Below are 68,687 nucleotides of genomic sequence, written 5' to 3' on the forward strand. Positions count from 1 at the left end.
TCTTTTCAGGTCCCAGTTAGGGTTGCCGGGGGGGTTTGCTATTTGAGCTTTTGGGACAGTCTATTGGGAATCCATTTGTTGATGAGGATGATATCCCCATTGTACTTAGATCGTGGCAAGCGCAAAACTTCCTTGTAACGGTTTTGCAGATTAAGGGGCCCGTGTCAAGTATAAATGTGTTGGGTATCACAGAAGTTCAGGTTGTTCATCTTTGACTGATCCTTTCAGTGGCTTTGAACTTCTTACTGTGTTATTTTTTTGTGCATGCAACTTAAAGGCTGGTAGGTTAATCCTTTGCTTTGGTTAGGAACTTGTTTCAACTGGAGGCTATAATGCACCGAGAACAGTGCATGAAATCATAGCACATCTAGCTTGCCGCCTTACTAGATGGGATGACAGGTAACTTTAGTACTATCGTTCTGATATAGCAAAATTACAAAAACCTACTTACTGTGGAAATGGCACATCAATTATTGGCGTTGGCTCATGCATGTACTACAACTAATTCTATTCCGTTGTCCATAATTTTATGTATGCATTGTTACGTCTTTGTCATTTCTTATTCTCTAACCTGTGGTTCCCTTCAATGTCTCCGCTGTTTCAGGTTATTCCGTAAGTCCATATTTGGAGCAGCTGATGAGGTTGAATTAAAATTTATGAACAGGTTCTTCCATATGCATACAACCATTCCCCGTAAAGTAATATTACCTCGTTGATTACTATTTAGTTTGTAATTCACTTATAAATATCTTTGAATTTAGGTTTTAAATCGTTGATTATAAGTGTTCAAATATGAATTATAATAGATTTTTGAACGGAAAAATATATTTTGAAAAACATGAATATGATAGTTTGTTATTATAGTAAGGGAAATAAAAGAAAAATTGAAAAACAGGATCGGTATGATGATAGCGACTATTAATCGTAGTAGTCGGTACATTGATGGCAACTGTTTTTGAACATAATCAGTAGCAAAGTACCGATTATGTCATTTTCTATTTTATTTATTTATTTTCTACGTTTGCGTTTTTCTTTTTTCATTGAATTTTTTTTCTTCAACATTACTTTATTTAGATTCAAATACATTTAGATTTATATTTATACCCTTGTTTTCGAGTGTGGACAACAATGGTCGTGTATCACCCCAATCCCGAATAATTTATTTCAGATAATAATTTTGATGATAGGCCCACTTTAAACTCTTGATAATTTTCTATTCAAAGGTTAAGGTTCTTTGCTTTTAATTCCTTAATTCCACAAAATGGTCTAAACCATAATTCTCTCACCAAACATACCATTATTCAATTATCTTACCAATTTATTTCTAATTTATTCTCTTAGATCAAGACTCCAACTAAATATTAATTCTCGATTATTTAGTCTCACTTATTTTATGGCAGCATCTAACGTCTCGTTAGACTGCCTACGTACCCTAAACAGGGATCAAGTCATTCGTAGTTTACATTTCCAAAATTCAACCCAAAACAGTGGAGATGGCAGCGCATGTGACCAGTCATAATCGTGTTTTCCGCCATCTATAGATGACAACAGATCATCAATGCCAAATCTTCCCACCTTGGCCGATCCAACTGACAGCCTCCCCAATTTCATAGAAACGTCGGAAGACTCGTCGGAGGAAGTTTCAGAGAAAGTCCGGCGGTTCTTCGAGAAGAGATCCAGGTCGCCTTCATCGGAGTCCCTCGGCGCCAAGTTCAAGCTCTGACCTTGCTGGTGCTGCGACCCCGTCGGAAAGTTCCTCCCTCCGGCCAGAGATTCCATCACATTCCTATTCATCGTCGCTCCCTAATTCCTCTATATGCCCTTCACACCATATCTCTCAGAAAGAGAAAGCTCATGGAAGACCAAGAGCACGAGCTTGGACTTCATGAAACTGAGGGGGCAAAGATTGGTCCCAATGGGCGCCCTCAGCGGAACCCTCTTATCGATGACGTCGAGGCTACCGCGATAGCAGTTGTCAAATGCGGCTCTGATGAAGAAGGCGATCAAGGTAGAGAAGGAGACCATGATGAGTAAATATACTAAAACACATGAGTGGCGGTTATGGAGAACGATGCAAATGTACTCGGTGAGCTGGACGACGGAACATATCTGGACACGGTTAGTCTTGATTCGGTCGTTAAGCTGCGAAGAGATCATGGCGTGCTGAGACAAAACGTCGTCGGAGACCATGAATCGGTACCTCTCCTGTCTGCCGATGAGCTTAATATCGACCACATGCACCAACAGCTTCAACTTCAAGTCGCCGCCTATCACCGCCGCGATGACATTTGGTGTCAGGTTCACGGGCATTTTGAGAAACCCTAGGGATAGGCGTGTGTCTTTCGGGGAGGAGGACTACTGCGAGGGAAGGGTAGATTAGAAATTTGACGAGAGATTGACGACGGAGTAAGATACGATTGTGTAATTGGCGGGTTAACCGAGTGAGAGAAATGGATTTTTCAGAGGGGGGCCGGTGTCTCTTAGGTTTTTGTAGATCCACGGTGGACAGTGGTGAGGTTGTGAAGGTTTCACGGTGGTGAGATGAGAAATTGAGAGAGAAACGACATAGCTTTTCGTGTCGATTCCCACAGACGACACCAAATGTTGATGCACAAAATCCGGAAGATCTTGGACCAACGTAAATCCGACCGTGAATCACACAAACACACAAGAACACAAAGATGTATCATGGTTCACCCTAATGTTTGGGCTACGTCCACACTGATGTTGATTCCATTTCACTGTATGAATGTATGGATTACAATAGATCGGCAATGGAGCTCTTTGTGGATGTAGCCCTTTCCATTTTGCTTTTTGTTTGGTTGAGAGGGTATTGCCCTCTATTGTTGTGAGGGATGTGTTTCTTCTCCTCTTAGTGAATGTGAGGCCCCCTTTTATAGAATAAAGGTTCCCTCCCCTTTTACATAAATCATGGGCTTAGGGATGAGGTCCAAAGACGAGGCCAATATATGGTACCAACAATAATAATAAGAAAATTGTTTTCTTTCTGAATATACTAACCTTCTGTTTTGAAAACACATATAGTACTACATAATAGGTTTTTCTCGAAACTCTACATGTTATGAAAATGTTCGTACGATAAAATCACTAAAGTACTCAAATAGGGGTATCATAGTCGCCCGAAGGCATAACTATCTCCCGAAGGTGAAGATGTACGACTCTGGGTTACGTCAGAGAAGAAATATATCTACATAACACACCGACACTAGCCGTGGTGTGAAGTCTAGAATTATTGTTTGGCTTTCCTTGTCAAATCTTGTAAATTGTACCACACATGCTCTAGATAGATTTAGGGTTCAATGTCACTTTTGGGATCTTGCTGCTGGAAATATTCTTTCAAGAGCTTAACTTCTTACATCAAAGGTTTGGTCATTCATATGCATTTCACGTCATTATTTCCAGTTCATTATGTCTAGTGGTTCAATCTAGTCAAAATTTCTCGCTACTTTCCAGTTTGCTGGGCACACATATTAAAACAGCCCACACTAGTCAACTGACACCTTTTTCCCGAGTGATTTTTATCCCTAGATCTTTCCTGATTGTTTGTGGACATGACATGTGGCTTTTATGGTCCCCTTCTTGTCTTAAAATCTCAAGCCCTCTTTATAAAGATCATGTTAGGGTTCATTTGGTTTTGGGGGTTTGAGATTGGAAAAGTTTTTTAGAGTTTTATTTTCATCTCCATCTCTCAGCTCTCATAGGAACATCAAGCAGATTTATGGGTAATGTTTTTCATCGAATATTTCTAAATCTATCTTTGAAATTGCTTGCTTAATTCGTTTTATATGCTCATTTGTTTTGGTTAGGAGTTTTACATTTTTAGAAAAGAGTCGATTTTAGCTTTGAGCTACCTCTTGTGTTCTTACTTGAAAACCCTAGCCACAAAATCACACCCATGCACTAAATACCAACATCATTGCATATTGGGTAGCATTATTTTTGTGAATTTGATTTTTGTTTTAGGTCAAGTTTTTCCAAATTTCAAATCAATGAACTAACCTTTTTTTTTTATTCTCGTTAGTTTCATCTTTCAAGTGCTTGACAAGTGAAACTGACTAGACATTGAATCCAGAATTGTATATCATTATATGCATACTTTGTTGTTGGTCTCGGTGCCACAAGGTGAAGAGTTTAGAAGGAGCTAGCATCTTGTGAATACTGGAGACAACACTATTTCAGTGCCACAAAGTGATGAGCTCAGGAGGAGCTGCCACTTCGTGAAGACCGAATGAATCCATCTCGTGTAAGGTAAGGTTGGACAAAGGTAAAGCTGCTTCATAGATAGGGATCTAGGAATTGAGTTTGTGTGGTCTTTGTATGAACCTTGATTATACTAGTGGATTGAACTTGGTGGAGAGTCCCCAGTTTTTTAACCCAGAGGTGGGGTTTTTCCGGCCAAAAACTTCCTTGTGTTCAATACTATACATAGCATTGTTTATGACCAAATAACCATTGCTAGAGATAATTGTTGTAGGATTTGCCAGTATTGACACGTTGTTAACCAAATAAACATAACTTAAGAATCAAGGCTAAAACATAACTAAAGATCACATTGTCTTGTTTTAGCTTTATAAGTTTGCTTAGTTTATATGCTTGTGGGCACCTAACAATCTATACTCTGTTGACTAGTACGTTTGACTAGTTAGTATAGTTGATTTCAAAGTTTACACTGCATATTATGAGTAATGAACTGAATTGTTGTTTATTAGGATAACTTGTAGTGAACTAAGTTTGATTCGTAGATTTGCGTTTGTTTAACTGATACAAATCTGTACTTAGTTGACTGGTAAGCTTGACTAGTCAATCCAGCATGCTTTAATTCATAATTGCTTTGTCATTATTGTTTGCATAATGAACTAATATATAAATGTGTTCAAGCTTAAGAATTATTGTTGTGAAACTAATCTAGGTAGTCTCTGATTAGTTGAACATATTGGTCAATTAGGCTTTGCTCCTGCAACTGCATTTTTTATCACCGACTAACTTGTAACTAGTTTACTAGCTCACTTAACTAGTTTACTGTGCAAAGTTAAATTTTTATTTGCTGGAGATTCCGCCTAGCACCCGATTTCACGTAGCTAGTGAAGTTGTCCGACACTGGTTTCACCAGTGAAGCTGGAAGTATGCCATAATACCTTATCGCTCCTTTACTGTGTCATATGGCCATAGACATATACATACTCGTTTTGTGTGAATGTGATGTATGACTACCCACTAAGTAAGTATGGAAAACATAATCATATTTCTCGTATCAAATCATCGAAGCTCAAAAGCTCAAAGCACCATAGATCATATTTCTCAAATCCATAATATCTTAAAAGACGTAAAAACTATAGTTCGTAAATCTTTCATGAAATGTTAATAATAAAATATGCTTTTCATGTATGCAATCCTAGCATTTAAGAAAATCATATATTTAAGAAGGGGTCCATCCACAGATACTTCGTCGCCAAAGAGCCGTTCGAGTTAGGGAGGACAGGATCGCAACTAAAAAACACACCTATGCACATAAAAGGACCAATTAGTGAAACCCTACTAAGACGATTGAATTTGGGAAAACGGACATTGGATTCAGATTCGAGACATCGTAAAACCTAAGGAGGAACAATGAGTTTCCCCACGCGCTGCCACGAGGAGGCAGCCCAGGTCACCACTCTCCACCTCACATGCCGAGATGGGCTGCCGGAAGTTGGCTGAAAAAGTCGCTGACACCGTCGTGGAAGGCAGCGGAGCACAGTACCTCTAGTGGAGACGCGTATACTCCACGCACCGGGCATCGCAACACCACAGGCCCGCGAATACAAGCGTACTTACCTTCCTCCTGAGGCCTGCAAATTTGCAAGTTGCTTGGCTAACTTTCAGAGTTCCAAACGAGCTTAAGTCTCAACCAAAATCGATGATACAAAAACCTAGGTGAAGCTAGAAGTGTAGGGAATAGGTCTATACCTATTTAAGACTGTGACATGGTCGGAGTTGGCCGGAAAAAATGTCTGAAAGTGGCTCGACGGCCACGATTCTGAGTTCCAAAAATCTGGGGAAATCACCCATCTGCAATAACTTTCTCGTAGCAAGGTTATAAATAGTTCCAGATCATCATTAAAAGAGAATTTAGGGAGTTCTAAGGCTTACCATGGTTGGAACTTCAAGGAGCCCGTCGAGAAACATGGCACCGACGGTGGTTCGATTTAACCATTAGAAGAGATAAAGAGATGAGGGGGGAGATAAAGGTCTCAAAAATTTGTCCTTTCATTCTGTCATACAATTAGGTAGTGAAGGGAGTAAGGTGGAGGTGGTTTGGTCGTAAGGCTCACCAGAGTAAGGTGGAGGTGGTTTGGTCATGAGGCTCATCGGAGTACGGCGAGGTGGCGTGGTGGAGCATGGTCTCTCTGCACTTACAGAAAGAGATAGATGAGTAAGAGTTGAGAGAAAGAGAGAGTGTAAAGCTAGAGAGAGAGAATGAGAGTTGTGAGTGAGAAAGGTGAGAGATGTCCACGGGAAGAAGAAGAAGAAGAAAAAGAAAGAAAAAGGGAAGGAAGAAAGAGAGAGTGTCGGGAGACATCAAAATAGTGGTGGGCCCCACTGGCACAACAAACAAAGTAAGAAAAGATGAAATGGAAAAATATCTCGTGGAACGTAAAATTATCGAAATGCCCCTACGTTTTCAAATTCCGTAAAATCCTTATTCTACCTCCAAATTCAATTCCGTTTGCGCCCACATGTTCATAACGGCGAGTACTACAAGGATACGTTAACATAATGGGTTATAAGTCTCACGATACGAGACAAAAAATCAATTATTTTGCCTCGAAGGGCATTTTCGTAAATTCAAGCTTTAAAATTATAAAAACCGTAAAATTTAGGACAGGTCGTTACAATTAGGATTTGGATACACAAAATTTTGTGAGGTCCTCATAATGTATTTCAATGCATTGGCAAAACCATGTAGAGGGCTATATATGGTGGGTTGTGGTCAAGGCAGTTAGGAAAAAAAATTCAAATAACCCTACAATCTTAACTTGTTTTAAACATTACTTCTGGTCAATCTAGCGAACGGCTTGCTTCCCCTAAGTGTAACCAACCATAGATTTACTTGTTGAGGATGCTTATCACCTTAATTGCTTCTTGTAATGACTTTTTGAATCATCAATCTACTATGGTTTCCTTTCAAAAAAAAAAATATATCCTAGCAATGGCGGAGCTAAAAAAATATTTTATGGGTGGGCTAGCTAAAAAAATTACCCTAAAATCAAATGTTTTGTTTTTTGCTACATACATTTTGTATGCAAAAAATTAAGTTTAACTTCTGTATTTGTATACTTAAAATTTGTCTGGCACGAACTCAATAAGTTTTGCAATTGCAAACTAACAAAATTACAATGAATCATCAAATTTCACATATATTTAGATTTAAACACAAGAAAAAGATAGAAAACTTGATATCTCAATTACAATCACACAATTAGCACAAAGCAAAACACTGAAAGTAAAAGTAAAGTCAATCTTAAAAAAATAATGGGTGAAAGACTGTTTACTACCCTCATGTTTCGTGGTTTTCAACATTTAGTACATCAAGTTTTTTTCGTCTCAGAGTCATACCTAAAGTGTAAATTTTGGGACAGTCTCATACATCCGTTAGTCAAACTGTTAAGTTTTTCGTTAACTGTGACGTGGCGCACTGACTAGACGCCACGTGTCATCCACGTTTTTTTTTTCTTTTCTTTTCTTCTTCCTTCTCCTTCTTCTTCTTCCTCCGACTGCAACTTTCTTTTTTTTCTTTTTTTCTTTTTTTTTTGCTTCTTCCTTCTCCTTCTTCCTTCCTTCCTCATTCCTTCCCTTTCTTCCTTCTCATTCTCCTTCTTCTTCCTCCGAAATCTGGAAAAGTTTGTTTTTTTTTTTTTTCTTCTTTCTTCTTCTTCCTCCTTCTTCCTTCTTCTTCCTTCTCCTTCTTCCTCCGAAATCTGGGGAAGTTTGTTTTTTTTTTTTTCCTTCTTCCTTCTTCCTTCTTCCTTCTTCCTTCTTCTTCTTCTTCTTCTTCTTCCTCCGACTGCAATTTCTTCTTCCTCCTTCTCCTTCTTCTTCTTCTTCTTCTTCCTCAAAAAAAAAAAAAAAAAAAAACTTTCATCTTCCCCCAAATTCGGAGGAAGAAGAAGAAGAACGAAGAAGGGGAAGGAAGAAGGAGAAGAAGAAGGAGGAAGAAAAAAAAAACTGAATCTGGGCAGATTCGGAGGAAGAAGAAGAAGAAGAAGAAGAAGAAGAAAGAAGAAAAGAAAAAAGAAAAAAAAAGAAAAAAAAGAAAAAAAAAAGAAAAAACTGAATCTGGGTAGATTCGGAGGAAGAAGAAGAAGAAGAAGGAAGGAGGAAAGAGAAAGAAGAAGAAGAAGAAGAAGAAGAAGAAAAAAAAAAAAAAAAAAAAAAAAAAAAAAAAAAAAAAAAGCTTCCCCAGATTCGGGAAGAAGAAGGAGAATGAGAAGGAAGAAGGGGAAGAAGAAGGAAGAAGGGGAAGGAAGGGAAGGAAGGAGGAAGAAGGAAGGAAGGAAGGAAGAAGGAGGAGGAAGAAAAAAAAAAAAAAAAAAAAGAAAGTTGCAGTCGGAGGAAGAAGAAGAAGAAGAAGGAAGAAGAAAAGAAAAGAAAAAAAAAACGTGGATGACACGTAGCGCCCAGTCAGTGCGCCACGTCACAGTTAACGAAAAACTTAACAGTTTGACTAACGGATGTATGAGACTGTCCCAAAATTTACACTTTAGGTATGACTCTGAGACGAAAAAAACTTGATATACTAAATGTTGAAAACCACGAAACATGAGGGTAGTAAACAGTCTTTTACCCAAAAATAATAGTTGAAACTAATATAAACCCCACTATATCAAAGCATAATAATCTTGAACAAAATGACATCACAATTTTCGTGGTAACTTTTATATTTTTAGTTGTGCTAAATACTCACTGGGCTAGTTTCTTTTAAAATAATTTTTCTTACACATTTTTTTTTGTCTATTATATAGACTACACACTAAAGTATATATACATATTGCTACAAATCTTCCCTGGGCTACAGCCCACCATAGTGTGGCTACGCCATTGTATCCCAGTATTAACTTGGAAGTTCAATTCTTTGTGAGATTTATGGAAAATAGAAGATCATAAATCAATGTAACAATTTCAAGTGGAAACTTTTGTCACAAATGACGCGGTAATACCGTACTCTATAATTTCTCTCCGGAACACAATCACTGATTTTCAATTTTTTGTTTTGTTAGATTATTTTTCCCAGATTAAAGAGTAAAATCCTAGCATGAACCGTTTTCATTATTGATTTGTCTTCAAAAGAAGTTTTTTAAAGAATTCATTGTTTAACAAGTATAACTTTGGCTAGCCCACCAATGGAAAAATTCTTGGTTTTGCCCTTGTTTCAACGATCCAACCGGCTATTTTTATGTCCTAGTGTTTCTCTTTGTTTTCTTCAGTTGAACATATGAAAAGATGAGTGCAAATGAATTACTTCAATCTAAACTGCAATGAATGAAATTTTGAACTTAGTCGCAGAGGAAGATGTATTGTTCGAGCCAATTTTGAGTAAACTTGCAAATGTGTCAAAAATTTGTCAGAGGAAATTCTCTAATCCGATAGCCTTACAACAAACAAGCTTGCTTAACGCACTAGCTTTGAGTTTCGACTTCTTGATCCGCTTGGCTACATCCACCCCAACCCCCACACAGGTTTAAGTCTCTATAAATTAGGTTTGATTGATCAGCCTCCCTAAAACTAGGCTCTTTCAACGTTTTGTTACAAATGTGCTAAATTTTAAAATATGACCTTAGTACAAACCTAAACTCAAGGCCCATCCATATCTTTACCAATAAGTTGGTTGCCCAAAATTGTTACTCCCAATATTCGATGTCACTATATTTTTTGTTTTTTTTTTGTCAAAGATAGATTTTGTTAGATTAGTCACTGATGAGGTTTGAATCCACGTTGTCATGTAAGGACTCAACATTTTTTCACCATTGTAGTAAAGGATCACTTGCTCTATGTCACTATATTGAATTACCTAAACATCAGATGGTTTTTACTTATGAACATATATTGTATAACTTGGTTGTGTACAAATAAAGCCCTTAAAAAGAATCCCATAGTCAACAAAACCTAAGATTTGATTTGAATAAAAAAACGTTAAATCTAGTTATCAACGACATAATATTACATTAAATTCAACCAAATTACGAGAAAACAATTAAATTTAGTTGCATTTTCTCGTTTCCTACTTTAATTATTACTTGTTCATGTCATAAAAAATCAATATTTATTTATTTATGTGTATGTTTACTATAATTAATTTTTAGATACTCAATTATCAATATCATTACAAGAAATTCGTGTCATTTTAAATGAAAAACAATATTTAATTATATTCATTAAAAACCCATAAAATAAACAAATTTCAGATTTTGGCTTATATGGTAAAAACTGCCCAACTTAGAATGTGTGCATTGACAAATGCCAAATATGACTGAATTGCCATTTAAGCCACAATTTTAAACCCATCTCGAAAATGAATTGCAGCCGTACACCAAAATCCAACGGTTGAAAATTGAAATAAAAATTTGACCGTTGGGGCCTAACGTTGGTCGCGAGCTTCAAATAGTACCGATTGCTTTGCTTTTAGGTTCCTGGGTCCTGAGACAAGAAACGCAGAGCGAAACAAAGAAAGAGAGAAAGAAGGTGCCTTTACATTAAGGAAGTAACTGAATCCGGAAACCCTAGAGGGCGAGAAGGAGATCTCAGCCATCAATGGAGGAAGTCAGAGCAGCGGTTGTTCCACAGCAACCCAAAGGTGTTTGCCGATTCCACTGCTGATTTTTGAATGGAAAATATGAATCTTTTAAATTCAAATCTGGGTTCTTTTGATGTTATTTGATCTGGGTTTTGTGGAATTGTTCATTTAGTTTCTGAGATTTTTTATGTGATTTTTTTTCTGGGTTTTAGTAATTTTTTCTGGATTTTGTAGAATTCTTCATTTGAATTTATGGTTATTTGATGTCATTTAGTCTGGTTTTGTTGAATTATTCGTTTAATCTCTGAGTTCTTTTGATGTGATTTTATCTGGGTTTTGTAGAACTCTTCATTTAAATTTCTGGGTTTTGTAGAATTCTCCATTTAAATTTCTGGGTTCTTTTGATGCGATTTTGTCTGGGGATTATCAATTTTTCTTGTTTATTTTGATCTACCCGTTTCTTTTCTTGTTCATTTTTTGAAATGGGAATGTTGGTTTTTTCTGGATATTCGGTTTATTGTTGATTGATCTTTAATTCTGTGATTCTTTGTGGGTTCGGTGCTGATTGGGGATTTGTATTCTGGGGTTTTATTTCGTGTTCTTTCTTATTGTTGTAGCGAGTCAGATTTTGTTTCTCGGAAATCTTCATGTTTTAATGTCCGATTTCTTCGATTTTGATGTGTTTTGCGTTTGTTCTTCCTGAAGGTGGTGATGAACTCAGAAGGAACAGGCGAGTTCTTCAGGACATTGGCAATCGCCCCATCACTAGGTCTCTCTCTCTCTCTCTCTCTCTCTCTCTCTCTCTCTCTCTCTCTCTTCCACAAACACACAACCAATTAACTAACGAATTCTTGACTGGCAGGAGTTTTCATGCACAACTGATAGCAAAGGCACAAGAAAAAGGAGTTAACAATGCGGTAATAAAAATTTACCATTGTTTTTGTTCTTATGAATTTTGGTTTTTGACTCTTAGGTTAATTATTCTCATGGAACTGGATTCTATAAATTTTGTAGAACCCTGTGGTCCTGCCCGTGCTTGATGATAAGGTAGCTCTCAATCGAAAGCGTTTTCCAGCGAAGAAGGTAGTCCCAAGGAAGGAAATTGAAAAGCCAAAAACTGAGGCCGTGGTTGTTATCAGTTCTGATGAAGAAGAAGAAAAGAAGGAACCTGTTAATCGATGCAAGCCAGAAGAAGTGAGGAAGGAAGTCAAGACTCTGACTTCGATCCTCACAGCTCGAAGCAAGGTGAGTTTCGATGTTATTTTGGAATGATGTCTTGAATTTAACTTTGCTTTGTTGGAGTACTGAAATTTTTGTTTGCTGCAGGCTATGGCTATTGGAGTGAACTCCAAGCCGAAAGAAAAGATTGTTGAAATCGATTCAGCTGATGTCAACGATGAATTAGCAGTGGTTGAATACATTGATGACTTGTACAAGTTCTACAAGCTCACCGAAGTGTGTTTTATTTCCTTCCTTCCTCCTCAATTCAATTTCCCCTTTTCCTATCTCTTATCTTACAGAAGAAAATTTCCTATGCAGGATGATAGCCGAGTTCATGATTACATGGAGTCACAGCCAGACGTAAACTCGAAGATGAGATCAATCCTCGTAGACTGGTTGGTAGAGGTTCACAAGAAATTCGAGCTGATGCCTGAAACCTTCTACCTGACTGTGAACATACTTGATCGGTACCTTTCGATGAAGATCGTTTCTAGGAGGGAACTTCAGCTAGTTGGCATTAGTTCCATGGTCATAGCATCCAAATATGAGGAAATTTGGGCTCCACAGGTGGGTTTCTTCACTTGTTTTTAGTAAGTTTCACCTGATTTCGAACGTTATAATTTATTCTGAAATTTGAAAATGGGGTTTTCGATATGCAGGTCAATGACTTTGTTTGCTTGTCAGACTATGCATACACTGCCAATCAGATACTTCGCATGGAGAAAGCAATTCTGGGGAAGCTGGAGTGGTATCTGACTGTTCCCACCCCTTATGTCTTCCTGTCTCGATACATCAAAGCTTCTGTTTCGCCCGATGTGGAGGTAGTTAAGTTAATTTTCTATGGTTTTTTAGAAAAACAGAATCAACTTTTAAACTCCCTTTTTTTGAAAGGAAAAAAAAAAAAAACTAATTTGCTTTTCTTACTATCTTAACGCAGATCAAAAACATGGTTTTCTTTCTCACTGAGCTCGGAATCCTGCATTATCCGACCATCATTCTGTACTCCCCATCCTTGATTGCTGCTGCAGCTGTCTACGCTGCTCGTTTTACTCTGGGTAAAGTTCCTGTCTGGACTGAAACTCTGAAGCACCACACTGGCTACAACACAGAACAGTTAAGGTAGTCTTTCTTCTGTCAATCATCCGACTATTTATCTTTCTAAATTGGATTTAAAGTTTATTAGCTGTGATTGGAAACAGGTGCATATTTACTAATTCAATTGTGTTCTCTGTCCTGCAACAGGGACTGTGCCAAGCTCTTGGTTGGCCTTCACTCGAATGCTGCAGGAAGTAAATTCCAAGCTGTTTTCCGCAAATTCTCAATGCCGGAGTATGGTGCTGTTGCTCTTTTCGTTCCAGCCAAAAGTTTTCATTCATCATCATGAAGTGTTGCTTCTGAGTCCAGTTTACTTTTTGTAGACAATACACCCATATGCTAGTTGGGGTGCTTTTGAGTCGGATAGAAGAAGATTATCCAAACCGTGTATTGTTCTACAATACTAGTCTCTTTCGCTGTGTCGATTTTGTGTAGTCATGTGTGTATATCCTCTCCTCAGGTTTCGGATTCTTCATAGTTGTGTTGTTGCAACAACATAGGCTATATAGCCATTTTACTGTGTTCAAATTTAGTTACAATTCAAGCAATATAGGCTATATAGCCATTTTACCGTGTTCAAATTTAGTTACCATTCAAGCAACGCAAAATTGCAGTATTAATAACATCTGTTCACTACTATCTACATACAACATTCCTCGAGTGTCAGGATCCCGTACACAACAGAACGCTAAATCGAACACGATGCATGTTACCACTCTCTTCGACAGTTCTCCCTAATTCGTAACACAATGTCCGGTTACCACTGCCTACGACAGTCCTCCAATCTATGAAATCTACTGAAGAAAATACCTTTACTCTTCCTCTATACACATATAGCACAATGTCTAATTGCCGCTGTTTATCAGCTAGCGTCTTAATTAAGTTGGAAGACACGTGTCAAAAAATTATCAAGACGAGAGACCTGTTCATTCTCTCTTCAAAACCAATTTTAGTGATGCAAACTTACATGGTAAAAAAACTGCCCAAAGTTCCTTTTATGGACCAGGACGAATGCCATACTGAATTACCAAATTACACCCACTAATCGTAGCCGTAGGATAATCCAACGGTTTTGCCCAAAAATAAAAAGCAAAATCCAACGGTCAGGAATTCAAATGAAAAGAATATGACCGTTGGAGCTAATGTGTTCTGCCGAGCTTCAAATAGTATACCCCTTCGCGTTGCTTTCAGACAACTGAGACCAGAAACGCAAAGCACAGAGCAGCAAATCAAAGAAAGAAGAGAAAGTGAAAGAAGAGAGAGAAGGAAGGGGTAGAGAGAGAGAAAGAAGGCGAATTTCCTTGGACGAATCGCTGACTCGAGAGACCCTAGAAGGCGAGAAGGAGATCTCAGCCATCAATGGAGGAAGCCAGAGCCAGAACAGGGGTTGTTCCGCCTCCACCCAAAGGTATTCGCTGTTCCCATTTCTGAATTTTGAATAGACGATTTGAACCTATTGTATTTTGAATTTCTGGGTTCTTTGATGTGATTTTATCTGGGTTTATCTTCCCCTGATCATTTGTGGGTTGGGATTTAGGATTTTTTTTTCTTTATGTTGTAGAATTCTTTGTTTAAATTTCTGGGTTTTGTAGAATTTTTCGTTTAAACTTCTGGGTTTTGGAGAAGAATTCATTTAAATTTCTGGGTTCTTTTATTGTGATTTTTTTCTGGGGTTTATTTTGATCTGCCCGTTTTTTTTCTTCATATTTATGAATTTGGAATTCGGAATCTGGGATTTGTTGGGTTTCATCTGTTTTTTTTGTTTACCGTTGATCTGGTACTCTTTGTGGGTTCAATAATTTCAACGCTAGTTAGGGCTTTTTCTTCTGGGGGTTTTCTTTCGTGTTTTAACTTCTGATTTCGCCGATTTTCATGTGTTTCTTGAAGGTGGTGATGGACTCATAAATAACAGGCGAGTTCTTCAGGACATTGGCAATCGACCCATCACTAGGTCTGTCTCTGTCTCTCTCTCTCTGTCTCTGTCTCTCTCTCTCTTGACATTGGTAATGAACTAACAAATTGTTGACTTGCAGAAGTTTTCGTGCGCAACTGATAGCAAAGGCACAAGAAAAAGGAGTTAAAAATGTGGTAATAATCTCTGACTCCTAAGAAAAAGATAAAAAGGAAAGAATCCTTTAATATATTGGCTAATTCATTATTTATTTTGATTGTTAACATTAATCACAGATTATTACCTTAGTTACTTTGTTCTTATGAAAGTTTAGTTTTTTGCTCTAGGGGTTGATTGGACTGTTTAAATTTTGTAGAACCCTGTGGTGCTGCCGGTTCTTGAAGATAAGGTAGCTCTCAATCGAAAGTGTGTTCGTACCCAGAAGGTGGTTCCCAAGAAGGAAATTGAAAAGCAAACACCGGAGGATTTGGTGATTATAAGTTCTGATGAAGAAGAAAAGGATAAATCTGTAGAAGGGCGGAAGGAAGTCAAGACTCTGACTTCGATCCTCACAGCCCGAAGCAAGGTGATTTTTCATGTTCTTTTGGCATAATGTGTGTTGAGCTTCTAACTTTTCTGTTTTGGTCCTTTTGGAGTACTGAATTTTAGTTTGCTGCAGGCCATGGCTCTTGGAGTGAACATCAAGCCAAAAGAAAAGATTGTTGAAATAGATTCAGCCGATGTCAACGATGAATTAGCAGTGGTTGAATACATTGATGACTTGTACAAGTTCTACAAGCTCACTGAAGTATGTTGTATTCCCTTTCTCCCTCCCTCCCCGATTCAATTTTCCCTTTTCCTAACTCTTATCTTATAAAATGAAAATTCCGTATGCAGGATGATAGCCGAGTTCATGACTACATGGACTCGCAGCCAGATATAAATACAAACATGAGATCAATCCTCATAGACTGGTTGATAGATGTTCATCGGAAATTTGAACTGATGCCTGAAACCTTCTACCTGACTGTGAACATACTTGATCGATACCTTTCGAAGAAGATCGTTTCTAGGAGGGAACTTCAGCTAGTTGGCATTAGTTCCATGGTCATAGCATCCAAATATGAAGAAATCTGGGCTCCACAGGTGTGTTTCTTCACTTGTTTTAGTAAGAATTCATCTGATTTCGGACATTGTAATTTGATCTGAAATTTGAAAGTGGGGTTTCCGATATGCAGGTCAATGACTTTGTTTGCTTGTCAGACTATGCATACACTGCCAATCAGATACTGCGCATGGAGAAAGCAATTCTGGGGAAGCTGGAGTGGTATCTGACAGTTCCAACCCCTTATGTCTTCCTGTCTCGATACATCAAAGCATCTGTTTCGCCTGACGTGGAGGTAGTTGATTTTCTGTGGTTTTTCAGAAAAACAGAATCATACTTCAAAACTCTGTTTTTGGTGAACTAACAAAAACTAATTTGCTTTTCTTACTGATCTAATGCAGATGAAGAACATGGTTTTCTTTCTAGCTGAGCTCGGAATCCTGCATTATCCGACTATCATTCTGTACTCCCCATCCATGATATCTGCTGCCGCTGTCTATGCTGCACGTTATACTCTGAATAAGATTCCTGTCTGGACTGAAACTTTGAAGCACCACACTGGCCACTCTGAAGAACAGTTGAGGTAAACCACATTTGGAATCTGTATGTGTAGCTGTGATCGGCGAAACAGATAAACAGGTGTATATTTAGTAATTCGAGTGTGTTCTTTGACATCCAACAGGGACTGTGCCAAGCTCTTGGTTGGCCTTCACTCGAATTCTGCAGAAAGTAAACTTCAAGCAGTTTACCGGAAATTCTCAAGACCAGAGTATGGTGCTGTTGCTCTTTTTGTTCCAGCCAAAAGTTTTCACTCATCTTCATGAAGTGTTGCTTCTGAGTCCTGTTTACCTTCTGAGTCCTGTATATCGTCAGTTTTCATATTGTCATTGTTGTTGCTACAACAATATAGCCATTTTAATGTGTGTTCAAATTTAGCTGTAAACATCAGTCATGGTGCAATTTTTTCTTGCAATTCAATCTGCGATTTCGATTTTGATCTTGCAGTACAAAATTGCATTATATTAATGACAATAGTATTATTGATTCGAGTACCAACTGTGATCGATTATCATGAATTGCATTGTTAACTACTGTCTACAACATTCCTCGAACCTCAGGATCCCGTAAATAACTGAAGTACACCACTGAACCCTAACAGTGGACAATGCATACTCCAATCTATACAATCTACAAAAGAAAATACCTTTACTCTTCCTCCGAACTTCAATGCTCATGTTCTAGGTTCTTCCCAACACATACGTCTTATGAACTGCACAAATCGTAAGAGCCTCGGGGTTAAGCGTTTTCCAGTTGTTTCTTGACCACTGGACATTTCTGCTTACACTGGTACAGATATACAAGTCACCCAAGCATCAGTTGGTCACTTTAACATGGCTTGTGACTTTGCGAAATCACGAGCAAAGATGAATTCTGAAACCAGTCATCCATAAAGTATCAGGCCTCATGGATTAACAACGAAAACTCATCAGTGCTGTTGTACAAGGGTGTATGAATATGAGATTCATGGTGAAATTATTCATAACTGAAACACTCTAAAGTAATAGATGAATGGAAGCGCAGGTTGGGTCAAATGTTTAGACACCTTCCAACATCGCCAACCATTTTCCTTCACGTATGTGTTTATAATTGGAGTAGCAAGTAGAAACCATGCTATAGGATTCTAAAGAACCTTAAGGATTTGGACTACTGAATCACAAAGTAGGCTTTCGAGAATACATACCCTTGTTCCAGCGATGATGGTGCTGTTGAGAGGATGAACTGCACATGCAGTAACTCTTTCTGACAATGGAAGAAACCTGTTTTTCTTATCTTGTTTCTTTACCCCAGAACGATTTTGTGCATCGTCTCTACAAGATTAAAACAACTATAGGAGAAGGGGAAAAGCAATTGAAGTAAATGTCACATTTCTACTCTCATGTAACCATCCTTGTCAAGTAAAAAGCGCTATTAGTTCCGCTGAATGTTAATAACAGTTCATATTATGTATTTGATAAGAAACCCTCAGCCGCAGAGGCTGATGGTCACATTCCTGTTCTTAAGTAACCAACCTTATAATTTAGGTCTTACGCCTAGGTAGACCTTATGGCTAATTGACATACTAGTAAGTTGTAGAGTTTCGTACTTGTAGTCCATATGGCTAGGAGAGCTTGAATCGGGATAGAAATCCAAAATATAAATCCCATTGTCAGTTGATGATCCAACCACATAGATCTGCATTAGAAAACATCGGAGTAGCCTAATACTTAGTTCGGTGTAAAAGTGAAAATTTTAAGACATTTCTGTACAATACCAACGATTGTAGGATTGCTACAGGTACCAACGATTGTAATCAACAAATTTAGAAATGGCTTGAAGTATCCAAAGCAGCACTGAGTCCTTACCGAATTTATTGGCGGCCATGAAGGTTTTCTCAAATATAACAGATCAGCTGAAATACCAGAATCATTTCTATGCCATCAGAATGAAAAGGAAACATTAAACAAATAGAGCAATTAAGCACAAAGTTACAGTGTTTCTGATAACACTTGAATGAGTAATACTTACAACCAAGCAGGCGGAGGACAATGCATATGTGTAACTTGAAAATTGTAAACATCCAAAACACCTGACCTGCAATAAGCGAGGCGCGAGCAAGAAGAAACGTAGATTGAGTTAGAATGGTGCATCGGTGATTCTGCAGCATGCTATAAAGTGATTCCTGATTCTATTTGTTCCAGTTCTATCAGAATCCATTTTTATATTTTGGATCATGTACTTCTGTTCAAGAGTTGTTCTACCCCATACATTAAGCACACATTCCTATTGTTTTCTAAGGCACGTTTCCCTTTTGTTGTAAACCAAATCTCTTGTATTTTCTTAAAAGAAAAGTTATCAAGCGTCCGACGTATTCAGAACAGTATCCCGACTGGATCAGCTAGGCTCATACTGTCAGGCAATTGCAGCCAGGGGCAGGGTTTTTATTTGAAAATTAGCATAAAAAATTAAGCAACAATGTCAATTGATGCGGGGAAGATGGATCGAGATTTATGGAGTGTATCTCCTTAGAAACAATGTCTGATTGTGCCTGAAAAACAATGAGCATTTGTATGACCCGCTAGCAATTCTGTTATGTCTAGTTCATGTTTGTATCTTTATCGATTCAAGTCCATTCACTTTTACAAATTATTTTCTCATGCTAATTTTCCCCGATACACGTATTTTCCGCCATAATTCAAATTTCCAAAGTTCTAAACGTTTCCATTGTAGAAAAATTCAAAATTCTTGTGAGAGGGATTTGCGAATACTTTGAATAAGTCATTTAAAAATCTCTCTTTCATACATTTGTAATGCTCATGAAAGACATTTACGCTCCTTGACACACCTGACCCTGATATTCTCCCTAACACCAGGGTAGGTACGTACTGGCCGACACCCGAAGGTGACGAAGCCATATTAGAATGCATGAGAACAAGAAATATAAATAAAAGTTATGAATTTAAATATAATGAATATGCAATTGAGGAACGTGTTCAGAGCATACAACTAACTAGAATACTAAAAAGAAATAATATAAAACTAAATGAATAAAAGAATGGGTCATACACCGAGAGGACTCGAAGGTGCCAATGCGGGAGTGCCTTGACGTTGGGATTGTATGCCTCGATTCTAAATCATGAGGGGGCTCAAAACAAAAATGGACCAAGTTGATATATATATATATATATATATAATACGAAAACAGTTATTCAATAACATACTAACCCCAAAAGTTTTATGAAAATTCAATAGTATAATATGTAATAGGTTTTTCCAAAAACCCTAGCATGCCATAAAACCTTTCATAAAACATATCTCGTACCCGGCCCAATGCCAGCTTCTATGTCTCTGCACCCGTAGCCAGAGATTATTTCTCCCGGCCCAATGCCAGCTCCATATCTCTCGGCCCAGAGCCAGAGATTATTTCTCCCGGCCCACAGCCAACAACCATATACCTCGCCCGTGGCGGTATAGTGACCACTAGATAAGCACAAAACCATTTAACATAGACTTTCCAAACATAGGTGTGTGTGTGTGTGTGTGTATCTCTCTCTCTCCAAAACATCTTCATAGTATAAAGTTATCCATCATCTATATTATAAACAAGTGTGCAAAAGCATGTTCATAAGCAGTATAAAGTCATCTATCATCTATACTACAAAGAACATGAGTTCGATAAAATATGGTAATTCAGAATATTCTCAGTAAGCATAATATCTCATAAAACGTTTCACAAAACATAATCATTAAATCATGTTTTTCATGTATGCATTTCTACTATTAAAACATGCATTTTAAAAGGGGTCCACTCACAGATACTTGGCCGCAGAAGAGCCACGCAAATTAGCGAAGACTGAAACGCCACAATAAATGCACCTAAGCACATAAAGAGTCCAATTATAAAACTTTATTCAAACGATTGAATTTGGGAAAACGGACATAACAATGGATTCAGGACGTCGAATTACCCCAAGAAGGGCCCCAGTAAATTTCCTAAAAGTCAACTAAAAGTCAACACAAGAATATTCTAGGAATATTCCCCATAAAGGGTTTGGACTGGTTAGGGTTTAGGGTTTTGGACTTGGGTTACGGTTAGGTTAGTGGGTTAGGGCCTAGGCTAAAAGGGTTTTGGGCTTGAATGGGCTGGCTTGGTAGTAATTATAATGCACCACAAAGTAGCACACAATAATCCTATTAATTTTCCTTATTAACACTAAGATTTGTCAATTGTAGCATATGAAAATAAGGGTATTTCCCGCAGAAGATTGTTTTATCCAAATACTTAAAAATGTCACAAAAACAGGGTGGCTGTCTCCACTGACCAGCCACCGAACAATAATTATTAAACTAACTTACACTTATCCAAATGCAACGAAATTTTATACACATAAACTAGACACACAGTACAATAGTCTCACAAATTTTTGGGAGTTTTGGATTTGATTTGCTATTTAAATTAAATCGTAGAAAAACAGTAAAGAAACAGATTTTAAATAATACCAATAGATTTTAATTCACAAGTTAAGAAAACGAGTTAGGGGACATGCTATCCACCACCAAATAATCATGTAAGTATGTTATGTTTCATTCAAATCCCTTTTATTTCCGGATGAAGATGCTCAAGTTGGCTCAATGTTAGAACTCAACCTATTACTCTTTCTTACGTAGTATGTTAAGAGAATGGCGTTTTCAACTTAACTTAGTCCCTAGCATGCAATCCAGAATGGCGTGTTCATAGATTTAACAAGTAGAAATCATTAAGAATAAAAAGAGTTTGAGTCATCACAAGGCATCGTAAGTACTGGTGTTGTCTTACTTATCCTAGAAATCGTTTCACATGTTAACCACAATTAACAAGTGCTACTCTAGAACATATGTAGGTCCTCATTCAACAAGGGCAGACACACATATATTCATAGCATTAAAATCCTAGATATGCTCACTATGTATGCATCCATAGAAACACATAAAGAATTTATCAATGACATAAGTAGTGAAACAATTTTCATCCTTTCATAAAAGTCATTCAAACAAAATATCACAACATACTTACGATCCTATTCGGGGCTTCAAAACAGCCCCTAACTACTAAAAATTAGTTACACATCATTATCAAATTAAACCAAAAGTAAAATATCAGTTTGGGAAAATAGAACCGAAATAAGAGAGTGCAGAGGTTTCCTCTTTCCCTTGCCAAGCAGTGGCGTGAGCTCTCTATTTTTCTTCTTCTTGTTTTTCTGCTCTCTGTTTGCTCTCTACGCTTCCTCTGCTTTCGTTTCTTCCTCTCTGTCTTCTCTCTAATTTTTCTGCTCTTTTTCTCCCTTCTGCTCTCCGAGTCTTGCTTTCTGTTTCTTTTCCCCGAGGCTCAAGCTGCGCAAGGCAGCTTGCTACTTCCCCTAAAATCACGTCCTCCTTACTGCTCTCTGCCCTCTCTTCTATATATTTTTTTTCTTCTTTTCCCTTTCTTCTTTTCCTTTTCTTCTTTTCCTTTTCTTCTTTTGTTTTCTTCCTCTCTATCCGTTCATTTTCTTCTCCCTTCAAAACAAGAATCATGATGATGTTTCCAAACATCATCATGACTTATCATTATTTTTTTTTTATTTAATTTAAAAGCTGATCTACACAGACAGTTTTGACGAATTTATTACATAAAATTTCACTTGTTCTATTTTTATTTTCTTTGCTAGACAAATCCTATAATACGCAAAAACAAAGTAAATAGCTCAAAATATAAGGAACTAACTAATAAAAGACAAGTGAAATTTATGTAAAATATATATAAATATGAATTTATCATGGCTCCCTTGGGTTTGCACACACGGGCCTGGGCTAAATGGGGTTTAGGTTTAAGTTAAATGGGTCGAGGGCACTAGTTGGTACGGCCCAAGGGCCTGGTTTGAAAAGGTTTAGGTTGGCTTAATGGGCCAAAGGCCCTGGGCTTTTGTTAAAGGGCTTTGGGCTTGAAAGCCCGGCTCAAGTCCAAAACGTGGGTCACCAGAGTCTCACTGGAAACTGCATAATTGCACCGAAATTTTGAAGGGGTGATTTCAATCCAAAACTCATGAAATATAAATCAAAACTCAAGGAAAAGCATCACTGCAAGGTTCAGGGACTTACACGGAGTAGGTTTAGGAGAAATGAGGATCAAATCCACCTTGGATTCGACGATTTCCTCAGAGACCATTTGCTGGATTCTGGAAACAAAGACCCCAGAATATACAGAGGTTAGAAACCTCAGATTTCAACTCAAAATTCACATGTAGAGCAAGAGAACAATACTTGGGTTCCTTAAGGATTAATCTTAGTTCTAAACGGACTCAAACTCAAGAGTTTGCACTTGGAGTTTGCCAAAAAAAAAAAATTGGATCGAGAGAAGTAGCATAATTCTCATTCGCGTCGTAGCCTAGTCATTCACGAGTCTCCATTCGAGTTCCAAGGGTTGGTGACATAATTTATGGTGCTTGCCAAAGAAGATGGTGAGAAATTGTGGTCCGGTGCATGTGGGGGAGCTCGGGGAAAAAGAGAGTGCAAAGTGAGAGGGTTGTTGAGAGGGAGAGATAAAAAGAGAGTGAGGGAGAAGAGAAAATTATGAGAGAGGAGAGAGGTGAGAGACTGGGGGACCAAAATCAGGGGTGGGCTCCTTGGGCATACCATTTAACACCAAAAGCAATATTTTAAACAAATGAAATCCAACCAAAGTGAAAATACGAAAATACCCTTCTGTTCCATAAATTCCAGGACGAGTTGTTACAATCTACCCCCGTTAAATAAAATTTCGTCCTGAAATTTGAAATAACTTGTTACACTGAAAAACTCATAAATAGGAAGAAGAAAAATGTATATATATAACGAAGAAATCAAGTCAGAGCGGTTGCATAAAAGGGAAAATGCCACATCGTCGCGATCAAGTTGCAATGATTCCATCTTTAATGCCTCCAGGCTCACACCTTGTTTCCCCATCCGTGTAAAAGTAGAAACATACTTTATAAAGATATAAAGTCGAAAATGTATAATAGTACATGGTCAAAAGTAAGTATGTAGAATGTGATAGCGTCAAAATAGATATGTAATAACGTAGAGGTCGAAAACTTGTATTGAACTTAAAATTGAAAACGGAAATACTTCCCCCAAAACATTTATAACGTCAGAATACACATATAACTATAATAAGATAAGTTAAAATATTTGTACTGAAAATCCCAAACGAAAGAAAGTGGGTCTCACCCACACATTCGTAATGTCACGTAGTACGAGAAAACGTGTCTTTGGGTCGAGTCCTAACAATAACAGAGTAGTAACAACTACTGTAAACAGGTCTACCTACCCACTTGCTTAACAAATCCAAAAAATAAGCCACCGATATCACAATCGGCCGCCCACGATATCGACCACACATTGTCGTTTGAATAAGCAAGCAGTAATTTTCCAAAGGTGCACCATTACCATTTTGCCCCGCAACGTGAGAGTGTGCAAAGATCGTCTAATTCTCGCCTCGACCGCGATGTCGTACCTTTCTAGAGCGCACCAATCAAATATGCTAGAAGTGTTTCGACATTCACGTACTCACGAACAATAAGGTCCTGGAGTGAAGTAGTGGAAATATGTGTTGAGCTGAATATATATATTATTGGAAAAGAACTACTAGAGTACGATATGATGTTTTTGAATTGTAGCAAAATAATAAGAGGCGACTATTCATTTTTAGGTGAAGATAGTGATTGGTGATGCGATCCGCTGACCACCCGTACTACTACCTTCACTAATCCCTTACTAAAAGACGGCGCAAACTTCATACCCACGTGGAACTCTTTCTGGTAAGTTTAGTAAGCTTGTGAAAAGGTTATGCTCCTAACGTTCCTGTCCAAAACGATATGAACTGGCCGCTCACTTCTGCCGAATTGATCAATTATGAATTCTTCACTGATTGAGCGAGAAACCATGTCAAGATGGCTAAAAGAACACTCAAGAATTTGAGGGTCAAAACAAGTCCAAAGATATTTCGTATTTCACAACTCCTTGTGAGGATTTTCAATTTCCAACGGTCACAACCCCTTTTTGAAATTGATGAGAATAGCGTCTACTACCAAAGAGTCTACTAAGAAAAATATAAATCTAAACGAAGTCAATGCTCGAAAGATTTGGTGTAAAGCCAACAGTTGATGGTTAAGGAACTTGAATTCGTCGTTGGAGTAAGCAAGAATGAATCGTTCTAAAGATCCACACGAATTTCTTCATGGGAATGAGTCTGAGAACATTCATTTGAACCCACCAAACTACCACTTACTAAGGTTGTAGTATGAAGGTTGTATAACATTGCCGAAAGACAACAAATCTGGAAGTTGTGACAGCCAAATGAAGTCATGACCGACACACCACTACAGTAACGAAATATCGTAAGTATGCTCTGAACAAACCACGCTCTGATACCAAATTGACAAGTCCAACCCTAATATTCTCCCTAACACCAAGGTAGGTACGTGCTGGCTGACACCTGAAGGTGACGAAGCCATATTATAATGCATGAGAACAAGAAATATAAATAAAAGTTATGAATTTAAATATAATGCATATGCAATTGAGGAACGTGTTCAGAGCATACAACTAACTAGAATACTAAAAAGAAATAATATAAAATTGAATGAATAAAAGAATGGGTCATACACCGAGAGGACTTGAAGATGCCGATGCGAGAGTGCCTTAAAGCCGGGATTGTATGCCTCGATTCTAAATCCTGAGGGGGTGCAAAACAAACATGAGTGGACCAAGATATATATATATATATATATATATATATATATATATATAATACGAAAACAGTTATTCAATAACATACTAACCCCCAAAGTTTTATGGAAATTCAATAGTATAATATGTAATAGGCTTTTCCGAAAACCTTAACATGCCATAAAACATATCTCGTATATAGTATGATAAATAGTGGTATCCAATAATAATATCTCTCAGCTCCATGTCTCTCGGCCCGAAGCCAGAGATTATTTCTCCCAGCCCGTAGCCAACAACCATATACCTCGCCCGTGGCGGTACAGTGACCACTAGATAAGCACAAAACCATTTAACATAGACTTTCCAAACATAGGTGTATATATATATATATATATATATATATATATATATATATATATATATATATATATATATATATATATATATATATATCTCAAAAACATCTTCATAGTATAAAGTCATCCATCATCTATACTATAAAGAAGTGTGCAAAAGCATGTTCATAAGCAGTATAAAGTTATCCATCATTTATACTACAAAGAACATGAGTTCGATAAAATATGGTAATTCAAAATATTCTTAGTAAGCATAATATCTCATAAAACGTAATCATTAAATCATGTTTTTCATGTATGCATTTCTACTATTAAAACATGCATTTTAAAAGGGGTCCACTCACAGATACTTCGCCGCAAAAGAGCCACGCAAACTAGCGAAGACGGAAACGCCACAATAAATGTACCTAAGCTCATAAAGGGTCCAATTAATAAAACTCTATTCAAACGATTGAATTTGGGAAAACAGACATCAAAACTGAATTCAGGATGTCGAATTAACCTAAGAAGGGTTTCGGGTAAATTTCGTAAAAATCAACACAAGAATATTCCAGGAATATTCCCTAACAAAATATTCCTTGACAGAATATTCCCCATAAAGGGTTTGGGCCAGTTAGGGTTTAGGGTTTTGGACTTAGGTTAGGGTTAGGTTAGTGGGTTAGGGCCTAGGCTAAAACGGTTTTGGGCAAGGTTGAATGGGCTAGCTCCTTTGGGTTTGCACACACGTGTCTGGGCTAAATGGGGTTTAGGTTTAAGTTAAACTGGCTGAGGGCCCTAGTTGGTACTGCCCAAGGGCCTGGTTCGAAAAGGTTTGGGTTGGCTCAGTGGGCCGAAGGCCTTGGGCTTTTGTTAAAGGGCTTTGGGCTTGAAAGCAAGGCCCGAGTCCAAAACGTGGGTCGCCAAAGACTCATCGGAAACTGCAGAATTGCACCGAAAATTTGCAGGGTGATTTCAATCCAAAATTCATGAAATATAAATCAAGACTCAAGGAAAAACATCACTGCAAGGTTCAGGGACTTACGCAGCGTAGGTTTAGGAGAAATGAGGGTCGAATCCACCTTGGATTCGACGATTTCCTCAGAGACCATTTGCCGGATTCTGAAAACGAAGACCACAGAATATACAGAGGTTAGAAACCTCGGATTTCAGCTCAAAATTCACATGTAGAGCAAGAGAACAATACATGGGTTCCTTAAGGATTAATCTTAGTTCTAAACATACTCAAACTCAAGAGTTTGCACTTGGAGTTCGCCAAAAAAAAAATGCACCAAGAGGAGTAGCATAATTCTCCTTCGCGCCGTAGCCTAGTGATTCACGCGGGAGAGATAAAGGAAGAGTGAGAGGGTTGTCGATAGTGAGAGATAAAGGAAGAGTGAGAGAGAATAAAGAACTGTGAGAGCGAAGAGAGGTGAGAGACCGGGGGACCAAAATCAGGGGTGGGCCCCTTGGGCACACCATTTAACACCAAAAGCAATATTTTAAACAAATGAAACCCAACCAAAGTGAAAATACGAAAATACCCGTTCGTTCTGTAAATTTCAGGATGGGTTGTTACACTCCTCCCTATCTAACATTTTGGAATGATACTAACTTGGCATCAATTTTTTGAGACTTGGAAATCTGTCACCCAAACATAACCTAAAGTTTTTTCTCTTTGAAGAGGGAAAAATCGTTTTAACAATCCAATTGACTTAGTTTTCTATTGTTAATTAAATGCTCTTAGTTTTATATTTTTAATTAAAGGTTAAATTACCAAAATGGTCCCTGAGATTTGCATAACTCGTCACTTTGATCCCTAACATTTCAAATCAATCAAAGTGGTCCCTGAGATTGTCCACCATCCATCATTTTGGTCATTCCGTTAAAAACTCCGTTAAGTGTCCCGAAGCTCTTGGCCGGAAGTTTGGGCAATTTTCAAAGCTTCTTAACTCAATCGTTTCTTAACCAAATTCAATCCATAATATATCAAAATAAAGATAGGAAAGTTTAGAATAAGATTATATCTATTTGGAAGCCCAATGGTTGTCGGAGATGGCTGGAAAATAGCCTCAAAGTTGACTAGTCCGAGGGAAAACTGGAAAACTCGCCGGAAACTGGGTAAACTTTAAATGTTCATAACGTCTTCAATACTCAACGAAATCAAGTGATTCAAAAACAAAAATCATACTTTTCAATGAGAAGAAGAGAATGATACCTTTTTAGATGGCTAAATCTCCGTAGTTTGGCCGCAAAATGGCTCGAAAGTGGCTAACTCAAGACCAAGACAGCCACTTTCGAGCCATTTTCTGGCCAAGCCACAGTGAGTTAGCCATCTAAAAAGGTACCATTCTCTTTGTCTCATCAATACGTATGATTTTCATTTTTGAATTACTTGATTTCGTTGAGTATTGAAGAAGTTATGAACATTTAAAGTTTACCCAGTTTCTGGCGAGTTTTCAAGTTTTCCCTCGGACCAGTCAACTTTGAGGCTATTTTCCGGCCATCTCCGGCAACCATTAGGCTTCCAAATAGGTATAATCTTATTCTACACTTTCCTATCTTCTCTTTGATATATTATGGGTCGAATTTGGTTAAGAAACGATTGAGTTACGAAGCTTTGAAAATTGCCCAAACTTTTAGCCAAGAGCTCTGGGACACTTTACTGAGTTTTTGGAATGACCAAAATGATGGATGGTGGACAATCTCAGTGACCATTTTTATTTATTTGAAATGTTAGGGACCAAAGTGATGAGTTATGCAAATCTCATGGACTATTTTGGCTATTTAGCCTTAATTAAAAGCTCCTAAACAATTTGAAAAGGTCATCCATTTGATTAATACTTGCATTCCCACCACAGGAGCACCTGTTTGTGGCTTTCAAACACAAACACCCCAAAAAAAAAAAAAAAATCTCTCCAGGCTCATCGTCGTCTGGGGAGTTTTCTTTTGGTTTCCAACAAACTGTACATATGGCTTCTTATTGTTTGATCACATAAGGGTGCAGTAGGCATGAACATTGTCGTCACTAAAGAGATGTACAGTATTATCAGCAACGGTTGAGTATAACTGGTCGGGGAAGTATCCGTGCACGCCTTCGTTATAGCCATGCATGTAGTAGTTGTAGGAAGACGAATATGTAGACTCGTCAAAGTATTGAGATGCGTACGGATAGTATTCGCTGTCGTATGGGAAGGGCCAAAATTCAGCCCTCCTCCCTGTTCTTCTCACAACCTTTAACACCTTCCTTTGATCTACATACCCCGTCACCGTCACCTTTTGTGTATCCATGTCTATTTCCAAGCTATCCACACCTGCATGCATATTATCATATGCATAATCCAAATATTGTAATTAATTTAGGGAAAATGCAAATTAAGGAGATTGGTGAGACAAAATGATGAATTAGAAAAAAGATCTTGCCCTCTATTTTTGAAATTGCTCTTCTTATCCTTTTTTCGCATCCTTCGCAATCCATATGCACCAAAAGTTCCACAATCTATTAGACAAATTAAAGAAACAAAAAATCATGAAATAAACAAAGTATATATTTAGACAATATGAGTTAGCCCCTTCCTAAAGGATCCTGATCCAGTTTTTATGGAGCAGCATAATTGGCAGTTTGACACCATATCGATTTGTATCGACAACATATCGAGACGTTACCGACAGCATATCAAAACCAATATCCTATATCAACACAATATCAACACAATATCAACATAATATCAATAATATGCATGACATATTAACAAAATATCGAGTATCCCGCTCTGTGAATAGTAAAACGGGATCACCAGCTCTTTATGAAGTTTCTTCTCTGTGTCTGTGTGTGTGTGTTGGGGGGTTGGGGTGGGGGGGCGTTGGGGCTTAAAGACGAGCTGGGCAGCACTTACAGACATGGCCTTAGATAAGTGTTTAGACTTCCCATTTCGCCAACCAAACATAGCGCAGGTGGTGTTAATAAACGATGTTCTAGTACATTATATAACATTTTTTAGCAATATATATTGATTCTCTCTCTCTCTCTCTCTTTCTCTCTCTCTAAATTGGGCTCAACCGAGACTGAACGCAACTCAACTTGACCCTATTGCTACATGGCCAAGAAGATATCTGATAGGTTGCAGTATCTTTATCATTATCACAAGCCCTGACATTTCTAGCAAAAATTCTTGAAACGAAAAAAGAAAGTGCAAGAGAATATCGGAATGGCCAATATGTAAACGGTTGTCATTTGGAATATATACTCAGACTGATTCCTTCTTTTGGAATAAAATTATCTTACAAAATTGCGGACTATCTCTCTAATAGTACATGATCATTAGCATGTTGCGACAACCCGTCCCGGAATTTACGGAACGAAATGGTATTTTTGTAATTTCACTAAGTTTTGGGTTTTTATTTAAAAATTGTTTTTGGATATTAATTGGTGAGCCCAAGGGGGCCACCCCCTGATTTGTGTCCCTGGTTCCCCTCTTCCCCATGGACTCATCTCACTCTTTCTCTCCCTCACTTTCCCTTAACTCTCACTCTCTCTCCCATGCTTCCTCTCTCGGATTCCCTCTTCCCCAAGGACCAGTCCACACCCACATACACCACACCTCAATGGAGCACCCCAACACACTCACCACTACCACCACCATCATCTAGACCTTCATTTTCCCTCGTCCCTGTGAAGCACCATGACACCCACAGCACACCCAGGTTCGGCGAGCCCGTGGCTTGCGAGCCGAAATCCAACCACCTCCGGACACCCCACGACTAATCGAAGGTACTAGGTATTTTCCCCTCATCCTAAATTTCACTTTGGTATCTAGATCATAAGCTTTAGTGTTGTTTGGCCAATGACCGAAGCTCAGGATGCTCCGGCCTCCTTCCCCGGCGAGGAACAAAGAACTTAGGGCCTTTGGGCCTAAACCCCCGAGCCCAACCCTTGTGTAACCCAAAGAACCGGCCTTAGGGCTGAGTGGAACTTAGGCCTTAGGCCCGCTACCCCTAAAACCCAACCCAAAACCCAATTGAACTCAAGCCCTTAGGCCGTGTGAACCCAGGCCTTGGGCCAAGGAAACTGGCCCAGCCTCTTGGTCCAGCCTTTCGGCCTAAACCTACCAGCCTAAATCTGGTTGGAATATTCCAAGGAACATTCCTAGAATATTCTAATGTTGACTTTTTGTTGACTTTTTCGAAATTTACCCAGGACCCTTCTTAGGGTAATTCAACGTCCTAAATCCGTTTTTTATGTCCGTTTTCCAAAATTCAATCATTTGAATAGAGTTTTATTAATTGTACTCTTTATGTGCTTAGGTGCAATTATTACCAGTGATTACATCATTCCTATTTCGTACAACTCTACGGTGATGGAGTATCTATGAGTGGACTCCTTCTAAAATGTATGTTTTATTATTAGAAATGCATACATGAAAAGCATGATTTAATAATTACGTTTTATGAAACATTTTATGAGATATTGTGCTTACTTAGAATATTTTGGAATACCATACCTTATCAAACTCATGTTCTTTGTAGTATAGATGATGGATGACTTTATACTGCTTATGAACATGCTTTTACACACTTCTTTATAGAATAGATGATGGATGACTTTATACTATGAAGATGTTTTGAGATATATGAACTTATGTTGGAAAGATTATATTCAATGGTTTTGTGCGTATCTAGTGGTCATTGTTCTGCCTTCGGGCGATGATACTTATATTGACCTTCGGGTTAGGTGCTATAGGAGCCTACGGGCGTTCGATACTTGTGACAGAAGTGTTCTAAAGGAAGAGTTCTAAATGACTTCGAGCGATACTGATACCACTAGTTAGCACACTATATACGACATATGTTTTATGAAAGGTTTTATAGCATGCTAGGGTTTCGGAAAACCTATCACATATTATGCTATTAGTTTTCATAAAACTTTGGGGGTTAGTATGTTGATAACTGTTTCAGTATTATATGTGTATGTGTGTGTGTGTGCGTATATATATATCAACTTGGTCCACTCATGTTTGTTTTGCGCCCCCTCAGGACTTAGAATCGAGGCGTACCATCCCGACATCAAGGTACTTCCGCATCGGCATCTTCAAGTCCTCTCGGTGTAGGACCCATTCCTTTGTTCATTCAATTTTACATTATTTCTTTTTAGTGTTCTATAATTAGTTGTATGCTCTGAACACGTTTCTTATTGCATATTAATTATATTTAAATTCATAATTCTTATTTATTTCTTGTTCTCATGCATCCTAATATGGTTTCGTCACCTTCAGGTGTGGCCAGCACGTGCCTATCCTGGTGTTCAGCGAACATCGGGATCGGGCTTGTCACATGTTGTATTAGAGAGATATCGAGCAAATGTGGTTGAAATAGCAACACCCTTAATTATTTCCAAAAACGAGTGGCATTTTCGTTGTTATGATTTGTCCGAAAAAAATAAAGAATTGTTGCATGTGATTGCTAGGGTGAAAAAAGAGCTAAACCAAGAAAAGACCGACGGGAAAAATTCTTGCAGCATGTACGTTGTTCTCCTACGTTTAACAAAGATTGCATATGCTTTTAAGCAACGGTCGCAAATACTTGTCACATTTTGATATATACCTTTTTCCTTATTCTTTTTCTTCATTGCATGCATGTTGGTTGGTGTTCAAGTTGAGTTGAGGAGCTTAGTTGATGTGGGCGAGCCAGGAATATCATGTGTGGAAGAATAGGATCCCTCGGGTCCAGTACACGGTTGAGAAAATAGCTCGTTTGCTCTGATACCATAGAAAAAGTTGAGGTTCAACTATAAAAAACAATTGACAATATGGGAGTAGCCTAATTATAAGCACATGTACAGTCTCTCATTTTCCCAATATAGGATTGATGCTCTTAACATAATGGAATGTGTAGCTTTCACAATCATCTTATTGCATATCATGTTTCAGTATCATGCGTAGCTTTCAAATCGATAACTGATCATATCTATCATTGGCTGTAAACCAGTAACTTACCTTTCATATTCGTATCCCTCAATGCGACGGGTTCAAATATGCTGTCACCAAAATGCATCTCGTTCTAGAATGTGAGCGCATCGAACCTAAAGTCAATTCGCAACATGTGGAGAAGCTCAACTTCATTTATGTTTCCATTACTGTAAATTACACAATGAGATTACCGAAGAAAACAAAACCTAGCTAGAAAATTCGAGAGATAGAAGCAAAATGCAGAAGCTGCTGCTGCTCAAACTCTCATTCAGATCTCATCATTCATATGTAAGCCGCTACTTGCCTTAGATTTTGTAAAAGGGCTCGTATGTTTGTTTGGAGGGGGAAAGCTTGAACCCAATTCCTACATTAATGAATATAAGCGCAATTGAAATTTCTGGGGAGTCATGAATTTGTGTATTGATAAGACCATTTACTAATTCTTGAAGCTCGATCTCTCCCCCGGATGAACCATGTGTTAGGGTAAAATTGGCTATTCCTAAACAAAACATCTGAGTCTGTAATCTTAGACTCGTACATATTTTCCGTTGTAATTATTTTAGTCTAAGTTTGTCTCTTGGCTCTCTATCACAAAACTGGCAAGTGTTTCAGAGACATCCACTCAGGTATGTTTGCATGCATGCATCCAACTACATCTATATCACATGGTATTGTATTTGGGATAGGACTTTTACTCATTGTGTGTTTTATCTTTTTAGAATGACTTATCCCATCTATATTAATTATTAAATCATGTTTTCAAAAGACTTATCTGATTGCATCCAACTAAATGGATTGCATGGTTGTCATTGTTTTAAAAAGAAAAAGTTGTTGCCGTGTGTATCTAGGATTTGTGGTTTTAAAAGGATTGTCAATTTAGCTAAAACCGATGATTAGTTATGAAATTTTATCAGTTCAAATTGGTATCGTGCATTGAGGATTTATAAGGAAGCTTTGAAATTGTTTTAAGTGAGCCGCATATGCATGTTTTTTTTCTGTGAAGATAGATTGGCAGCAGCTTTGTGCTTTTAAAGAAAATAACATTATTTTCAGTGCATTAATCTCAAATTAATTTTTCAGTGGCTGCCATCTTGTGGTTTCAATAGCATGTGTTTTTAAAGAGAAAATATTATTTTCATGCTGATTTTCATTTGGTTTTTTATTGAATGTCAATTATGAAAATGTGCCTTGTGATTTTCATAATTGATTGATTTTTCAACCAAACACTTCATCATATAAACATTCTGCATGATCGCGTTAGTATCCTGCAAAGTTCGAGGCGACAGTGATTGACGGCTGCGTTAGTGTCGTGCCACTTTAACTCGAAGGCTGAAGAGAGATCTAGTAGCAAAGCGCGGAGACAAAACTGCCTACTAGTATGCGTGTCTAATTGATGAGTTTTGTAAGTCTTTCTGTACTTATTTCTCTTAGTGTTTGTCCTGGCTTGGGAGCCCGAGGATTTTTCCAGTGGTGGGTTTTGCCTCGTTAAATCCTACATCATGTGTGCACTTTTTATTTATTGTTTTAATTGCATATGAGTATGATAGTTTGATATGTGATGTGAATGTGGATTTAATTTGAGAACTGAAAATTAAATTGAAAATTGAATTGAATTTTTAAATTGGAACCTATTCACCCCTTCTAGGTTAAACTAGTACCCATCCTAGAACTTTCACCATGTCGCCAAGAGAAACCGTGAACCAGAATAGAAGAGCTGGGGGGTGTTTGTTAAGGGTTTCTACTGTGTTTGAATCTCAGAGAAAGCTTATTTGCATGAGATGGAAATACTTGGGATTTTAAATTCCAGTTGTAGCATTTGCAATTGCAGCAATATATTACACACACACACACACACACATACTGGCTTTACTATCAGATGAAATTCGAGCAATGGTCCTTAAACTTTAACCCTGTTGGAGCTTTGGTTCTTGAAAAAATCTGTGACCGTTGGTCCATGAACTTGTCAAAAATGTGAAGCAATGGCCATTTTCATCAACTCCGTTATATATTCCATCCAAATTAAGCATGTGTGTGTCACATTAGACTGATCTAGTTGTGTCATCTGTTGCGAAACACCATGAGATTGAATCTGAAACGTTGCCCTGCCTTGGAGTTCTCTCAACCAACCTCTGGGCAAGCAAGACACAGCAGTGACATCATCTCTATCCACAACGGATACTTGAAAAAGAAAGATATATAATTTAACTCTGATCATGGTTGGATCAGTGCTGCTGAGTAGCCTATTTTGTTGTTACTCGCTTCTACTACGGAAAAGCAAAGGTGAGTCAACCTTATCAAGTCTCTGAAAAATTTTACGTACAAAGAGCTAGAAGACACACGGATACGGGGAAGAACTAGGCCGTGGTGCTTTTGCAACCGTTTTCAAAAGTTTTGGGGTCTGATAAGGGGAAATGTGTTGCTGTCAAAAGATTGGACATTATGTTAAAGAAATTGACTCGGATTCAAGGCTGAAATGGGCGCAAATAGTAGAACAGATCACAGGAGTTTTGTCAAGCTTACTAGGATTCTGCAATGAGGGGGAGCACCAAATTCTTGTGTACGAGTTATGGGCGAAGGCTCTCTAGCAAGCTTCCTCTTTGAAAGAGTGTAGGCCAAACTGGTACCCAAAAAAGGAAATTGCATTCGGAATTTGCAAGAGGGCTCTTGTTTTTACACGAGTGCAGCAGCCAAATCATCCATTGCGACATTAGGCCTCAGAACATACTTCTAGATGACTTTTACACAGCAAGAATTTCCGACTTCAAATTGGCCAAGCTTTTGAAAATGGACCAGACTTAAACTACCACTGGAATCAGGGGAACTCGAGGCTATGTTTCTTAAAACATGCCTATCACAGAAAAGTCGATGTTTCCAGCAATGGCATTATGTTGCTAAAGATTATATGCTGCAGGAAGAGCTTCGACAAGGAGGTCTGAAGATCAAATGGTTTTAGCAGATTGGGCATACAATTGCTAGGAGTAAAACAAACTGCATTTGGTGTTCCAGAATGACGATGAGGCATGGAAGACATCAAGAAGATGAAGTACGTTATGATCACAATGTGGCGGATTCAAGAGGATCCGCCACTGAGACCCACAACAAAGAAACTAACAATGATGCTCGAAGGATAATAAATTCAAAAAAACTCAAATCACCATTAAACACTTTGTTGTATAGATTCACAAACTAGATCAATCAAGCAAAAGATCGCACCTTGGTCGAACCAACAAAAGCAGGAATAATCCAGAAAATTAATTCAGCTTGAATAACAATTAGTCAATTAAGCAAGCAACTTAACAAACACATGGAGTGCATAATTCAAACCGAACTTTGATTAACCATAAATCTCCCAAGATCTCAACTTTACATATCAATTTCCAAAACCCATTACAAATCATAAAAACCCCACTACATTCTGCTGAAATTCAAAACCCTAAGATATGGGGATTTCTTAAGCCCTCTCACCCCTAATCCTACGAGCAAGCTGGATGTCCTTGGGCATAATGGTGACCCTCTTGGCATGAATGGCACACAGATTGGTGTCCTCAAACAGCCCCACCAAGTACGCCTCCGCCGCCTCCTGGAGCGCCGACACGGCGCTGCTCTGGAACCTCAAATCGGTCTTGAAGTCCTGTGCGATCTCCCTCACCAGCCTCTGGAACGGCAGCTTGCGGATCAGGAGCTCAGTGCTCTTCTGGTACTTCCTGATCTCCCTCAGGGCCACGGTTCCCGGCCTGAAGCGGTGAGGCTTTTTCACTCCTCCGGTCGCCGGAGCAGATTTCCGAGCAGCCTTAGTTGCCAGCTGCTTCCTTGGTGCCTTTCCTCCGGTGGACTTGCGAGCAGTCTGCTTGGTACGAGCCATTTGGGAAGATGAAAGTGGAAGACTGAAGGGTTTAGGAAGCGTTTGTTTCTCGGGAAAATTGGAGAGATTTTGATTTGGATTGGATGGAAAATGGCGGAGGCTTTGAGGGTTATTTATTTACGGTTTGGAGAGCAGAGGCGCGGGAAGTTTGAAATTTTGTGTTTTCGTGTGAAAATTTTGGAGGAGGAGGCGGCGGGAGAGTATGAGCCGTTGATAACTGTGAGAATCGACGGTTGTGAGTGCTCGATCCGTGGCACTAGGATCGGCCAATCGGACGGGTGGTTTACCTTTTTAAATATAATTTTTTTGTTGGTTGAAAAACCTGGACAAGTGATGATTTTTTAAGATCAATTTCTTCTATTTGTGGGAAATGAGATTATGTGGGTGGTAGTAATTTTAAAATTTATATTAAGGAGGTAAGTATTGGTCACAAAATAATAACTAATTTTTGTTTTAATTTCTCTTGTCAAGGAAAATCAAACTTCCGATGGAGTTTGATTTTCCTTTCCGAAATGAAGGTATCCTATTAGTCTAAGGGATTGGTCGGCTCAATCATCGTTCTTTGTGTGTGTAAGCCACACGCCAGAAGCAATAAAAAGAGAAACATGTCTGACGTTAGTCTGACGTCAAATCCACTGAATTACAAACTCGGGCCATTCCTGCCTGAGTGACGAGCCTGACGATGCTGGGCTCCTCAATAGCCCGATTGGGGTGGAGGACTCTAACAATAAAAAAGAAAGCAAAATAACAAACGAAGAACCAAAAGAAAAGTAATCAGACCCAACTGATAGAAAGTGCAAAATCATGTAATCTAAAGGAGGACTCTCCAGCAGTCTCTCTCTCAAGCATGACCTCTGATAATCTCTCACTCACACCTTCGCTACTACTGCAATCGAACTCTTCTTGTGGCAGAGGTGGCAATGGCATAATTGCTGGTAGGGAGGCACTGCTCCTAAACCTAGGTTGGCCTCCGCTCGAAGAAACCGCTGCTCGATCCCAGATGAATATATATATATATATATATGGAAGTTTTGGTGAAGTGCATGAAGAAAAATAAAATGTTTCAACCAAAGTTGCCTGGCACCAGTTAGGTATATATTGGTCATTTTCAACAAAGAGGAAGTCATGAGTTCTCATGACTCGGCGAACTCATATATCTCATCCGTGTCGGATGCGGCGATAATGGAGGTGTCCTTGGCCTTGAAGGATGCATGGAGGATTTTCTGTACACCGCTCCTTCCGTTCTTAAACGGCGACTTGACGGTGATGGAGCTTCCCATACGAAGTTCCTCGACCATGTCTCCAGTATGTCGCCGGTCCACTCGTCCGCCTTGGAAGTTTGGAACTGCCTTTGAGGCACTCAATGGAAAGCACCGCGGGTGATTTCAACTCTGGTCGGGGATTCCGAGCTTGGCTGCAGCGCTCAGTCCATGGTCATTAGCTCTTGAGAGCAACTCCACCCATGTGGATTGCTCGGGGGACAGGGGAGAAGAAAGGGCCTGAGGCCCGGTGGACAGTGTTCCAGCCATGGAGAGCCCGAGTGAGGGTGGGAACCCGAGCACAAGGCCCGTGAGGAATCCACGAGCCTGCAGCCCGAGGGCCAGGCATTATTTAATTTTTTTTTTGTCAGCCCGAGGGCCTGCAGCCCCATTTCCAATGTTTTTTTTTATTTTATATTATTTAAACAAACATTCACCTCTCCCAGACTCTGCGTAAAGCGGGAGCCTTGTGCACTGGGTACGACCTTTTTTTTATATTATTTAAACAAACAAAAAAAACTAATATTTTATTACATATTGCCAGAGGGGAGGGCTCTAAGGGTGGAGATGCAAAAGGTAATTACTGTTCATTAATGGTAGTTACTATTCATTAAAGGCAGTTACTGTTCAATAGGGTGGATTCAATAGTGAATTGCCAGGGGGAAGGGCTCCAAAGGTGGAGTTGCTCTGATGATGCGATGCGTTCTACTCTTGTATCTCCATGTAATAATACGTAAAAGCACAAGTGCCGATTTAGTTCTTGAACTATCACTTCAGCGAAAATTAGGCGCCTGAATTATTTTTTCGGTGAAAGAAGTCCTTAAATTTATTAAAAATTGCCAATTTCATTCCTACTATTATATTCAAAGTTATTTTATCCAATTTTTTGTCAATTTAAGTCACTTGACACATTTTTTAATGTAATACCGTCATTTTCTCGCTTATAAGTTCTTAACATTTCATGTAGGTTGCGAATCTACTTACCCTCCAAAGTTAATTCTATACACTATTTCTTTATGAAAAATTATCAATCTACCCTCCAATGTATATCACATGCAAGTAACGTGACTTAAAATGACGGAAAATTGAATATGATAGTTTCGAATATAATATTAGGGATATAATTAGCATATTTAATAATTCAATGACTGATTTTTTTTGAAAAAAAAAAGTTAGAAACCTAATTTTCACTCAAGTAATAATTGAATTCAATAACTCAATTGTCAGTTCACCTTATGTAAAATAGAGAGAGGGGGAAAGGGATTGGAAAGGAGTAAAAAGTCAATGAATTTGAAGGGAATGAGAGGGTTTTGGGGTGCCGTGGTTTTGTTACACACTCAAAACTCAATTTCTACGAACTTTCTCTTCCATTAAGGTGAAATTATTCAAAAATGCTATTTTTACGCATTTTTCATACTAAATTTACATTACTTTTTGAGAGATCCACTTGTATCGGTAACTTTATATTTATTAAAAAAATATACAAATATATTATAAAAAATGTAATAAAGGTAATATTACTTGAGTTTTTACGCACACTATACGGTTTAAAAATAAAAGAAAAATAGAAGTGAAACAATAATATTGTGCGCTCACCAAAAAAATAAAATGAAAAAAAAAGAGCAAATTAGAGTAATAATAATATAATATAACGACGACGAGGAAAGTGACGTCGTTAGAGTTGGCTTGCAAATAAAACAAATTGATAAAAAATCCGCCAAAGCAGTGGAGGATTCTCGTACGGCAGTTAACAATTAGCTGCCACAAATATTCTGAAAATTTTGAATCAAATGGAATCTCCACCTTCATGGGACCATAGCCCTCCATATATTAATTGGTGGCCTCAAAACGCCTTAAAATTTATACTAAATCCTCACTTGGATAATCATTTCTGGCAGAGTCCTGTTTGGTTCCCGGGAAAATTGAGCTGCAGAAAAAGGTAAAGGAAGAAGCTTTCTTTTCCAGGTTTCATATTTCACCTGAATCAATCAATTATCCATTTTGTATGTCCCTTTTGGGATTAGCAAAGTGCTCGATTTTGGTTTTGGAATATGGGTTTTTTCAAAGGCGTGACCTTTGTGATGGTTTATGCTTAATTGTTGTTTGAACACTAAGTTTTGAATTTGGGGTTTTTCCAAATTTAAGAATTTTGTGATAGTTTATGCTTTTTTTTTTTTATCAGAAAACTATTCTTTGAATTTGGTTTTTTGGGTTTTTTTTTATCTAAAAACTTTCGACCTCGTGATGGTTTATGCTTGTTAGTTATTAGATAACTACTCAATTCTGAATTTTGGGTTATGCCTCGTGGAATACTTGAAGCTAACGACAGACTCAGCGTAAAACTAAGCGCACTAGCATTCTAGGATTCATATAACCGACCACATTTAGTTTGATAAGGATTTATTGTTTTTGAGAACTTTGTGAAGATGAATGCAATTAGATAATTACTCACATTTGAATTTAGTTTTTTGGGTTTTTGTAAAAGGTGATATAGCTTTGTGATGGTTCAAGTTCTGCGACCATGCTGATGGTGTATGCTTCAGGAGTTATTACGTATTTAGATTCTGCTCATAATTTTCTACAGCATGAGGCATCATTACCCTGCAAGACTACCCATGTGAATTTCTTGAACAAAATCTCAATTTGTATTAACCCAATTGGAGCTCCTTGTAACTCTACACCCTCTGCTTCTTACTTTCCGTGGAGAAGTCGAAATCAGCTAAACAGCCCCAAGAAATGGCTGGTAAGTGTTTTCGTTAGTTTCTTTTGTTTAAAATTTTGAAACAAGAAAAGGGAATTTGGAGGTTTGTACGAGTGTTTGATGTGTATTACTATTATGCATTACAGTGCCGGATGCAGGATTCGATTCCGTCAGACGATGAGTATCGATCATCGCGCAACATAGCTATCAGTTTATTTAGGCGGTACAGGAATGTGGTCGACCGTGGAGGAGGTGCCAACCTAAAAGTATATACAGAATTCAGTGGTATTTTGGTGTGTTTTTCTTTGTTTAATTTCTTTCACAACTGATGTTTAATTTGGTTGAGCAGGAGTTCATCAGTGCCGGGGTGAATGCTTATGCACTGGGGTGCACTGACGAGGGATTAAGAAAAGAACTTGTTGATATGAAGGAATCTGGTGTTGAAATTGAAGGAATGCACAGCTATGGTGGAACCACCAGTTTGAAATCCAAGATTGCTTCAGAGGAGGTAAACTCTCTCCTTCATTTTTAACTTGTACCATTTGTCGAAATGCAACTAGTATAGCATATGTTCATGCGTTATCTGATTGACTATAAGGATTGGAATATGAAATTTATTTCCCGACTCCGATGATCTTTGTGATCTTTTGACTAAAATGAGTGCCAGTCATAGTCTAGTGTTGGAAATGTGGGAAGCAGGAAATGCATGTTAAGGTTTCTGTTGGTTAAACCTTTCGACTGTTGCTTCTTAAGGTGAATGATTAATTAAGTTGGATCCGGATCCCCTTTTCCTTCCTTTCTTCACAATGCAGGTTGATGAGTGCATTCTGTGGTTGAGCATTATATTCATCACCATATTGTGTACACCACAGCCAACAATAGTTAGATGGTCATCCACACCTCCAGTGTCGGACGAAGAAAGACTCAAATGGAAAGGCTTTTGTGCACTCATAGCAAATGCGTATTACGTGAGAGGAATGGCATGGTAAGCTTCTTTCAGCATATTCAATTCCTAACTCATTTACTTGATGTTATTACCACAAATAATCAACGTCCACTTTGAACGTTTCAATTCTTTTCAAGCATTTTAAACACTATTTTGGCGCAATATAAATCGCTTGTGAAGGTTCAACTCTTTGCTTAAAACTTTTTTTCTTGAAGGCTTCCAGTAAAGACACTTCAACTAGAGCAATTGGCAGTGGTTGGACAAGCCGAGGAACCATCAGTTGTTGCAAGTCGAATGCGATTAGTTTTTAGCACGCTTGAGGTTAGCTGAATATAGCACATTTTCCCAAGTAACTAATTGAGAATATTTTGTGTTCAATATCAGCCCTTACCCTTGTGGTGGTTTCTGTTATATAGTCTGCACATATATTTGCTGTAATACGTTTTTAGATTGTATCGAATCAAATTACGCTCTGCCCTAGAATATGTGATGAGGAATTGACTCTGATGAACAACGAATTATTTGCACGTGCAGGTTGTGAGTCCACAATGGCCTAGAGTATAGCGGTTCGGTTTCAAGAACATATTATATGCTGACTGTACTTTACATTTGTGGTACGTAAATCTCTATAGCCCAAATATTTTCCACTTTAGAAGGGAAAAACAGAGGGAAATACTATAGCCTCATGTTCGAATTTTACTTATGAATGTGAAGAATGTCACTGTTTTTGTTCAAGTTATTTGTTCACGTGCGATTTCAGAGGTTAGAAAGGTTGGCTTGCATCACAAGTTTGTGACCCTCACTCTCCTTCTACCCACCTCTCTCTAAACCCAGGCCAAAACCCACGATCACTAAAACCCTTGCCGCCAAACGAAACAGCCCGCCCCTCCTTTCCTCCACCTTCCTCGCTGCCACCATGGACACCGGAAATACAACAAGATTTGTGTTCCAACCTGTTGCTTCTCGTCTGGTCATCTGATTCGCTCAATCCACCAACCTGGGACACAAATCCCGACACTCATATCGCAATTCAGCAGAGGGGGCAGCGAATTCGGTAGCTACTTCTTCCCTTTTAGAAATCTTTCATCTCTCTGTTATCGTGTTAGATGCGCAGAAAGGGACGATGGAGAGAGAGACGGGTAGGATTGCCATAGAGAAAATTAATAAGATCTTCCATTGAAAGAGCACTGTCACATTGTATGATTAAATACAAAACTCTCTGCACTTATAATATATATCTATATATATATACTAGCTAGAATCTTATATCTTACTTCAAAGTATCGTCAACGAATGGGATGAATAAACTCAACGGTTGCATATATCGTTTTCCACATCAACCAACAAAAGGTAGACCTTTTATTCATCATAAAAGCAAGGTCTACCTTTCTATGCCCATCTCTTCTGTGGAGTAGCATCCTTTCGTCCGGATGCAGAACGTCTTCGAATGATCTTTTTCGAATCCCCACCAGCTGATATCGGCCTTGACCTTGAAAATTGAGTGCTATTCGATCTCTTGATGGGGCTCATTGGTTGAGATTTCGGACTCATTGGTTGTGAATTTTTGCTCACTGATTGTACTTGCCTTGAATTCATGGTGATCTCTTTCAGAGGATTCAGTGGTTGGGATTTTATGCGACTGTCAGTTGGTTTCACCTTCAAAGTTGACGCTTTTCCGGGCTCTGGTTCCTGGATTGTTGGAACAGGGTCAAGGATCTGAGGAACCTCTGGAGTTTTAGCAACAGGAGGAGCTGGTGATCGAACCACTGGAGAGCAGTCTGAATCGGAAGATGAAGGGCTAGTAGTACTATCCATATCATAAACGAGGTTGTCCATCAAGTGCGGAATTTTTCTATCGTCATCATGTGCGTTTGAGGAAGAGAAAGAAGGTCTCTGAAGCCTTGTAAGGTGTACTACCTGCATTAAGATATATATGAAACGAATTTCTCAAAAGTCATAACCCATTCTTTTCCCCAAATTCTGAAACCCCGTGGCTTATTAAGCAACTCCTTTACCTTTTGTTCTAGAACTACCATGTCCCTCTTTAGTCTTGTAATCGTCGAGTTCTTCCTACGTATTATGTCTTCTAACTCCGAAATCCTCTGCCATGAATGATCAGATTAACAGTGATCAGTCTACGACAAGATTCGGCATTAAAAGAAGGAAACGAGAATAAAAGTGGGAGGCTACCCTTGAACCGGCACTTTCAGATGACTGGAGTAAAGTGGTTAGCTCCTGTATGGTTCCATCTCTCTCTTCACAATCCTTCTTGAGATTGTATATGTCTTGTTCAATAGCTAAGGTGTTTAGCTGCGGAAATCACAACGAATTACATCAAGAACACGAAAAGTGATACCTCAGACAGTATAACTACATGCTTGCTAGCTTTACAATGACAACTAAAGTCTTGAAGGACATGCAAACCTCCCCATCAGAGCAGGGGAACTTCGAACCTACATGGCCTGACATCGTTACCATGAATCGTAAGCTAAATTGAGTTTCAAACATCCCCTACCAAACCTCAATGGAGAAGTTTTCTTCAAACATAGATTTAACAGTTCACCTGCTTCATATCTGTTCCTTGACAAAGATCCAATGTTTTGAAATAGTAATGTCGATGGGAAATTTAGTAGATACGACGCGTTCCATTACCTGGATGTCTGCAGCAGAAGTGACACTTGAGGCCAAGTCTGATAAATCTGACATACGGCGCTCCTCTTGCTCTTGTACATTTGGCAAAGACATTTTATATTGTAGTATCCGATCCCCATCAGATACTTTCTCAGCATTGTTATCCTGATACCAAATTAAGAGATCAGCAAGATTCAAGATTTCTGCATTAGTACAAGATAACTCGAAACAACCTATGTTGCGGCACGGAACAAATTCTTACCACCAACCCATTTGGAAGGTCACGATGTTGATCGCAGAGCCAACAACCACAATCAACAAATTTGATTTTATGGGAACCAAAAGATTCGTTGCGTTGCAATTCTGCGCTTTCGAGGGTGGAAGGAACAAGAGTTCCTGAGTGATCCTTAATGTTATTCATCTGCTCGCAAAGGCTGTCAAGTTTCTGCTGCATGCTTGATAATATTTGATCCTGGTAAACAGTTGGATACAAGAATTTAAGTCAAGAAATTATATACTTCATCAACAGAAGGTTCTCATCATTTAACAGAAAAGCGTATTCGAATTCAGTTAACTCGAAAGATTGATAATTTACTCAAAAACAATTTCAAATCTGATACTTCAGATGTGATGAAGATTATTATTTGATCAAATGTATATGAAAATAAATAAAAGTCAGGAAAAAATAAAATTTAAATAAAAACAGACCCAATTATTAATATAACTTGCGTACCGGAACAACTAAAATAAATATACAGAGAGAATCATGCATGAAATTTTCAAATTTTGAAAATTTATTGAAGAAAACGGCTAAAGATTCATTTTTTAAACAACCCAAATCACTAATCAGCAATTCAAAGAGAAAATTGAAAATTTAATAAACCCAATTTAATCAAAGCTCAATGATGACAAACCCTAAGTTCCACAGATTTTTTCAGCTTCGAAATGTGGCGGTTTTTCTTCGATTCGGCGGCGGCGGCGCTTATCACGGCGACGAAGAGGAACCTCTGGAAGGGGCTGAACAGCTCCCAAGCCGCGGCTTGCTCTGGTCTCAAGCCACCCTTAATGGTTCCAGCCGAGCTGGCCTCATCGGCATTGACCATTCGACCTTCGAGGTTGATCCAGGCCAGCTTCCGGCGAGCCGGCACGGGGCGGTTCCGCTCATTGAAGCTGCTGGAGAGACGGCGCGTGGAGGAGGGCGTGGGGATTGGGGTTAATGTGACCCGAGCCGCGCTGAAGCCGGCGAAGGGGAAGTCTTGGTGGGATAGTTCCATGGCATGAAGGGCGGAGAGGAGAGAGAGAGAGAGAAGCGACCAGGTTTTGAATGCCAAAGTCTTGTTTTTTCGTTGGTATTTGATTCAAATGATTTTAAATCGAGAGGGAAACCGCAATGACCGTTTGGCCAACGTCCATATTCAAACGTTGGGATTTTTCTCCTTTTTTCTTTTTTTTCTTGGGTTTTGATTTTCTTTAAAAATTAATATTTGATATTCTACTTATGTTAAACAAAAAAAATAAAAATATAAATTGTATACTTAAAAGTTAATATAGTTTTCAATTTATCAAGAACAAATATTTTTGTTTCTGGGGTCCAAATATATTGCTAAAACAGTTTTTTTTTCTAATACAACTAGTGACTAGAATCAGTTATTTAGTCGGTTAGTTTGGTAATTTAGTCATAATTGTAAAGACGTTGTACGCAGATATATCCTAATGACTAGAAGTTTTTTTTTTTTTTTTTAAAGGCAGAAATCTCGTACTAATGGAGAATATCAGATGTTACGAGATACGAATTATCTGGTATAATTGGAATGAAAATGAAATACGAATTTCCTAATCAGACTCAATTTGGTAGCATTCTTATTTTATTTTTTATTTTTTTTGCATCTTTTTATGATTCGCATAAAAGAAATTTAAATACCTATGATATACAATTACAAAATAAAAGTGATTTAAGGGTTTTGGGAATATTGGTCACAATTGATAGTTTGGAGGGAGGGCAAGTATAACAAGGTCTAACGTGAGAGAGTATTTGCTAAAGTTTTAGTAAAAAAACAATTAAATGTCACTTAGTATTACGGTCTAATGATATTCATCTTTCCTTGTAAGTGATAGTTCTTAGGTTTGATTATAGCCAAATGCGAATTTGAACTATATTATTGATAGCCCATTAAGAGGCTAAGCCCACCTCTTCTCCCGAATATAGATAATATAATTTGTTAAAAAAACATTAAATGTACTTAAAAAAACAATTAAATAGTTATTTTCTTCATCTTACCCTTTTTATGGGGCTTAAATAGCCATACCATTGGACTTTAGCCATGTAATCTTTTTGGTACAAGATGGACAAAGGCCCAGATGTAGCAGAAGACAAAGGCCCAGTTAGCTATAGAAATTTGTCCTTCTCCTTATGCTCAAGTTCGAAATCATCTTTCCGTAAATTAAAGTTTTTAGAATAGGAGATCAATATAAAGAAAATAAAAACACAGAAACTCTAAATAAACATGTACCTAACCTATTACGTAGCTTTAGTGGAGCCATGAAGGGGTCAGGTTGGTCCCAGGCTCATCCTAATATTATTTTTTTCATACAAAAAAGTTTAGTGTTATGTTAAGTTTTTGCAAGGTTTTTCGGTGGGCTCGAGGCCCCAATCCGACGGTTTTACTTTAATTTCTTTCATCGGGTTTAGTTTGAGGTTTGTGGCTTCTATGGACTTCATACAATCCGTTGATTTGAGTTTTGATGAGGACTCTAGTCTGTGGACCAGTGGAAGAAGAGAGGAAGAAAGTTACATACTTGAGGTTTAGATTTAAAGAAGAAGATGATGCGAACGATACCATACTAAACCCAAACAACGATGGTCGGTTGCTCATCACACGGCAGAATAATTTTTGTAAGATAAGAAGAGCATTTCAAATTGAAACTTTTGAGCTCCTTCTAGACTAAGATCCTGGCCCCGCCATTTAATTTTTTTTTGTCCTAACCTCGTTGTCAATACCTGAAAGTGAGAGACTCTCTTGAGATAAGACCCCAACATTGAGATAACACTGGGCCTGTGATTAGGAAAGGAGGAGAAAAAATTATGGATTTAATAATGTTTTTTAATTTTTTTCAGTTACTTGGCGGCCCTGCCGACGTTATTAGAACTTGACAGTAGCAGTCATGCATGCACGTTACTTAATATTGTTTTTATAGGGATTCAACCTCTCTGATATTTCGATGGTAATTAGAGAGTAGATTCCTAGCATGCTCTGGGATATCTTATATATTGGGGGTTATATTTCTGTAGTAAAAAAATTCAATAACCAAAATCTAATGATGGACCAAAAATCCTGATAGATAAGATACACCAAAAAATAATAGATTTTTCAATTAATGAAGGAGGTTTGTTTTGGTGTTTTTATCAAACCAAGTTTACAATGCCATTCTGCATTGACTAGTTTGGGAGGCAGTAGCTTCATCATGCAGCTGGAAAGAAAAAGGTCCCGCTTAGAAAACAAAGTTCGTTAACTTCATGATTCCAACTAGTACACCTACATCTCTCTTTGTGATGAATTGAGACCCTATCCGGACCTCTATTCTCGAAGCCGTCAGAGACAGAGATCCGGACCACTCATTTAAAATCGTAGGCTCCCATTAGACCATTATACTGGCCCACTTCACACAAATTAAAGGTCTGAATCTTTCTCTCTCTCTTTCTCTCTTGAACGGTCAGAATCTTTGAATTCGCTGACTCTAAATTTTTTCGATTCAGAGAGGATCTCGATTCATGACCAAAGTTTGCCAAGAGAAATATGTATCTATATGTATATAGTGGCATTGTGCTTCCACAAGGAATAAAAACAAGTAGAAAGCAATCTTTCTTTGATGGGTAAGGCAATGCAATTTTTGGGAGGGACATGACATAAGCTATGACATGGCAACCACTTACATGCAGAAGACAGTGACTCGTCCATTTGATGCAGCTTACGATAGCCATTCGTTCTTCCAACAATCATTCTTCACCAAGGCATCCAACCTCTTGGTTATGAAAGCAAAGTTGAAAAGGAAGACTAAGTTATAAAAAAAAAAAAAAAAAAAAAGACCCAACTCATGTTTTTGCTAGCCTTCTTATGATTATGACACAATAACACGTTACGAGCACGAACAATAAAATAAGTCTATGTGTTGAATTTTATTGGGTCTGATTTATGATGAGCTGATAGGGACATAACACATTAATTAAGGGCTCGAGTCAATATTCATTTACAAAACACGATAACCACTCTTTATCTTTGTGAAATTTGTTTTATTTATTGTTTAGTCTATAACTTAATTGGATTCTTATGTTACATGTTTGTCGGTGAAAGGTCCGACATTTGTTATGTGTATAATGTACTTGGCTAAGCTTTTACGGTAGTTTTAGGTTTAAGGTTATTTTAGTTATGTAATACTTGTTATTATTCGATAATATATTTTTTTTAAACATATATTTGATAATATTTTTTATGTTGGAGTTTTCTAACCCCAAAAGGAATGGAGAAAACGAGTAAACATGTGAAACACAGCACAACCAACAAGATTTATAAATTTGATGATGACAAGTTAACGTGTTAAATTTGAATTTAACAAGATCTCACATTATATGAACATCTCATTAGAACGCTACACGCTATGACATGTCTAGTTCACCAACCACACACACACCAAAACAAATTTACATAACGAAACCAGAACTAGGAGTGGTCCCCTTGTTGCATAGAACAAGACAAATGCCAATAAAATTAGGGTGCCAACCATGTTACTCGTACCTAAAATCTGCAATTCTTTGAGGTTCAACTGGTCCCCTATAGTCCATAATACTTGTCGGCATCCTAGAGGTACCTCAACCATTCAATATTTCATACAACAACAAAATCTTATTCTACTAGGTAAAGTCGGCTGTATGAAATTTAGAACGCTAATACATTCGGTTTATAACCTCAAAAAATATTTTTAAAATGAAATCATTTGAACCTACACTATTGAATCCAAATTGGGCAACAAGAACAATTACCATCTTGAGTGGATGCAGTTTGATACCTAAAAATAAAAGCAAAGAGAAAATGCTCATTTAGTAATCATGGAATCTTTAATTTGCTTCACTCATTCCTCCCCCAATTATGCTAGAAAAAGCATGTTTGCCTCTAGATGTCGCCATGTGTTTTCATTTTTTGTGTTGCTTCCTCACACAACTTCGTATAAATAGCGTCTCTTTTTCACGTAAGTTCGTAAGGGACTGCAAATTTGATTAATTGCTTGAGCTCCACGAATTGAGATCCTCTCTAGATCTCACAGTCAGGAACCGACAAAACGAAAAATCTAAACTACTCATTTCATCCATGGCCCTCATTAGTATATCTCGTTAACCCACCTCACACAAACTAAGGGTCAAGATCTCTCTCTCCCTCTATTAGACGGTTCAGATTATTCAGTCCGCTCCGGTCTACGAGATTCAGAGAGGATCTAAATTCGAGCTCGACAACTGTAAACATGTATTGTCACATCTTAACAAAATACTACTATACAGCTTGCATTCTATTAATGTCATCAGTGGGTTTTGAATCCTACACATCAACTTTTGGCACCCCCTTTTGCTTCTTTTCCTCCCCACCCACTTAATAAATAACCTAATTGTCAATTTTTTTCAGTATAAAAGACAACCCCAGCACACTACAGCTGCTTTCTATCTTCTTTTCCAACTTCTAATGGTTCTGTACATCAACAAAAGCAAAGTCCCCTCCCACACTTTTGTGTTGCTACTGCTGCTTGTTTGAGCAAGTACACTTGGCACGATTTTCGGAGAGCGTCTGAAAAAAAATTAAGAGAAAAAGAAGGATAACCGATGAGTGAATACATTACAAATGCAAGTCACAAGTGTTTGAGCTCCACAATTTGTAAATTTTCATGATTGGATTCCGAAAAATACCTGGACTTGAGTTTGAAGGTCTTTAATGTACTCAACAGCCAAATCCAACATGTCGGAAGTGTGTGCTTGCTGCAAAGGAAAGACCTTAGAATCTTAGATGTTTTGAGTCTAGTGTAATCGCTAACTGGTTCATAGATCGAAAAAACAAGTGAAGATTTTACCTTGTCCATGTTTGGTACAAGCTCTTGCAGTTTCCTCATTCGTTCGCTAATTCGGGTTCTTCTCACCTGACCGGAACAAAAATAAACATTTTGAGCATTTTAATATAACATCTACAAATGGAGCTTTTCGTTTAACAGTGTTTAAAGCAATAAGAAGGGTGTACAATGTGTGATATTGAGACACTAAAACAGTACCCTCTCAGCAATGCTTCTTGGGTGTGTGGCGCAGCCCCGCTTTGCTCGAATCTTACAAGGAACAGAATCTTGGAACTGTAAAAACTTTTCAATGGCAGCCATCTCCGCGGATGTTTTTGGCAAGCTCAAGTGATGAGCTAGAAGAGTAGGAGGATGATTTCCGGTCTCCACATCCTGCATGACAGTAATGAAAACTATCAGACACTAGATAATACACAACCAAGCACATTACTTTTTAACACAAATTTGGTACCTGAGTTTCAGATGGACTTAAACCAGTGTATGCTTTCACATCGTCATCCCTAAAGCCTGTATCATCACCCAAAATCGCAGAGTCATCCCATGAATCCATTGGGAAACCAGTCACATAATTGTTACCACGGCCATCCCCAAAACCTCGAGCATCTTGACTATTCGATCGCATTCTTTTGTTCCCAATTTCAGAAATCGGACTCATTAGCCCCGATGTAGATGGTGGCCCTGAAGAGAAATTTTTCAACCTGCTCGCAGAAGAAAAAGATGCTTCTTCATTAGTGCTATTACTTGCTCCGAAGTTTCCCATTCCTCTCAATGTACCATAGCCTGCCACTGCCAAATGCTAAGTATCATTCTCAAATCGATACCATCTTTTTTCTTTTGAATCTAAACTAAGACTAGAATCAAACAAACGGAAGAACCAGAACAATTGAATCTTTCATAAAATGTTTGGTAGATTAGATTTCGTAAGCGACAGTTATCACTAGGTCACTTTATTTCCAACTGATTTATCAGAATGATCTACAAAGTTCATTACTTTGCTAAACGAAATCAATCAATTCAAATAACAGAAAGCAAATATAATTCTGCATACGGTGAGAAAATTAAGCATCCAAAAACTGAAAGAAACAAAAATATGCCTCACAATAATCAAAATTTACTTGATTTAGCACTTCTACCTTTTGGAATTCATCAATGCTGAAAAAAGGAACATACCATCAATGTTCATATTGGAGAACAATCCAGCAGGCGAGCTACTATGCCGAATAAGATTGGAATTTGCGAGATCACCACTGGTTTTCATAGAAGGCAAGTGACTTCCCCCCATTGAATAAGCTCCTTCATTCAAGTTCTGATTAGGCAAAGGCGGTTTCGACGACGGCTGGTAAAATCCTTGAGCAACAGATGAATAGTTGTTCAAATTGCTCTGCTGCTGCTGAATCACCCCCACTTCATCATCAACCTTAGGCACCATAAATTGTGGTTGCTGATTATTAATCTGTGTTTCAACTTTGTGTTGTGATACAATTTCTTCCGTTCCTCCACCACCACCTCCTCCTCCATTACCACCACCTTCACTAGCCAGAAACCGGGAGAAAATCCTCTCGGTTTCAGGGCTAGAAGGCCGATTGAACAAGGGCTCACAAAGCTCTGAGTCCAAAATGTTTGTGAAATATGAGCTGGGAGCTGACCGGTAGCGCGTCAAGCTAGAGTTCATATGCTGCTGGGGTTTGTCATGATGCTGGTGAAGATCTGATTCCATTGCTTCTTTAATTCTTCAAATTCTCATCCAAAAATCCAAACTTCAACAAAGCAATAAACTCCTCCTTTTCTATTTTCTGACCATAATCAGATCAAATCACAAGTAAAAGCTCTGGCTTTATCCCCTGCAAAAATACTCAGAAAACAAAATAAAAGAACCCAACTTTTAGATTCAACCCAAGAATTTAAAGCTACCCAAAAGCCAAATCCATGTAATTTTTACTCGAGTTAAAAGATGTATTGATTCTGCTATAAAAGTAGCTTCTGAAACAAAGAAAAACTGAGGACAGCAGACCCTAAATAGTACCATTTTTCACTATTCACTCAAAATTTCTTACAAATCCCAAAAACTTCCCAAAATCCACCAACAACTTTCCTATTCCTGAAATCTCAATCACCCAAGTAAGGAAGATAACATAAGAAATCCAAACAACCCACTGAAATCAAGCACAATATCAGATGACATAAGACAAAACCAAGAATATAAGCATAACAATATAAAAAGCAAACCTTTATACACACACTCTCTCTCTCAAGAACTTATCTCTATCTCTCTCTCTAGACTTCTTTCTCTACAGTTGCTGATGCTGGTTCTGGGCATGGAGTACTAGTGACAGCGGTGGTGGAGTTCTCGTTGATGCCAGTGACAAGCGACTGTGGAGAGATAAAAGTGAAACCCACAACAAATAATAATAAATAATAATTTAAAAAAAAACCATTTTCTTTCCTCTTCTATTTAGTTCAGCCCCACAGGAGTAATTGAGGACAGAAATTCTAGCCTCTCAAATTTAGTAAGTACTGCTTTGGTACTGATATGCTTTTATAAAAAATAGGTATTAGAAAAACTTGAGCTTAAAAAGATGTTTTATAAACACTTAAACATAATTTAGGGGTGGTTTGGGAGTGAGGTGCTTAAAAAAAAAGCATCTATGAAAAAAAACTGTGAGGGTTTTAGGTGTTTAGTAAACTAAAAAAAAGGGGCTTATTTTGGAAGTTACTGTGAGAATAAGCTGAAATCAAAGGAAAAAGTTGAAGCAGCTATTTGTAGCTTTGAAAAACTGGTTTTTTTTCAAAGCACACGGAGCTACAGTGCTCCTTTAATGAAAAGACATACTATCAGACTGTTTTTTTTTTCCAAAAACACTTTTACAAAAAAGTTTACCAAACACTCTATTGATTTATTTCACAGCCGCTTATTCTCACAGCAGTTTTTTTTCAAAGTACAGCAATACCAAACCAGTCCTTATTCTCACATCACAATAGAATCAGTTTTTTTTCAAAGCACAGCAATACCAAACCAGTTTATATTTTTTAAAGGACCATATTGCCCTCGAAGACTAGCCATTATTACAGAAGAACCAATGAATTCTAAGAGAGAAATGGCTGCAGAATGAATGGAGGGGCAGAACCATAATTATCAAAGCAAGAGTAAAAAATGGCTGGATCTTGTATACGTTAGCAAAACACAGGACTGGGGCTGGGCTGGGGTTTGTAAAGAACATACTCTAATCCCATTTTTAGCAGAAAAGCTAGGTTTTCTGGTGCGGAGGGTGACCACCAGGTCATGGACTATATGCTGCCCATTGTGAACGTTTGGACCACAACCACTCGTATTGTGGGTGCTGTTTTAGACAGAGACAACTTAGTTGTACACACAGGGAAGGGAACTTGGGTCTTGGGGTTTTTATTTTCGGGTACAAGGAAACTTAATTTGGACTTTGGGCAACCATTAGTTTCATGGACATACAGACTCTGTAATTTGTATGGTATACAGATGTGTGTGAGAAAAAGTATACTACATGTATTAAAAGTTTGGCAAGAGAAGAGAAGTGTGAGAGAAATAAAAAAACTGGTACATAATCTATTTGTAAAAGTACGTTGTTTTTATTTCGCTCATTTTTTACATAGGAAGCAGACCAAGTTTGCTTTAGGTTTCATACTTCCCGTTGCTATTCTCAATAAAAATTGACCACTATGCTTCTCCTTACGTAGTAAGTGTATTTCAAGTTTTGGGATTGATCTGAAATCATTTGGTGCAGGTTTTGATGCATTTCTTCCCAGTTTTGCTCTTGTTTTGGGATTGATCTGGAATCAATTAGGTTTTCTGGTTTCAATAGTTCGCGTTGCCAGTGTATGCAATTGATTCCAATCCCATTACTGCTACAATGGAAATTGTAGCAATATTCATTTGGTCTTCTCATTAACATGATTTTCGTGTGGGCAAGATGCTCGAGCAAAATGCCTCAAAGAGGTTGAGGCAGACATGGTGGAGCCAAGGAAACTTTATCGTCACTGTGTACTGTTGAGCCTAGCTTTCTTATCACACCGGTGGTCGTACTGTAGAAGAATCAAGTTTCTCTCAATTTATAATTGCCATTCTCTTTTTTAAGTTTTCTTAGATCATATTAGCCACAATATTTTGTGGTGGATATGTATAGTAATATATCATATATGTGGATTTGCTTCTACCCTCATGGTGGTCAACATGTGGGTCTTAACATTTCATATGAAGCAAAACGAATGGCTTATTTCTTTGTTAAAACTGTTGTTAGATTAGATTTTGATTTTGACCATTTGGATAAGTACATTAGTATGAAAGAATATATAGGATTCGTGTGCAAACGTTTTTAAAATGTCTAAAAGTGTTTTCGGGGAAAATATTTTTGGACTTTAAAAGCATATGAAGTGTTTTCTATAAGAAGTACTAGTTATGTATTTTTCGTAGGAAACACTTCAAATGTTTTTTCAGGATTCACTTGCATTTTTACTAAAAATTGATCTCAAAAACATTTTCATAAAAAACACTTCATCCAGTTTAAAAACAATCTCAAACGAGCAAGGAGTTTATATTTTGAATATGGCTATTCATCATACCATACACAACAACAACAACAAAGTTTTATCCCACTAAGTGTGGTCTGCTGTATGAGTCCTAGAACGTCATTGCGCTTGGTTTTGTGTCATGTATTCCGTTAGATCCAAGTACTTCAAATCTGTTTATCATACCATACACAAAGTAACAAAATCAAAATCAAAGTTAAATCAAACAACCAGAGTTTAATACAAAATATCCATCTCGTCAGTTATAAAATCCGGGATGTTAATCAGAGGCAAGTTACCTCCTCCAGTTCCACAGAAACCCAAAAATTAATTAACATCCTCCATCACTTTTGGAGAGACTGAATAAATAATGATCTTCTGTTAGATTCACAAATCTGGAGGACATTATTTTTTTGCTTAATAATTCCTAGATTATTTTTTTTCCTTAATAATTCATGACGTGCTGCAGAATACAGATTGTGGGAGTTCAAGGTTAATGTTTTCAAAACAAGGGATTACTTTCTTAATTAGTTTTTGGTGCTTAAAGAAAGGATCTTTTTGCTATTTAGTGGGGGACCAATGTTGCCCCGAGGAGTCTTATACACATAGAGAGATGCACATATTGGCATATGGATTTTAATAAGTAGGGGCAACCCTCGTACTAACAAACAAAATTATGGCGTTAAATCGGGTAATGTTAGGGAGGATAATTTTTTAGACCAGATGTGTAAATTATATGACGTGTTAATTGATGATTGAATTATTACTTAAGTGTTATTAATATGCTTATATATTATTGATGACAAATCACATGATTTAAAAATTTGTCTAAAAATTTGATATACATACTATTACTCCGTTAAATCGAAGATACATATGCATTATTGAGTTGAATTTTTATTAAAGTCGTTGATTAAAATTTAAGAGAGATCAACCATTGATGTTCTTCCCTTCATCTATGTGTTGGTGTATTAGGGTTTCATCTCAATAATTAATCTGATCAAATTTGCAGTGCACTTATCAAAAGCTCAAAAGTTAATGGTTCAATATCTATCGAATGCAAGCTACTTTTGGGTTCACTAGTTGATTAATATATAGGAATCCAAAAATGGGTTTGGCCAAATTTGTTTTGGTGGTAGAAAATGTCACATGTAATTAGCTAATTAAACTAATTAAAACGTGTATAGAGCTTTGCTTGGATGGAAAAATACAAGGTTAATTAATTATTAAGGATCTTACAAAACGGGCAGTCCATTTAACCTAGGTGCTTCATTTCCTATTCGAATAGGGCATAACTGCATGCAGTGGCGGATCCACAGTGGGGTCAATGGGGTCGCACGACCCCTTGGAAGCCATGGAAACAACCTTAGAGACCCATTGGAGCTGCTGGTGCGACCCCTTGGAGCTGCTGGTGAGACCCCTTGGCTGCACACCAAGTGTTCGACGAAAGGTCTGAAAGAACCAAGGATGCTGTCAAGTTCAAGGTTCGGTGCTCCAAGTACCTTTACACACTTTGTGTGTTTGATTCCGAGAAGGCCGACAAGTTGAAGCAATCTCTTCCTCCAGGTTTGAACGTTCAGGACCTTTGAACAAGGATTTTAAACCCGAGTACAAAATTATGCGGCCAAAGAAGGGCAGGAAACTAGAGGAAGAAGACCAAGATTGCAGCATAATATTCTTATGCGTTTGCACCGAGGTTTGCTGAAGTCGAAGATGTCTCGATGGTAGATAGGATCTGACGACAGAAATCCAAACAATAGGCTTATTCATGTGAACTGATGATGGTCGTATAGCCACCAATACAGTTCATCAATGTACAATAAGAGGAGAATATTTGTTTGTAAACGTAACAGAGGGAGTCACCTAGTCGGTAAATATCTGAAACACGTCCACGCCCATAGCTTCTTCCTCCAGGTATGAAATGACGATATGCATGCCGTTTCTGTTAAAACAAAATTGCGCGCTGCACGCGCTATCCTTATTGACCCCCCAAACATTATTTCCTGGATCCGCCACTGATTGCATGGATATATAAGCTCACACTAACCCGTCAATTTGAGATACAATTTGGATTTTTTTTTTTGGGAGGTATCAAGAATGAATTGGAATGTAATAATATCGATTTATATAGATACAAGGAGATTCCGAAATTGCAGAGGCTTGATCCGTTCAAGTCGTCGAGTATTGGAAACAAACAATAGTGCTTACTCCTGGTAATTATATTGAAGCATAGAATTGGTTGAAGATTACAAGGCATTTCAAATAAGAACAGTTGATTATTTTTATACTAATCTTCTTAAAGGTGCTTATGCACGTAATCATATTAAATTAGCACTTGATTTGAGCCAGCTTATCCACGATTAAGCTTTAATTAACTAAGCTTCAGATCTTGATGAGATTAATTAAATCACAAAGTGACAAAATAGTTGAGTGGAGACTAAGGAGCTGTGCATCATAGTATTAGATAATGTTGTATAATTCAATGGATATTTTTTTTTTTTGAAAAGCAGTAGAGAATTAGGTAAATAAGATGTAAAACATTTCTACTCATCTTCTAAGTAGTGTCATAACATATAATGGCATGTGATGAATGCTTGACCCACCACATGAATAAATAGTCTTCAATCTTCTATATATTCTAGGTTTACTCCAAAATTCATCACATGGTGATGAATGCTTGACCCACCACAAGAATAAGTAGTCTTCAATCTTCTATTTGTTCTAGGTTTACTCCAAAATTCATCATATAAGTGAGAAAACGACCTGATAAATTTAAGCTATTATGAGTTTTGGAGTTTATTTGGACCAATGTATTTTGAAAGATGGCCACTTAATTAGTACTACGGTCTAATAGTATTCATCTTCATTTGTAAGTGAGAGGTCTTAGGTTCGATTCTCGCAAAAGACGAATTTGAACCACATTATTGCTAGCCTATTGTGAGGCTTAGCCCACCCCCACCCTCTCCCCCTTAGTATAGATAATATCGTTTGTTCATATATATATATATATATATATATATATATATATATATATATTGAAAGATAGATGTGTAAATGAAGTGATCAAATTAAATATATATTTGTGGTATTTTATGATAGGTTTACTCATTTCAATAAAAAATTCTGATATTGTTTGCTCCCTAAATCCACCATGGGCCTTGCGGGCAAGCCGGGGATTTACTTCACATACGAGATTGGTGGGTGCGGGCGTGCCACTACTAGATTCCGCTAGTAGACGGGATTTGAATGATTGAGGTTGCGCCTGAGTTTGACTTCGAACCAAGAGATTGTGCCATTGAGTGGGAGTTACTCAAATTAAGGTTCTTTGTTTGCCTTAAAAATAAGGATTTTACTTATATGGAGAGATAGAACAATATGTAAATGACAAGGTTGCTTGGAAATATAAATGACAGAGGAAAGTGACTAATATTGCAGATTGCTTGTAATTTAAATGACTGAAAAGGAGTTGTACATGAACTACAAATAAGATCGATACTGCAAGTGAGCAGCAGAGCTAATAAACAAGAAAAGCAAAGGATGCTTGGCTAAAAATAAATGTCTACAAGGAAGCTGATGAGCTAATTTAAGTAGAGTTTTGATTGGTTGTTTTGAGTGTTTGATTGAGTGTCCTCAACTCTGATTTCTCTTTCTTCTTTTATAGACACTTTGGCTTGGCCTCCTGTAACAGTAATCTTGCCCGAATGCAGTTTGAAGGATAGTAACTCATCAGCTATTTACTTGTACTGCCACTGTAAAGTACTTTTGGGCTGATTAGCTGGCTGGTCTATACCACTTGGTCTTTGGGTAGGTGAGCAAGTGGTACAAATGATCTGCACCTAGTCGAGAAAGGCCTTTTCTGCCTTCTAGGCTTGGGCTGGACTTCGGGCTTCTCTCATCTTTTTGGGCCAACTCCCTTTTGAGCCCAAAGTTTAAGTTTTAACCCAAACAGATATTCTTTACCATTTATACATTTGTCAACACACAAGAAAATAAGAAGAGTATTACGACTCGTATTGCAATCCGTAATCTCATACATGAACATGATTTTCTCTCCCAGGCATGCAGTGATTCTTACATGTTACTTGAGGCAAGGGCGGATTCACTAAAGGGGTGAGGATTTTGCTGGTCCTTCCAACTTTGGCACTATCCATAGAAGACCTAAGTGTTGCCCCTTTTTCTTTTTAACGGAAATAATTTATTTTATAAGCCTTAGTCGAATTTGTTTTTGTTCTTAATTAATCATAGTCCCCACATGACACACCCTGACAGAAATCAAGGCATGCTGACTATCACGTGAGAGTGACGTAGCCAAGTGTACAGTGCGGAAGCAATAAAGATAAGAATATACGAATAGTTAAAAACCAAATTACTAGAGTGCACTACTAAACGAAAGTGATAGGAGTTAGTTACAACAGTGAACACTCCTAATCAGAGCTTAAAGTTTAGGTGCAGTCCAGTAGGACAAGTACTAGTTACATAGTATCAGGAATGTCCTACTATTATTCAAATAGGTCAGAAATGCCGACGATCCCAAGCCACCGACAGCAAGCTTACTTAAAACCTGGAGGGGCGCAAAACAGAAAACGTGAGTGGGTAAAAACAAATGTTTTACAAAATCATTTCATTTATCAACTTACTAACCCCTCGCTGTAAAACATGTATAATTTTCCCAAAATTAAGATATAAGCATATACATAATATATATATATATATATATATATATATATATATATATATAATCATATCAATTCAATTCATACTTCACATAATCATATTCAAATGTATGCTATGCCAAAATGTAACCAAGTAAACAATCCAAGTAAGAATGATTTCATAGAAATATGATATGTTAGCTGGAACCCCTAAGGTGGTATGTACGGCTGAATTCATAGCTCAAAAGTCAATCTAGCCAGAGTCACTACAATGACCTATACGGCAATATACTGCACATACGTCAGAACCCCTATACAGGGTCTGTACGACAAGATTGGGTGTAATATAATTATACTTAACTCTATTCTCTCATAATAGTCGGGCAATAAATCGCTAGTCACCTACGAGTCGGAACCATGAATAAGGTCTGTACAACAAGACTGTGCACTTAAGTTGGATCCAATATGAGCATATAGTGCGGGAGATGACGTACATAAACAGGCCTGTACTTTATATCTCTGGCTAAATCTCAATCACTCTAGGTGCAGTTTTATGAGCTCAACATCATTTCACATATCACATCTTCGATGATTCATATAGTCAAACATAGCTTACCTGAGCTTACCTGTGCCTCCACAGCACTATATATATATATATATATATATATATATATATATATATATATATATATATATATATGCAACCATGAAATGCATATTCAAAATATAAAAGCATTTGGCATATTATTTCAAAGCATACTTTTCTTATAAATGCATTTATGGGAAATATATCAAATATATAGATATATACTAAAACAAAAGCCCACTCATTGGTATGTTGAAGGGTCGTAGCCCCCAAGTCGCTTGTGGATACGCTCGTCCTCAGGATAAGTCTCACCTATATGCAAAATAACTATAAAAACGTTATTTTTAAAGCACATGGACAAACTAGCTAATAACTTCTCATACATTGCTCAAAATGGGTATATGAATATACCACAGTGATCTACACAACCTCAGGATCATCCCCATATTTTTAGAAATATTTTTGGACTTCCCACGCGCCGGCAAGGGCACAGCAAAACGCGCCCCCATGCGCGGCCCAAACCTGACGGATTCCCTAACCACCATTAGGGAATATTCCGTTAAACCTAACAGATTCCGCTAAAATTGACTGACGGCCTCAGCATATTCCGTCCAAACTGACGGAATATGCCTTCGTCTTCTCTGGCGAGTCGCCAGTCGCCGGGAAACTAGGTAAAACTTTAAAACCCTTGTTCTCAATCATTTCTTCACCAAAACTTATGAAATTTAAGCCAAAATGAAGCTAAGGACAAGTAGAAACACGATATAACAATTTGGTTCCTTGAAATTCACGAGAACACGTCGGAAATTACCTCGACTTTTCGACCAAATATAAAACGTGTCGATCTCCACTTTCCGACATCCAAAATCCTCAAACGAACTATCCCTAGCCTCCTAGGAACCTCACAAAGCTTCTATAAGCTTCAAATTCCATAAAAACAAGCCATAAGTTTTTGCATGAACAGTACCTCATTCGGGGTTAGGTTTTTCACGTGATTTCGAAGTAGTTCTTACCTGTAAATGGTATGGATGTGTTCGTCTGAGCTTCACGAACACAATGGTGCCATTTTCCACTTCGATCCATCGTGTTTGCAAAGGTTTTGGTTGGCGTCCGAACGAGTTCGAAGGAGAGAGAGAGTGAGAGTTCGAGAGAGATGAGAAGGTACGGGAGAGAGAAGAGAGAGAATGTGTGTGTGTGGCCTAGGATTGGTCAACCACCAAAAAGTACCATAATTTAATCCTAATTGGTTCCAAACAATTAGGATTTAAGAATATTAACCCAAAGCTACACTTAAACCACATTACACAACTAACGTCTAAGGGTATTTTCGTCAATTCACGTCGTCGATAAATATACATTTGGGACGGACTGTGACACCACACGTTCATTTAGAAAATAAAAACCTCATGGTGTTCGCACATTTGCCAAAGGTAAGGAATTCATTAAAGAAGACATTTCTAAAATGGAAGCTGACTTGATAGTTGATGTATTTGAAGTTGCCCTTCTTTCGATTTCGATTGAAATGAAAGTGAGCTTGGTTATCAGACTATGCATCAAACAGAATTTTTGGCACCTAGGGAGTGAGGTAAATATGCAGTTGTTTCTTAGTACTAACAACAGCTAGATCTGTAACTTACAAAGGGAAAAATAGTTGTGAAGTTTCTCTATTTTATGTTTAACATTCTTAAGAAAACAGTACGCATTTTCTCGTACACAGATTTAGTTTTATTGCTATTAGTCGTCCACGCATGCGCAGAGGATTCTTGGTCACGGAATGATATAAAAAAAAACTCGTTGAGAGCAGAATCGAATACAGTCAAATGTCACGGAATGATATAAATAAAATACGTGTCCTAACAAATTAGGTATGCAGTTGTTTCTTAGTACTAAAAATTAAAAGATACATAATTTTCAAAAGATTATATGAGGTTAAAGTTAATTAAAGTTTTAAATTTTATTAGTCATTCACGCCTGCATGAATGATTCAAAGCCTCCTATCAATAAAAGACTTGTCATGAGACACATTTTTAGCAATAAATGACTAAGGTGGTGAGATTAGGGTTACATAAAAAAAATAAAAAATAAAAAACCCTAAATAAATACATATCATCGAGCGCCCTCAAGAGGCTACTTATACATAAATATGCTCCAAGTACATTACAAGATGTGGATTAGTAATATAACCTTTTGGTGTCTGTTGTTGTAGGTTTTGGTGGGAAGTGACTAGTGAGAGAGATGAGAAGAGAATAAATTGTACATAAAGTGGTACGGGGAGTATGTAAATCCATTGGCCATGGAATTGGATTGGATTATTTAAAAGAATTATATCAAATACAATACATCATTACCGAAGAGCTAATCTCACATAATCCTTCTCCATTTGAAAAAAAAAATACTTACAATACAAGCATTGTTGACTGAGTGATGAAGAGAGTAAAATCGAACACAGTCAAATGTCACATAAACATATCCTCCCCAAAAAATGAGCAAACCAACATGAACACTTTAAATAGTTGCTTCTCATGGCACCTAGGTATAAATTTATTTCCCTTTTTTCTCTTTATAATTGTATTGTGTTTCTTTTCTCTTTAGAATTGTATTGTTTCCCTTTTGGAGTTAAGGAGGAAGGCTATGGCTTTTCTGTTTGGAGTATGGGTTATGTGGCTATCAGTCTTCACTTTTTCTGCCAAATTTCACATGAAGCCATTGGGCTTTCCAATATTCTTACTCCCTCTATTGACAACGTACTTTTGCCTACCTTCGGTCTTTGATTAACATTTTGATGAAACTATATCCTGCAGTGGAAAAGTGGCAACTAAATTCAAATACCCATATGTTCTCAATTCAAAGTCCAAATTGGGATATACAGAAGCTAAGCAACCCAACTTCCAAATTCCAATGTATATAGGTCCTTCTAGGGCTAAGGAACCCAACTTCCATTGATCCATGAAAAACCAACTTCCAAATTCCAATGTCATCATTTTTCATAGCGGAGGTTTTCACAAATTTGGGGAGAAGTTCACGAGTTAAGGGAATCCAGGTGTTGGGTGATGTAATCTAATTTAGTTGGAAGCTAATTCTCAAGGGCATCTTTTGTAAGTTGGTTTGGTAGTTTTAGTTAATACATGAATCAAAAGTATGAGATATTTTCAGGGGTTTCTTCAATAGATTGGGGTAATAGAATCGCCCATATTTTTATCATAACAGATGATGCAATATGTTTTGTTTTCTCAATATCATTGATCAAGTAAAGCTATATTGGAAGAGGGATGATTTTGATTGAATCTCTCTCTCTCTCTCTCTCTCTCTCTCTCTAAATATACAATGTAAATTGCTTTTTACCCCTTAAACTATTACTCCAATTGAAATTCATCCATGAACCATTTTTTGGTAAATTAACTCCCTTGAAACAATTTAAAGTAGCCAATCAACACCTCACTGTCAGATTCGATGAAATTTCATTCACTTTGCTAGCAAATACTAGCACATGATTCACTTTTGAGGCTAAAGTCGTGTCAGTATTTAACGGCAAAGTAGATGAATTTCATAGGCGGTAATTGGCTGATTTCAAATAGTCAAGGGGGTTCATTTACCAAACAAATAGTTCATGGGTCAATTTCAACTAGGTAATAGTACATGGAGTCTATATGAGTTAGGATCTCGAACACACTTTTGACACACATTTTTGTGAGCCCACTCCGTAATGTATTTCAATGATCCAATTGCCTATCTTTTATGTGTTCCGGCTACCAAAAATACCCAAATTTGAAATCATATGACCGTCGGGTTAAATTTATTGTCTCTTTGTAAAACCGTATTCGTCCATTAATTTCCTTCATTAAAAATGAATGTCTTAGTAGTTTTGGATTTGTCTAATTTTTTGCAATGATGATCTATGAATAATGTACTAAAAAATATAGATAGTTCATATCGTTGAAATAGATTACGAAGTCGGTCCTACAAAATAATATCAAAATGTGTGTCAAAAACTCGTGTCTCATATCCTAACCTTATATATATATGATATATCTATAGGCATATCATGTTAGATTGTTTGGCAATAGTACATTACCCGTCAGCTACCTGAATATTGCTAATGAAAATTGATGGTCACTTGTTCTTGAGTATTGCTAGTAAATTACTTAAAGCTTTGACATGTTTATGATGGACAAAACCTCTCATAATATAGATTCTATTTTAAAGGCCTAAGGACCTAATCCAGCTTAGCATCGGTGATGGAAATATGTTTTCAATTCCCAACCCGAAAAAACAATAACCAAGAAACTCAAATGCATAAACAAACAACTAATTTCAAGAAAACCCTAACAAATTCTTGTAAAAATTGACATAAAAAATATTTTTAAACGACAGAACATGAATGCGTTCCTTAAGGACCAGATAATTAGGCCAAAAGAAAGAAATTAGAAAGAGAGGAAATAACAATGAAGCAGGTAAGGGGCCTAAAAATTGCCCTTGTTAGGGGCATGTCTTACGCATTTCACATGAAATTCCAAGTATCTGGCTCAATCCTCATGAACACGGGACTTCTTGTCCTAGTCCTGTTGTTGACTGCCCTAGATACCACCCAAACAGCAGCTACACGAGAAAACCATTTTTATTTACTAACTTATTGATTAATTACTACAGCACAACAACAACAAAACTTTATTTTACTAAATGGGGTTAGCTTTATAAATCATAAAACGTTATTGCGCTCAGTTTTACATCAAGTTTTCCGTTAATTACAACAAAGCCTTATTTACTAACATATTGATTAATTACTGCAGCACAACAACAACAAAGCCTTATTTTACTAAGTGGAGTCAGCTGTATGAATCATAGAACATTACTGCATTCAGTTTTACGTCAAATCTTTCGTTAACTTCAAGTACTTTGTGTTGTTTCCTAAAGTCTCTTTCAAACTTTTCACGTGGGGCTGTGGTGGCAGTAAAGAAACTGTGAAAAAAATAAAAGGAACTTTCATGAAAAGGGCTTGGACTAAGTTTACTTTAATAAAAAAAACAATGCTATAACTTTATTTAATTAAAAAGACTAAAATTTTAATGAAAACCCCTTAAATTTTAATAAAAATGACAAAAGAACTTAAATTTTAATGAAAAAGACATAATTTTAATATTAAAAAAATTTTGACGCGCGGACCCATGTGTCCTCACACTGTTTATAAACTTCTACACTGCTTATTACGACACTGTTTATGAAACTTACTGCACTGTTTATGAAAACTTGTGACACTGTTTATGAAAACTTGCGACACTGTTTATGAAACTTACTAGACTATTTATAAAAATTAACAGTACTACATTCTTCTCTCTCCTCTTCTTGAATATTCTTGGCACATTCTCACTTTCCAAACACATCTTATTCTTCTAATTTTCTTCGATACTCATTAAAATACAAAGATTTAAAAGCAATTTTCATTAGTTTTCTTAGAAAAATATACACATATATTTATCCTTTTGTCGCCAAACATCAGTGTGACGACGTATTTAAATTTCTCCTCTTCACATGTCGATGTCCAATGCATAAAAAATCATAGCCAAAAATTGAAGCACCGAAACGAAAATCAAACAAAAATTTGTCTGCCATGTGTTCGCGTCAGGAATTTCCGTCGAGGATGTCTCCTGGCCGACGAGCACACAGCTCCCCTGGAGGTTGGCGCCGGTTTAAGGACTGCTGTCGGGCTTCTGCTTCGCTGTTGGGCATTGTCGGGCAAGTCTCGTCGGGCAAGACTCATCGGGCAAGGCTCTTCGGGCAAGGCTGAAAGAGAAGGACAGCGTTAACTTTGAGAGGTGCCTTTGTGGGGCCTTAGATGTAGGCCTTGAGGCTTCCTATCAAGGTTAACATTTAGGTGCTCAGGCGTGCCACTGCCATCTTTAGCATGGCAGATGTAAAATGGGTATTGCTTTAGTTGCATGTATGTATGTATCCAAGAAACCGTGTTAGTTATAACAGGTGCCTTTGTGGGGCCTTAGGTGTAGGCCTTCAGGCTTCCCATCAATAACTAAACCGGTGCTTGAACACATCATATTTGTTCTCGTGATTGCCGGAGTTTTCTAACTATTATACTTCTGATTACCCGAGTCCAAAGAGTAGAATGAACCCAAATAGGTGCCTTTGTGGGGCCTTAGGTGTAGGCCTTGAGGCTTCCTATCAGAGTTCATTCCTATACTTAGACTCTTTAGATCGCTGAACGGAATGAATCCAAATGGATGCCTTTGTGGGGCCTTAGGTGTAGGCCTTGAGGCTTTCCATTAGAATCCATTCCATGCTCAAGCTTTCTATAGTAATCATGATATAATAGAAGGAAAACTAGAGGGTAGGTTGATTACTTGCGCCCCAAGTAACTTCGGACTTCTCGTTTATCAAGGACTGTCGTGGATGGGTTAAGTCCACATAAGGTTCTTTTTTATGCCTTGAAGCCAATGACTTTTAACTGATTAGATTTACATGCCCGAGGGCCTAGAACTTGGATCTGGTTTGAACACTGACAATATATTCAAATCGAATTCAAGTACTGAGAAAGCCTTTTAATAGTCATATTGCTAGAAATAACTTGCATATAACTGGAAGTATACAACATATTGAAAAGACAAAAACAAAGCAAAGAAGGTCGGGTAAGGTTAAACCTTATCGGGTAAGGTTGCTCGTCTTGCAGGTTCCTATCTTTGTAGTTTTGTCAAAGGTCTGAAAGCTTAGAGGGAGAGAGAGAGAGATTACAAAAAGATGAATCGATACTACAGCAAGGTTGAACAAGATAGCAGAGCTATTACAAAGGGTTGAAGAGAGGGTTATCCCGAGGGGGATGAAGGCTGACTACAGCTTTATTTTGAAGGAAAATCTGGTTTTGAGCAGAGTTTTTGCCTTTGTTTGTTTGTTTGAGTGTCCTTATTCCTGGTTTCTCCTTCTTCTTATATAGACAACTTGGCTTGGCTCTTGTAGCAGCGGCCTTGCCCGAATGCGGTTTGAGGGTGATGACTCATCGGCTTTTTTACATGGACTGCCATCATAAAGTACTTTATAAGTTGTGTAGCTGATCAGTCTATACCACTTGGCCTTTGGGTAGGTAAGCAAGTGGTCTTCATGAGTTGCACCAAGTCAAAAAAGGCCATTTCTGCCTTCTGGGCTTCGACTGGGCTTCGACTATCTTCCCTTTGGGCCTCCTTTCGGGCCAGCTCATTTCTTGAGCCCAAAGTTAACTTTTAATCCAAACAGTGCCCCCTTCAATTAATATTTAGCCTGGAATTCCAGGCGCCAATATTAATTGAATATCCACATGCATGCATCTCAATCTTTTGGAACTTCGTGTTTTCTAGACAGGATGAAGGCAACCCCGTGCCCCTTGCTCTTCTCACGACCTTTGAACTATCCCCCGGGGCTCTATAAAATCTGGCTCGAAATCTCTTCTGTCAAGCCATCAAATTTTCTTCAACCTTTTCTTCCATCATCTTCGAGCGTTCAGAAACCGAGCAATGGGTTCCTTAGGCTTTGAGTGGGATTTCCTAACACTCTCTTTTCGTGAGAAAAAGGGCCTTCCTCAAAAGACTGCTATCTCCAACACCCTTGGTCGAACACCTCACTATCTCCAACACCCTTGGTCAGACGGTTTCCTCTCGCATGCTCGTCTTCCTGCTTGTTGCGGTGATAAATCGGGCTTGACCATCACCTATGGCGATGGTCCTGTCTGAGGATCATCTACCAGGCCCATGTTGGCCGCACAACCCGATCATCTAATCGGGTTCCATCCATGAAAACATCGGAAAATCAGCTGAAGATCCCATAACACCTAGAAAGAGATTTGACTGTAATGCGTTGGCTTTAGATCTTTTTGTAAATCTTATCAATTTGTTGAAATGAAATATATATTATCTCAGCAACTCTTGTCTTTCCATCTTCTTGAATGATTGATAAATATATACTGCACATTGATATCCCGAAACTTGCTTTACCTTGCATCTCATTCGATATAACAGTCTCTGACATCCCACAACGTAGGACAATATTTCTTTAAGAATCTAACATTAATGGGATGTCTATGACTGTTTCCCTCAAGGTCCGCCAAGTAGTATCCCCCTCTATCCAAAACGCGACTAATAATGAAAGGACCTTCCCATGTCGGGCTCCATTTTCCAAAGCCCCTGAGCTGAGCTCTTAGAGGGAGGACGGTCTTCCATACTAAGTCTCCCTCCTTGAAGGATTTCATCTTCACCTTTTTGTTATAAGCTCGGGCAACGGCTCGCTTTCCTTCTTGAATCTGGTTCAAAGCTTCAATTCGGGCGGCATCCAAGTCTTCAATTCCTTGACACATAGCCTCGACATACTCTTCACTATGCAATCCAAATTGATTTTGAATTCTTAAAGAACTCACATTGATTTCCACGGGGAGCACTGCATCTTGCCCGAAAGTTAAAGCATAAGGAGTTGTCCCTGTTCCTGCTCTCTTAGAAGTTCTGTATGCCCACAAAGTGTTCCCCAGAATTTCATGCCATTTTTCTGGGCTATCAATCACCATTCTCTTGATAATGTTGACCAGGATCTTGTTGCTGGCTTCTGCCTGGCCATTTGATTGCGGGTAGTATGGACTGGACTGGATCATCTTTATTTTGTACTTACTTGCAAACTCCTCAACTTCTTTTGAAATAAAAGATGGTCCACGATCCGTCACAATAGTTTCGGGCACTCCATATCTGTGCAGGATTTTGGTCTCGATAAAATTCTTGACCGTGGCT

General features: G+C 37.9%; 8 protein-coding genes, 1 long non-coding RNA gene and 1 pseudogene across 13 annotated transcripts; 4 read left to right on the forward strand and 6 right to left on the reverse strand.

The window, feature by feature from the left end:
* The window catches only part of LOC126615392 (uncharacterized), a 1,174-nt pseudogene extending 458 nt beyond the window's left edge, over positions 1-716 (forward strand).
* A 9,960-nt stretch (positions 717-10,676) lies between these two features.
* Positions 10,677-13,689, forward strand: LOC126616248 (G2/mitotic-specific cyclin S13-7-like). The gene is made up of 9 exons (XM_050284262.1): positions 10,677-10,852; positions 11,498-11,561; positions 11,655-11,709; positions 11,807-12,037; positions 12,119-12,247; positions 12,332-12,580; positions 12,673-12,834; positions 12,951-13,132; positions 13,256-13,689. Exons 1-9 carry the CDS (start codon positions 10,810-10,812, stop codon positions 13,395-13,397), a joined length of 1,257 nt encoding a protein of 418 aa, XP_050140219.1. The 5' UTR covers positions 10,677-10,809; the 3' UTR covers positions 13,398-13,689.
* A 601-nt stretch (positions 13,690-14,290) lies between these two features.
* On the forward strand, positions 14,291-17,160 carry LOC126616250 (G2/mitotic-specific cyclin S13-7-like). Its single transcript, XM_050284266.1, has 9 exons — positions 14,291-14,516; positions 14,996-15,059; positions 15,142-15,196; positions 15,376-15,585; positions 15,679-15,807; positions 15,897-16,145; positions 16,238-16,399; positions 16,506-16,687; positions 16,787-17,160. The coding sequence occupies exons 1-9, from the start codon at positions 14,468-14,470 to the stop codon at positions 16,926-16,928; spliced, it is 1,242 nt and encodes a 413-aa protein (XP_050140223.1). The 5' UTR covers positions 14,291-14,467; the 3' UTR covers positions 16,929-17,160.
* A 149-nt stretch (positions 17,161-17,309) lies between these two features.
* Positions 17,310-18,750, reverse strand: LOC126616258 (uncharacterized). The gene is made up of 5 exons (XM_050284277.1): positions 18,670-18,750; positions 18,507-18,573; positions 18,248-18,336; positions 17,846-17,972; positions 17,310-17,535 (listed from the first exon to the last, which is right to left on the reverse strand). The coding sequence occupies exons 1-5, from the start codon at positions 18,693-18,695 to the stop codon at positions 17,491-17,493; spliced, it is 354 nt and encodes a 117-aa protein (XP_050140234.1). The 5' UTR covers positions 18,696-18,750; the 3' UTR covers positions 17,310-17,490.
* Positions 18,751-21,608: 2,858 nt separating this feature from the next.
* On the reverse strand, positions 21,609-22,355 carry LOC126616262 (uncharacterized). The gene is made up of 2 exons (XR_007621078.1): positions 22,059-22,355; positions 21,609-21,958 (listed from the first exon to the last, which is right to left on the reverse strand). It is a non-coding gene; the product is annotated as an uncharacterized LOC126616262 (long non-coding RNA).
* A 6,157-nt stretch (positions 22,356-28,512) lies between these two features.
* On the reverse strand, positions 28,513-29,761 carry LOC126616255 (heavy metal-associated isoprenylated plant protein 45). 2 transcript variants are annotated; one of them, XM_050284274.1, is made up of 3 exons: positions 29,594-29,761; positions 29,121-29,196; positions 28,513-29,011 (listed from the first exon to the last, which is right to left on the reverse strand). In XM_050284274.1, the coding sequence occupies exons 1-3, from the start codon at positions 29,642-29,644 to the stop codon at positions 28,689-28,691; spliced, it is 450 nt and encodes a 149-aa protein (XP_050140231.1). In that variant the 5' UTR covers positions 29,645-29,761; the 3' UTR covers positions 28,513-28,688. The 2 variants fall into 2 exon arrangements, with proteins under 2 accessions (XP_050140231.1, XP_050140232.1); XM_050284275.1 differs by having other exon boundaries at positions 29,121-29,387; positions 29,594-29,745.
* Positions 29,762-35,972: 6,211 nt separating this feature from the next.
* Positions 35,973-36,629, reverse strand: LOC126616256 (histone H3.2). The gene has a single exon (XM_050284276.1). It carries the CDS (start codon positions 36,522-36,524, stop codon positions 36,114-36,116), a length of 411 nt encoding a protein of 136 aa, XP_050140233.1. The 5' UTR covers positions 36,525-36,629; the 3' UTR covers positions 35,973-36,113.
* A 2,924-nt stretch (positions 36,630-39,553) lies between these two features.
* LOC126616253 (uncharacterized) lies at positions 39,554-42,165 on the forward strand. Of its 2 annotated transcripts, none has more exons than XM_050284270.1 (7): positions 39,554-39,722; positions 40,269-40,526; positions 40,631-40,750; positions 40,834-40,992; positions 41,297-41,469; positions 41,646-41,751; positions 41,965-42,165. In XM_050284270.1, exons 2-7 carry the CDS (start codon positions 40,305-40,307, stop codon positions 41,992-41,994), a joined length of 810 nt encoding a protein of 269 aa, XP_050140227.1. In that variant the 5' UTR covers positions 39,554-39,722; positions 40,269-40,304; the 3' UTR covers positions 41,995-42,165. The 2 variants fall into 2 exon arrangements, with proteins under 2 accessions (XP_050140227.1, XP_050140228.1); XM_050284271.1 differs by having other exon boundaries at positions 39,577-39,722; positions 40,248-40,526.
* A 410-nt stretch (positions 42,166-42,575) lies between these two features.
* On the reverse strand, positions 42,576-45,422 carry LOC126616247 (uncharacterized). Its single transcript, XM_050284261.1, has 6 exons — positions 44,976-45,422; positions 44,324-44,533; positions 44,083-44,226; positions 43,621-43,740; positions 43,446-43,532; positions 42,576-43,347 (listed from the first exon to the last, which is right to left on the reverse strand). Exons 1-6 carry the CDS (start codon positions 45,333-45,335, stop codon positions 42,820-42,822), a joined length of 1,449 nt encoding a protein of 482 aa, XP_050140218.1. The 5' UTR covers positions 45,336-45,422; the 3' UTR covers positions 42,576-42,819.
* Positions 45,423-49,550: 4,128 nt separating this feature from the next.
* LOC126616249 (transcription factor bHLH122-like) lies at positions 49,551-52,622 on the reverse strand. 3 transcript variants are annotated; one of them, XM_050284265.1, is made up of 7 exons: positions 52,393-52,622; positions 51,337-52,007; positions 50,618-50,946; positions 50,365-50,538; positions 50,170-50,235; positions 50,009-50,077; positions 49,551-49,889 (listed from the first exon to the last, which is right to left on the reverse strand). In XM_050284265.1, the coding sequence occupies exons 2-7, from the start codon at positions 51,881-51,883 to the stop codon at positions 49,839-49,841; spliced, it is 1,236 nt and encodes a 411-aa protein (XP_050140222.1). In that variant the 5' UTR covers positions 51,884-52,007; positions 52,393-52,622; the 3' UTR covers positions 49,551-49,838. The 3 variants fall into 3 exon arrangements, with proteins under 3 accessions (XP_050140222.1, XP_050140220.1, XP_050140221.1); XM_050284263.1 differs by having other exon boundaries at positions 50,618-50,952; positions 52,393-52,617; XM_050284264.1 differs by lacking the exon at positions 52,393-52,622 and having other exon boundaries at positions 50,618-50,952; positions 51,337-52,381.
* Positions 52,623-68,687: the final 16,065 nt, after the last annotated feature.

The sequence above is a fragment of the Malus sylvestris genome, chromosome 3 (assembly GCF_916048215.2).
Source record: "Malus sylvestris chromosome 3, drMalSylv7.2, whole genome shotgun sequence".
NCBI classification, from domain to species: domain Eukaryota; kingdom Viridiplantae; phylum Streptophyta; class Magnoliopsida; order Rosales; family Rosaceae; genus Malus; species Malus sylvestris.

Excerpts from the sequence above, each read along its gene's own strand:
- LOC126616255 (XM_050284274.1), bottom strand. The coding sequence starts at position 29,644 with ATGTTTGGTTGGCGAAATGGGAAGTCTAAACACTTATCTAAGGCCATG. Across the intron at positions 29,197-29,593 it reads ACTTATCTAAGGCCATGTCT|ATTGTGGAACTTTTGGTGCA; the intron begins GTAAGTGCTGCC and ends TTTGTCTAATAG. Across the intron at positions 29,012-29,120 it reads AGCAATTTCAAAAATAGAGG|GTGTGGATAGCTTGGAAATA; the intron begins GCAAGATCTTTT and ends ATATGCATGCAG.
- LOC126616248 (XM_050284262.1), top strand. The coding sequence starts at position 10,810 with ATGGAGGAAGTCAGAGCAGCGGTTGTTCCACAGCAACCCAAAG. Across the intron at positions 10,853-11,497 it reads TGTTCCACAGCAACCCAAAG|GTGGTGATGAACTCAGAAGG; the intron begins GTGTTTGCCGAT and ends TTCTTCCTGAAG. Across the intron at positions 12,038-12,118 it reads TCCTCACAGCTCGAAGCAAG|GCTATGGCTATTGGAGTGAA; the intron begins GTGAGTTTCGAT and ends TGTTTGCTGCAG.
- LOC126616253 (XM_050284270.1), top strand. The coding sequence starts at position 40,305 with ATGCTGATGGTGTATGCTTCAGGAGTTATTACGTATTTAGATTCTGCT. Across the intron at positions 40,527-40,630 it reads ACAGCCCCAAGAAATGGCTG|TGCCGGATGCAGGATTCGAT; the intron begins GTAAGTGTTTTC and ends TATGCATTACAG. Across the intron at positions 40,751-40,833 it reads GAGGAGGTGCCAACCTAAAA|GAGTTCATCAGTGCCGGGGT; the intron begins GTATATACAGAA and ends TTGGTTGAGCAG.
- LOC126616250 (XM_050284266.1), top strand. The coding sequence starts at position 14,468 with ATGGAGGAAGCCAGAGCCAGAACAGGGGTTGTTCCGCCTCCACCCAAA. Across the intron at positions 15,586-15,678 it reads TCCTCACAGCCCGAAGCAAG|GCCATGGCTCTTGGAGTGAA; the intron begins GTGATTTTTCAT and ends AGTTTGCTGCAG. Across the intron at positions 16,688-16,786 it reads CACTCTGAAGAACAGTTGAG|GGACTGTGCCAAGCTCTTGG; the intron begins GTAAACCACATT and ends GACATCCAACAG.
- LOC126616249 (XM_050284263.1), bottom strand. The coding sequence starts at position 51,883 with ATGGAATCAGATCTTCACCAGCATCATGACAAACCCCAGCAGCATATG. Across the intron at positions 50,953-51,336 it reads CTCCAATATGAACATTGATG|TGGCAGGCTATGGTACATTG; the intron begins GTATGTTCCTTT and ends AGCATTTGGCAG. Across the intron at positions 50,236-50,364 it reads CAAGAAGCATTGCTGAGAGG|GTGAGAAGAACCCGAATTAG; the intron begins GTACTGTTTTAG and ends TGTTCCGGTCAG.
- LOC126616247 (XM_050284261.1), bottom strand. The coding sequence starts at position 45,335 with ATGGAACTATCCCACCAAGACTTCCCCTTCGCCGGCTTCAGCGCGGCT. Across the intron at positions 44,227-44,323 it reads ACCTTCCAAATGGGTTGGTG|GATAACAATGCTGAGAAAGT; the intron begins GTAAGAATTTGT and ends ATTTGGTATCAG. Across the intron at positions 43,348-43,445 it reads TGGTAGTTCTAGAACAAAAG|GTAGTACACCTTACAAGGCT; the intron begins GTAAAGGAGTTG and ends ATCTTAATGCAG.
- LOC126616256 (XM_050284276.1), bottom strand. The coding sequence starts at position 36,524 with ATGGCTCGTACCAAGCAGACTGCTCGCAAGTCCACCGGAGGAAAGGCA.
- LOC126616258 (XM_050284277.1), bottom strand. The coding sequence starts at position 18,695 with ATGCATTGTCCTCCGCCTGCTTGGTT. Across the intron at positions 18,337-18,506 it reads CATGGCCGCCAATAAATTCG|ATCTATGTGGTTGGATCATC; the intron begins GTAAGGACTCAG and ends TTTCTAATGCAG. Across the intron at positions 17,973-18,247 it reads CCTAGCCATATGGACTACAA|AGACGATGCACAAAATCGTT; the intron begins GTACGAAACTCT and ends TTAATCTTGTAG.